This window comes from Mytilus trossulus, chromosome 3 (assembly GCF_036588685.1).
Source record: "Mytilus trossulus isolate FHL-02 chromosome 3, PNRI_Mtr1.1.1.hap1, whole genome shotgun sequence".
In the NCBI taxonomy this organism is placed as follows: Eukaryota; Metazoa; Mollusca; class Bivalvia; order Mytilida; family Mytilidae; genus Mytilus; species Mytilus trossulus.
This window is the reverse complement of record NC_086375.1, coordinates 11,612,294-11,684,382: the sequence shown is the minus strand read 5'-3', so window position 1 is coordinate 11,684,382 and position 72,089 is coordinate 11,612,294. Positions and strand designations below refer to the sequence as shown.

General features: G+C 31.2%; 1 protein-coding gene across 2 annotated transcripts; it reads left to right on the top strand.

Annotated features, from left to right (window-relative positions):
- Positions 1 to 16,073: 16,073 nt before the first annotated feature.
- Positions 16,074 to 49,854, top strand: LOC134710164 (homeobox protein SIX1-like). 2 transcript variants are annotated; one of them, XM_063570382.1, is made up of 3 exons: positions 16,074 to 16,396; positions 45,090 to 45,765; positions 48,728 to 49,854. In XM_063570382.1, the coding sequence occupies exons 1-3, from the start codon at positions 16,357 to 16,359 to the stop codon at positions 48,984 to 48,986; spliced, it is 975 nt and encodes a 324-aa protein (XP_063426452.1). In that variant the 5' UTR covers positions 16,074 to 16,356; the 3' UTR covers positions 48,987 to 49,854. The 2 variants fall into 2 exon arrangements, with proteins under 2 accessions (XP_063426452.1, XP_063426451.1); XM_063570381.1 differs by lacking the exon at positions 16,074 to 16,396 and adding an exon at positions 44,146 to 44,371.
- The last annotated feature ends 22,235 nt before the right edge of the window (positions 49,855 to 72,089 follow it).

Below are 72,089 nucleotides of genomic sequence, written 5' to 3'. Positions count from 1 at the left end.
CGTTCACCTAGATCTTTAATCAGTCAGTGACATTATTTATTTTAAATAATTGGAGGTATTTTCTCACCTGTAGTGTCAATCAAAGGACTATAAAACACAGCAAATGTAATTGAAGTAGGGTGAACCACAATGCCATCGTATTTAAGGACATTTGTAATCATTGTGAGTCACTATTAAACTTCTATTAAATATTAAACAGTGGTCGTTTTCAATGCAAATTTCATCCTGGAATGCAAATTAAGAGAATAGCGTCGTTTTCTAAAGAAAAGGCTTAATTTCTAGCGGAAATGTGATTCAAAATTTATAGCATTTAGATAGGGTTAACCTTATACGATTTGGGGTGTTTTGTTTAGGTCCTTTTGGCTTTGAATCTTCAACGACTTGGCTTTCCAAATATTTGGTATTGAGCGTAATCGATCAAGGTTTTCCAAAAAAGGCATACAAAATAAAGGAATATTCATAGCCAAATGTCGAAAGAAAAGCAGACAACACAAAAAGACAAATGTGAAAAAAAACTATAATGAAAAGACCAAAACCCAAACAAAATAATGTGTAATCTTAGGTGACCCGTCAGGTTGAGCACGTGTCGTGGTCAAAACAGAAATTAATATTGTTTTCTATAATACATGTATCAAATCAGATGCATTATAAATAGGAGAAAAAATGACTATATGAGAAATTATAATACTATAGTCAATTCCGTCTAAGGTCCTCTTTGTACTTGTAGATTTGTATTAATTTGAGTTCTTTTTACAGAAATGACGAAATTTTAAAAAAAATGTAAATGAATCACGATCAGTGTCAATTAATTGTTTGTTGTTTCTTTAACGTCAACTGACAAATTTTCCAGCATATTCAGAACGAGTCAATAGCCTAATGTAAACGCCCAGAACCAAATAAATATTACAATTTATAGCTTGACACATTGCAGCATAGACATATGCAGAATGCCGAAGACTGTTTGCAGGAATCTAGGTATTGTTTTGGGTTTTTTGTGTCGTTGGGTTGCTTTTGATGCTACTGTCATACAAGTGAGAGGTTTAGCTAGCTATAAAACCAGGTTCAATCCACCATTTTCTACAAAAGAAAATGCCTGTATCAAGTCAGGAAATATGACAGTTGTTATCCATTCGTTTGATGTGTTTGGACTTTTGATTTTGCCTTTTGATTTTGGATTTTCCTTTTTGAAATTTCCTTGGTTCAGTATTTTTGTGTTTTACTTTTTTCAATTGACGTAGACTTAGATCCAACATCTTTTCATGTTGTACATACTTTTGGATGTCTTTTTATATCAAGTGTATAGAAGACGTTTTAAAGATAGATAGACCATCATTCTTATAGCTCATGTTGTAATCTCGTACTAGGATACGTATGTGTGAATAACCTTCCAATATATGATTTGTTTTCCCTTCAATATCCATGGTCATTCACTAAATAAGCTTTCCATAATCAACAAAATCCATCTGTATAGAAAACCATAATATGAATAAAAAAAAAATTAAAAAATTAAAAAATTAAAAAAAAATTAAGATAGAATGATATGATTGCCAATGAGTCAACTATCCACAAAAGACCAGAAACATTAACAACTATAGGTCACCGTTCATGGCCCGACGTGTATCAATATGAAACCAACGGTCTGATGTATATAAAAACAATAACAGAGAAAACAAAGATGACGGACAGCAATCAAAGACAACCACTTAATTACAGGCTGCTGACTCGGGGACATGTACATACAGACTTCCGGTTTGTGAGACCATTTGAGCGTGTATGATATTTAAAACACATTTTGTTTTGAATATATGTGAAAATGTTCTCGATAATTTAGGGTAGTCAAGTTTTTATATTAGTTAATCAAAAACATATATAAATGTAGCTACATCTGTTACATTCAAAACATTATATATTGTTTACTGAAGTTTCTGACACTGAAAATTGATGCCGATTTCCTGAGTCACGTGATGAGATAATTTGCGGTTTCGGTCACTTTAGACAGATCCTATATATTTATTTCTCCATAAAAGTGAATTAAGAACTTTTTGAATTCGGATTTGAACGATTTATTAAATTGTTTAGTGAAAAGACAGGTGTAATTAAATAACAATACTAACTACTTTTATTGTGTGTAATATACATATCGCTGGTTTAACTAGATCACCAAGTCAGGGATATTTATTTGTGAGGCAATTGTAAAAAAAAAGAAATTTTGTGAGAAAAGTATCTTATAGTGATTTTGCAAAATAATTTCGTATTGTATAATGATATACCCATTCAGTCACAATAAAAAAAAAAGAAGACCCGATTTGTCGAGTTGCCATTACAAATAGCTTCACAAATTAAAAATATTACATGTAAATAAAATATTTGAAAAATTAACAGATTACACAGATAACACTAAAATACATTTCCTCTTTCTGGATGCAAACTATTCCCATTGTCGAAGGGAAATAACTCGTACTCGTGCTGTAAACCCTCAAAAAGTTTAAATATTCTGTATTCTAGAATGACTTAAAACGACGGAATTTGGTTACTTCATTGATTTACACACACATACGTTTGAAATAGTTTCCTGTTTAAAAGGTTTCTTTAAAAGTATACCAATGTACTTATATAAATATTTCACTTTAAGGACAATCATAACATAATATATGATAATCCTTTTTTAAACTACAGGAACAGGTGTCATTATTAAGGTAAATAATGTCAAAAAACTTTCGGATATTATATATGTGTGTGCGTGTGCTCATCAAAAAATGAGATTCTTTTTTTTTATCAAAATATAATACTTCAACTATTCGGCGATTTCGAACATGATACACTTATCAGTGATTTGTTTTAATCAAGTCACATAAAAACTAATTATCAAAATAGAATGTATTCTCTTCATTTAATTATGTTTGTCCGTATCATTCCTGAGAAAAAAATACACGAATGCTTAATGTTATTTTGATCTGAAATTGATTTACAGAGGAAAATATCTTCATTACGATCTGATCAACACACATGATAAATATTTGCATCTCTTCAAAGCTCTCCTACTTAAAAACTAAAAAGTGATGATGTTAATTTAACTTTGATGGTCTTAGTTTGTGTCTAGTTTAATTAAATCCCTTAATCGACAAGTTAACAAGATCAGATGAGGCAGAAGACGTAAAGTTGTCACAAAGCAGCATCTTGACGCACACCAGACAGGGCTCGAACAACAAACAAATCTATTCATCTCAAAGACTAGGGAATTGCTCACTTTTAATTGTATATAATTATTATAGATCCTCCCTCGATGAACCTGGGCGTGTATCAACTGATCGATGAAAACAAGCATAATTTGCAGCATTTAACAAATTCCATACTTTTTAAGTGATATTATCAGTACCCCCATGGTATTTTCTACGTTTTCTGATATTACTTTACTTTGCTTTTCAATATCATCAGAAACAAATCTGTGGAGGTGTTTTATGTACAAATGTACAGATATACGAATGGAAAGTTATAAAATAAATTAGATTTCAACTAACTAGACCATTAATAACATTAACAGTACCAATTTTCCTGCATCAGATGCGTATTTCGACAATTCATGTCTCTTCAGTGATGCTCGTGTCCAAAATATTTGAAGTCCAAAGCCTATATAAAAGATGAAGAGCTATGATCCAAAAGGTCTAAAAAGTATATAGCCGAATCCGTGAAAGGAATCAGAGCTTTGCATGAGGGAGATACATTCCTTAATTTATAATAACTTCTAATATTAAAAGACAGGAATGGTCAAGATCATAGAACAAGAACGTAATTTTAAGAACATCCCATATAACTAAGGTCAAAAGCAGGACTTCCGTAACCTGATAATTTATGCAAACAAATGTGTACATTTCTAAGCGTCCATTTTACGACCGATTTTTTGGTATATATGTTAGATGATACGCCAATAAATAGTATATATATACCTGTCGTTCGCAAAGCAACTCTATTCGTGAAAAGAGAAATTTCTGTTATTTTACCTCCCACTTAAAACTTTCTCGAAATGTAAGATTCCTATGTCTCATCGTAATTTTACACCAAAATCCCGGCGATCCTTTTAGTCAAATTCCGGTTTCCTGAGAATAAACCGAGATTAAAACGAACATATAGTTTGGTTGTCCCAAACGAAAAAATATCCTTATTGTATTGTGGAAAGGTAAGCAATAACGTATTGTCGTTTTACGGAACTTAAATCCGATGCATCGTATATGGATAATGGTTTCACGTTGAAACAATTTTGCTCAATTATTCAGATTCCTTATGTGAACATTTACAAGGCACAGATTTTGCAACAGTAGAAATCTGAATCTTCTTTCCTCCATTCCCATTGACCCATGTGATACCAACCTGTATTGTTTATTTGTTCCGCCGTCCTGAATATTAGCGAAATATTTCTCCCCTGGACATTCAAAGACAGTGCCATGGTAAAATAAAATACCAAAAGACGAACAACTATATTCAGAACACAACAGATAAAACTTAAGCCTGAGCAACACGAACCCCACCAAAACTGTGGTTCATCTCAGGTGCTCGGGTAAGGTTAGCATATCCTGCTTCACGTTTGGCACATAAAGCAAACAACAATTAAGCTTGCCTTCTATTTTTGTTGACTTTTCTTTACGACGAAGCACTTCTCTGAAATGACAACAATATACAAGTTCAACAAGTTTAATGACAAATAAGTTGTTTTCTTACTATCATTATTTATTTATACATCCTTAGCTTTCAATTTTTGGGGTTGAGTTTGGGGGTTTTCAGGGAAGGAAACCGGTGTAAGCGTTTGGACAAATCAACTGTATTAATTAAACTCATCATAGATACTAGGATTAAATTTTGATTTTACGCTGACGCGCGTTTCGTCTTCAAAAGACACATCATTGACGCTCGAATCCAAAAAGGGTAAAAAGACAAAATAAAGTACAAAATTGAAGAGCAATGAGTACCACAGTTCTTAAAAGATTTGCCAAATACAGCTAAGGTAATCTATTCCTGAGGTAGAAAACCCTATTTCATTAGTGTTATTTTTATTAGTTGTTCTTAAATATGCTCTCATTTAAAATAAATGGATAAGTAATGTTTGATTTCCTTATATTAAAATACTATGTTTCAATATCAGTTGGCTATCTGTATATAGATAAAATCTTATTTTACAATATATTTGTTGTCTTTAAGATTTTGCCTGATGCATGTAATTGTCCTTGTGTTGGAGTTATGTATAATACATGATGGCGTGTTGACCAGTAGTTTGGTGATTTTCATTTTCAGATTCAGACATTGATATCTCTCAGATTTATTTCATCATACAAATTATTTCTTATGTGTTAAGACGTCAGATTAATCAGACTTTGATTTTAAATATTAACCACTCTCTTCTTGATGTGAAATAGAATCGGCATTCCCTCCTAAAATCATTATTTATTGGCAACCAAAATCGTTTATTCGTCTGTAGGGAGAATTTCATGATTCTTTGGTACCTCTTTGTTTGAGACTTTTATCACGGCTATGCTATAAATCCGTACAAGTCTTTATAAATGTATGAGAAAACCTAATCAAAATTGATCAAAACTGGAATCGTTCACAATTAATTGAAGGAAATGATCGGAATGCTTATTAGACAACAGTTTTCGAAAACAAAAAACTAAACAAACATTGGAACTTGACATCACCACCAACAGTTATATGTCTTTTAAAACCCTCTTCCTTTTTTTTTTTTTACAAATCTTCCAATCATAATCTTAAATAGTTTGCAGTTACATCCTCTACCTGATTATATTGATCGCACTCAATTTTAAACAACGAAATCATCGTCTGATAAAACTTTAAAAGCTTTAAGAGCTTTAAAAATACAAACCGTAATCGAACAGACCAATTCCTATTTTTATGTTCAGAAAAACCTGACTTTTGGCAAAACCACACTGATTCCAACAACAAATAAACTCATCGTAGATACCAGGACTAAATTTAGTATATACGCCAAACGCGCGTTTCGTCTACAAAAGACTCATCAGTGACGCTTATATCCAAAAAAGTTAAAAATGCAAAATAAAGTACGAAGTTGAAGAGCATTGAGAACCAAAATTTCTAAAAGTTTGCCAAATACAGCTAAGGTAATCTATGCATGAGGTAGAAAAGCCTTAGTATTTCAAAAAAATCCAAAATTTTGTAAACAGTGAATTTATAAATATAACCATATCAATGACAATTGATGTCAGCACAAACACCGGTAGTGAGTAATCTTCTTATTTATCCCAGTGAACTTGCGATTAAGGACATAACCGGAACTAAAATGTCTGCTTTATATCTAGGTATCTTTTTTGATATTGACACAAATCAACGACTTCAAATTTGTATACTATAGTACATGACAATCATGATAATTTAAATTTCCAATAGTCATCTTTCTATTTATTAACAAACCTTCTTCCTCATTGAATGTTATATTCATATCTCAGCCAATTAACGCATTTCGATTGTTCATGATCACACTACAGATTTCATTAAATGGGTTTGCTCCTGGCACTCCAGCTGTGCTATGATGAAAAGGGACTGATAAATAAAGGCAACAATAGTTTACTGGTGTTCAAAGGTCACAAATCGATTGCGTGAAAACAAATCCATGCAGATTTTAAACCAAAAACTGAGGGAAACATATTAACTATAAGTGGTAAACAAGGTTATAACAGGAACACGTCAGTGCAACAAGAACAAACGCCAACATACATAGAAACGAACTATTTGAATACAATTGTCATATTTTAATCTTCTTGATTTTAATATCGACACTTCATACATTCACCATATCGAATTAGTAGACCTATACTGTACGTCTGTGTCTCAACTCACCAGTGACATGGGTCTGCAGTCTTGCATCTGTAGATACCAAAATAGTCAGTTGATCTGTAAATCAACTGTCTTGTCTATAAATTTACTGATTGTGTTCTTCTCCCACTGTGGATTCACACGGCGGATGATACATGTATAACAGGGAATGCTTTCCTAGTTAAAAAACCCTATATCGCTAATTTTTTAGTTTTGCGATTCCATATTTTGTTTTTATTTTCCTTGATAGACATCGTCAGATTGGATATAGGGTGATTTGAATATTGGTAAAAGAGGTGCGAAAGTTACCAGAGGGAGAGACAAACTCATAAATCGAAAATAAACTGAACGCCATGGCATAAAAAAATAAAAAGACAAACGGACAAATTATAGTACAAAAACACAACATAGAAACTTAAGACTAAACAACACGGAACCTCACCCCAAAAAGGGGTAATCTCAGGTGAATAGTACGCAGGTCCTGCTCTACATGTGGCACCCGTCGTGTGCCACATGCGGACCAGTTAAACTACTGGAGCCTCATATTTTACACTCTGCTTTTGATGATGTTGATTATTATATTTCATGATACCCATAACTCTGACCATCAAATTATTTTATCACAACCAAATCAGAACATAATTATGCAGCCAAAAATACAGAATTATCATTTTCTATAAATATACACATGGAAAAAAGTATTGCAACACCTTGATTTTTTCAAACTTGAAAAATCAGCCTTTTTTTTTTAATGAAATATTATAAAATATGTGTATAATATTATTAAAACATAGTTTATGATAACATTGGCATTGAAACGAACAAAAAATGTTTGAAAAAAAATGATTTAAATAATCACAATTTTAATACCAAAATGGAGTGTTTTTTGTACAAAAAAATACATTTTACAACTTTTACTGTAGTCGAACTTTACAATGTCAGACATTTTACTGTAGTCGAACTTTACAATGTCAGACATTTCAAAATTAATCCTTCGATGACTGTTCATATCATGGTTGATCATTATAAGCCAAAGAATTAGTACTTTGTGCGCAGCCTCCATTCAAACGGATAACCGCATCTAAACGTCTTCTGATTCCTACCATAAATCGACTAATTTATTGCTAAGGTAGCAGCAACCTTTTTTGATGAAGGGCATTGTTTATTTCATGATGTGTTTGAACTGGGGTGTCCTTTCGCGCACTTTGGTTGAAATCCGGGCTACGATCGTGCGAAGGAAGAAGAACCGATTTCCATTTGAACATTGGATCTTCCTCCACGATGCTAATTTCCAACTTTGACAGGCTCTGCACTACATTGGATACGGAAAACTGTGTGTCTGTTCGTTAGCAAAGGTCTCCGAAATGGTCTTATCGCACGATAACCAGTAGCGGTGAGTCGATCTGAACAGTTCTTGTCAAAAGGCTCCTGTATGGCTACCACTCTCTTTTTAGGATTGTCTTGTATGCAATGGGTTTCCTTCTGACCAACCTTCATTATGCTTGATTTTCCTTAGCAAATGGTAAAGGGGGTCTTCATTTTTTCTGAATGTCTTTAACAGCGTTTATTGCCTTATTTATTCTCAAAACGACTTATAGTGAAATGGTGATGACCAACAAAACGTACAGTTTTTACAGCGACATCCCTGCTTCCCTTATGCTGATTATCTGCCATCTTGCTGCAGTTAAGAGTTGTCAAGGACCCATTATAAGGTGTCAATCACATAACTTTAAAAATTTGGTTATTTAAAGGGTTAAAAACAATGAGGATGAAAACAACTGTTTTGCTGTTTACGGGTACAGTAGCTGCAGGTGATACTTAAATAATGTTTAACTAGTTCTATTTTACCAAATTATATCCCAAAAAAATGAAAAGTGTTTTTTTAATTTCAATTTCAATTTGGTGTTGCAATACTTTTTTCCATGTGTATAGATGAACTATATGCACATTTCGAATGAATAGATTGTTAAACGCGCTCAAAACTTAATTTTGTTTGCAAAGATTTTGGCCATATATATTATAAAACCTAAATCGTTTTCTTCTTTTTGTATAAGATTTGTTAGTTTGTTTCACAGCTGTACGAAAAAGCTATCTCCCAATGTACCTTCAACATTTGAAACACCTTCCGTTTGTAATCGAATATAATTGATACAGGTAAAAGAGCGGCGGACGGATACTGGTAGTCAAACTTCGAAGACAAACTAACAACGCCATGGCAAAACCGTAAAACGATAAAAAGACAAACAATAAGCCATAAACCACAACGTAGAAAATAAAAGACTGACCAACAACAAATCCCGGGGTGCTTTGGAAGAATTGACTGATCCTGTCGACAATTTGTCTTGACTGCCCTTCCATACAAGGTTCCCTTCAAATAAATGTATGTTTCATTCTGGTTGATTTACAATCACTTTTCATTGGATATAAAAACAAAATAACTAAAGATATGTTTCCCTTCCGGTTCTTAAGATACCACTTCCGGTTTAAATAAGAGTTCGTTTTTTAGCTCATTACAACATCAGAGGATCGGTTTAAATGCGAGTTGGTATTGAAAGAATATAGTGGTCAAACGGTCATTTGAAATGAATTCTTAAATCTCGATCATTGTCGAAATCAACAATTGTAATTAGATATTGCGTCTGTTCATTGCTTCATATCATATATGTATTGTGTAATTATATTGCATGGCATAACTCACCAAAACTACCAGTCTTTGCACATAGTATGACTGAACCAAAAAAGTTATGTTATTAAGCTAACATTTCATATTTTTCGAAACTAGACGTCAGAAAATTTCAGATGTTAGTTTCTGTGTTCAGGATGTTTGCTTCTCTATTTTTTTTAATTATTGCCAGATTTTCGGAATCCTCAGGTTTAATACATGTATTGCCATTAACAAAAATTGCCCACTAACCCCCACAGTACAAAAAGCCATATTTCAAAATATTTTAAAATACTTGTTATTTTTTCATAGTTTTTGAACTAAAAAAGGTGTCAAGGTTAAATGTATGAAAAATCAAGAAAGAAATTATTTCCCGCCAAATTTTCTATGGCGTGCATCTCAAAAACAAGCACACGGACCCTCCATTTGTTTTGCTTTTATTGTTTCTTTATTTATATACTATCAATTTATAACATTCATTTAAAAAGCTTGTTATTTTTAAAAGAGAAGCGGACATCCTTAATTTACATTTAAGATAAAGAAGAGAGGAAATTTCATTGTTCTAACAACAAAATAAAAATGCGGTTTTGCTATTGGTTTCATATTCATTGTTTTGTTTATTATTATATTAGTTATCTTATAAATCTATTAAAAAGTAACAAACAAAACTAAACTCCATAAGGTAAACAAATGTGTTTCAACAGGACAAGCTTAAGATCTAAATAAATCAAGCGCCATGCAAAAAAGTAAAATAATAAAAATAAAGAACTCCAAGGAAAATTCAAAACGGAGAGTCAATATCAAATGGCAAAACTAAAAGCTCAACACATCAAACGAATGGAAAACATATTCCTGACTTGGTACCGGTACTTGTTTTATTAAACCAAGTTTCATAGGTCGATATATAAAGGTAACAGTAGTATAACGATATTCGAAATTCATAAATCGAATGAGAAAAAAAATCCGGGTTACAAACAAAAACGCATCAAATATAAGAGGAGGAATACGACACAACAAAACATTAAAATATAACACACACAGAAACAACTATAATATAAAAATGGCCATATTCCTGATTTGGTACCGGACATTTAAAGAATTGCCCACTAGTGGGTTGAAATTGTTTTTTTTGGCATACCAAACCTCCCGCTAATTTGATATGACATAAAATCACATATTACATGAAAGGACTAAAATACAAATAAATAGGAGAACATATCGAACAGAGAAACACACGAATAATAGCTATCAAAAGGTACCAGATTTAAAATTTAATACGCCAGACTTACGTTTCGTCCACACAAGACTAACCAGTGACTCCCAGATGAAAAGTTCGAAAAAGTACAAAGTTAAAGAGCACAGAGCACCAAAAGTTCCAATACGTTGCGAACAATACGGCCAAGGTTTTCTGTCCGGGTTAAGAACGTCCTTATTATTTAGGCGGCAACTATTTGATTTTCAGGGGGGTTTATGTTTTTTCCGGACATTTTTTTCCTGCCTTCGGCAAAAAACAATTTAGTTATTTAGGCGACAAGTCGAAAAAAAATAGCATTACATGTAATGGCAGCTTGGGGTGAAACAAACAATTATTTTTTTCTCAGGGTCAAAAACAAATTAATTTGTTCTCCAAACACTAAAAACAAACTTTTTTCCCTAAAATCTAAAGCCATTATTTGTCGTGAATACACATTAAGTCAAAATTTTACTTGAGATGCAGACCCATCGTATCGGTCAAACAATTCGTTAATGTGACTGTATATGTTTTGTAGGAAATTGCTGACAACAAATGAAAACAACACGTTATGAATTTCATGCGTTCAGAGCGTTTTTTTAGATTTACCTTTTATCAGAAACGATCAAAGCCGAATGTTTGGAACCCAAGGATGTATAGAAACATAAAAATTTGAGGAACTATGTAACCAAAAAGGACATGAAAAAATAGCCAAAGCCATCTTAGGTCAGAAAATTCCTATACCAAGTCAGGATTATGACAGTTGTTATCAATTCGTTTGATGTGATGGGGCTTTTGATTATGCCATTTAATAACGAACTTTTCGTATTGAACTTTCCTCGGAGTTTTTTTTTTTTTGTAGATCGACCCATGAAACACAAAAACAACACGATATGAATTGCATGCGTCCGAAGCATTTTTCTGGAGTTATCTTTCACATCCGCGATTTGAATTATTCAACATTTGTGAAAATAGATGAATAAAAATAACCTAAAAAAGACAGTATCATGGCTTAAAGGCGAAAGGACGAACCAAGAAACAACAGTTTACAGAACACCTAAGACTCAGCAACGCGATAGAAACAAAACAACGTGCGTGAAAAAATGAAGGTTTTAGTATGCATTTTAGTAAAATCTTTTCTGATTTTTTTTCTTTGTTTTTACGTCTTTATCTTTATTATTAGTTACGATCAACTTGGTTAAAATGTTTGGTATTTTTATAATAGTAAATTAAGAATAAATAACATTCTACAACTGTTACGTTTTCAAAGATTACTAGTAACTTCAAAAATTGGTTCCATCATATATCAGATAATTTTTTTAGATTTATTAATGTATTTTCATAAAACAAATATAAATCAAATTCGTTTCGTTTGTGGGTTAAAGCGGAATTCAGTAGCATGGTACTAGTATTCCTTTTTGATATAATGTTTGTATTTAATGTTTCGTATCAGCTTCTTTTCAATACTCCCTAGTAAAATACTGTACCAAGTCAGGAATATGGCAGTTTAGTTACGCTTGTTCTGTTGAATGTTAGCGTTTGATATTTTCAGTTATTACGGACTTCTCTTTTTTAAATTTCGAATGCGACTTCTAAATGCGTCTTTGTCTGTCAGTACCTTTATTGTGGCGTTCTTCATTTTATGAAATTATAGATTTCGGTGGTGGGGGGTTGGAGGGGGAAAAACTCCCTACCTATACTGAGTACTTCATCTTCGATGTAAGTGTTCTAGTTACTTTACCAGTAGTATTCTATGTAATGTTTATTTATTGTTAAATCTCCCTTCGCCCTTTTTTAATTGTTGTTTGTCTTTAATGAACTTCTGATTTTCCATTGCACCTTTGGTATCTTTTCTCCCTCTTTTAAATCATCCTGCTTTTGAAAAATCCTTGCGGCGCTTTCAAAAGTACATTGAACCGCAGACGAGCAAATATCTGACACTAAAATCTATACAGACCAAAAAAAATGACATGACATCAGCATGCACTGAATAGCATTTTGACATGAGGTAGACAAATGGCAGGTCTAAGATAATTCATTTAGTTGTAAAAAGCAGATTTTCTTACAATTATCTACAAAGTGAAATGGTTCCTTTCTGTTCTATTCTCAAAACAGCCAACTAAATAGAAGTACTTGTAATATTTTTTTCTTGGAAGAAACGCAATAACCTTTCTCTGCCTTTACCAAGTCATGAATAAGACAGTTGCTATCAATTTGGTTAATGTGTTTGAGCTTTAAATTTTGCCATCTGATTTGGGAATTTACTCTGAATTTTCCTCGGAGTTCTGTATTTTTGTGATTTAACTTTATATTCATATGTTTGCAAAATTCTCTTTTGTTTCTTGTGCATTTGCTAATCAAACTTTTGTAACCAACTTATCGGTTGATTATGACTGAAAAGGTCAAATACCAAAATTGGCGAAATCTAATGTTTTTTTGATTATTAGAAAAACAAATGATATGCTTCAATAGAACTTAGATGAGTGTATTTTATCAAGGCACCTTTCAGTCATATCAAAGTTTCTCAAAAGTTCTGAACTTATACCTCAGTGGCTTTCAAGTTTTTGGTTTTTAACGTTTCCGACGTAAGGCAACAGAAGTGTGTCGATGTTATATTCGTCCCCATACATCGAATAAAAAGACAAATCAAGACAACAAACAAAACCTCATGGAATCCAGAAAAGGGCTTCGGACGCATAAATTCATAATAGGTTATTGCTTAGCCTTCAACGGTTTCAAAACTTTAAATAAGTTCTTTTAATGATGTTAAAGACAAATTTTACTTTTTTGTGATATCTTGAAGCTAAAGATATCATTGTTTAAACATACTGAATTAATGTGTATCTTAAAGACCACTCATAGCACTAATTTCGCAAAGGTTTTGCCTGTACCAAGTCGGGAATATGACAGTTGTTCATTCGATTAAGGTCTTATGTTTTGAATTTTCCTCGGAGTTCATTGCTTGTGATTTTACTTTTTACGATATAATTTGATTTTTTGTGAATAAAATCCTAATTATTTTTCCATGGATTATACTTTTCAAAATTTGTTATATGGGTCATACAAATTCAAGAATTGTTTTCATTCAGTGATAATGACTTGAAATAACATTTAATAAATATCTTGCGTCCAGAGCTCTAATTGATGTGGACTTTACTCATTTTTCCTTCTCAATCCCTTGCGTTCGATGCTTATATTGGTCATAACATTCACTGGCATTGAAAGGGAGGTAATCACTGGTGTCAAAAGGTGGTCAGACAGACAACAAGGCTTCAGAAATCTAATATAAAAAAGTTATATTATCCAAGATGAATCAGATGTTACTACTACAACAGACAAGGATAATCATGTAAATACTTTCTCCCAATCATTCAGTCTATGAAATTATTTAAACTTGGCTTTGAAATTCTATACCCCACTTGTCAAAGACATGATAGAGACGAAGTTAAATATTTCGTGTATTCCTATAATTCTGAAACTTGATGCGATAATTTGTAGGCCTCATTAGTTCTCTCGCATTCAAATCTTTCAAACGTTCTATTTTCCGCTTTATGAATATAGATGATATCGTAACACAACATGACATATGAAGATCCCTTAAAAAAGAAAGTTATTATGTATTTGGATAAGATGGCAATAAAATTAAAATTACTGATAAATCTAATAAATTTTGATGATGAAAATGTCTTAATCATTTTTGTATTATATCGGAAGCTAACATATATTATTTCTTACTGTTTTGTGATGCTTTATGACCTGTTTTTTTCTTACTATTCTGGCAAATTGTGCTTTTGGATGTTTTTCTTCAATATGTGAATAATAGTAGAATCGTTTTCCTCAACGTTGTAAACATACATATTACTTATTAAACTGCTTAGAAATTGACCATAACATTTAATTTGTTAATGATATCAAATGAATCTGAAGAAAACACCACAGATATCTCAATTAACTTTCGTTTTTTTGAAAGCAAGTTACTGTTTATGAAAATATTCACTCTTTAAAAGACACTATCTTAAAGAAATGATAGAAATATAAATATTAGTTTCAATGACTTATCATCAACTGCATATAGATAAATGGTTTAACTCTTTATTTTTTTAATTTCAATTATGTTTTCGTTTATCGTTTATATATTACATACTTTCATTTGTGAGATATGAACAATGGTATACAAACTTCTTTCATGTTCATCCACTATTAACTTTGTCATAAATTATATAAGTGGTGTAAATGTATTTTATGAATATGTGAATGTTCTATAATAAGGTTTTTCCTTTGTCGTTTGTATGCTCTTACCCTTTTTTTTATTTTTAGCTTTCAAACTTTTTGTTTTATAAATATCTGATGACAGTTATTCCAGAAAACGTCACGTGTTGCCCGTACGGAAATCGGAATAATTCTAAAGTTGTCATGCTAGCATGAAAATACATACAATAGAGTGCTTTCTCTCTGTCTCAATTCATTGCTATGTTTTTTTATTATCAAAATCATTATTTTCATTATTATTAAATGTCATTTTAACGCTTCAGTTATTAAATCTATTGTAAAATTTAAGTTGAAATAGATCAGGTTAAATTTAAATTTGACTTGTCAAATGGCTTCCACCAAATAACAAACAAACCACATAGATGGGTTTAATTGTTGGTTCATTTAAAGGTAAAGTTTTTATAGTGATTGCCATTGTTATAGGTCTAGTGTTTTAATTTGAACTCCGTGAGGTTTCACCTGACCTTAAAATACTGGTCCACTTTTAAATCGTTTGATAGTGGAAACCTAACACTATCTTGTACAATCAAGAAAAACTATCAGATGGTCATCATTTTAAACTGTTAAATAATAATAATGCATTACCTTCTTAAAATAGCCTTATCAGATGAGAGAGAAGTTTTGACAGGAACTATTCATATTTTTTTTAGGTAAGAATAACACGTTATCCTGATTTGTCTTGTAATTTTTCTTCTTTTATTTTTAAAAAGTAATAATCGAAGTGTATTAGTCTCTTGTAGAAGTTCCATTACACTAAATTATTTATTTCGTTTGTATAATCATCATGTTTCTTGTTCTGTGGCATCTCATAATTTGATGTTCATTCTGTATAATATATATGCTTCTTAAATTTCCAATATGAAGTGAATCCAGGTCCATAGAGGGATCTGTTCCAGTTAATAAACTACTTGGAATTACTCGGAAACTAAAGGAAATTAGAGGTGTCATATGATATGTCTTTCTAACGTTACAGCATCACAAACAAATTATCCAAGAACCAACCGACGTCTGCATCCCTCTAGGAGTATCGCTGTCAATCATTTAATTCAGGACTATCGGAATCTGTCCGGAGTTAGATCCTTCATCAGTGACCGGCCATTTAATTGTCACCGGGTCCGTTGTTTATATCGTTGCTGCCAATGGTTAAACACCTCTCGATCAGCAGTTCTTTTTATGGCTCAATAACTTCTGTAACACTTGTGTATGAAAACAAAGCGGTAAAGTTTGGGGGTGGGGCTTGTTAATAGATAAGAAATACAGAACTGTAACTAAACATAAATATTTTTAAGCATAGAACATAAAAGCGTTTACCTGAGTGACTACTCTACTACTATCGGATTGCAGTAGTACAGACAGGATGCATTCTCAGGCAGTCATGGACCCTTATCATTACTCAGGTGAGTACTATCACCATTATTTGTATAGTAATTGCTACCAACTTTGTTTACACTTTTTGACATATGTTTGTGAAATGTTAGCTTTTACATTGACTTTTAGTGTGGAAATCGTGTGCGTGCTAAACGTTTTAAAATGTAAGGTGTTTTCATAAAAATTTAAGCTTAGTAGTGAATAATTTAAGAGAAGTATTTAAAAAAGACGAAGATGGGAAAAAATAAAGCACGCGAAAAGCAATTTTATTTAAAACGTCTTTGTTCTGGTGATGTTGAGTGGATGCAACATAAATGAAGCAAACGGAGTCATAAATGTCTACAAACTGAGCAGTGCCAGTTGTAATTAATATGTCGCTATAATAACAGTGATCAGTTCCGATCTGCGAATTTTGTATAATTGTCAACCATTTAGTTTAAATATTGTTATTACAATTGTGAAATACAGCATGGAGGTCAGAAAAATATTCATTTTCATATCGTATTTTTCTTCTATTAAATTTGTAATGAAATATATGTTTTTTTGTTGTTTTTTTTTTATCTTTTTCTATTTCTGTCTCAATCGTTCTTTTTTAAATTGTAAACTAAATTGATCAAATTTAATAAGATTAGTTCGTAAGTATCTAAGAAAACAAAACAGACTGGCAGATTTTAAAATGTATAAATAGAAAAAGTTACAAAATGAAATGTAATAAAATGTTGTGTTCCACAGTAACTTCCCCATTCAAGAAAAATATTGTCCCACGACAAAAAAAGTAAACACGGAATAAAACTTTCAAGAATAACAAATGGTCATCAAAATGAATTTTGACATTAAAAAATCATATGCTAGTTTTTGAAGAAATATTATGTTTTTTTATTAATAGTGTAATGCGATTTACCTAAATTGTTTTACTATATTTTTACTATTTTAAAGTTAAATCTTATGTTTGCATAATATGAAATAATCTAAACAACACCGTAAAAATGTGAAATCTTGATAAAAACAATAAATACAAATTCAGCGTTAAATCATTGAAATAGAATAAAAATAAAATACGGTTTTAATATCTACATGAAGTCTCTTTGATGCACATATAGACTGGAAGTATTAATTATAGCAAAGCATATTATGTTTGTTGAATATTTATCAAGAAACAATATTTGTTTAGAATAGTCGTGTATAATGAAAGAAAAAATATTCTCCTGTTAAATACAGTCTGTTCATTGTGTTGAAAATAAATTCTCACGAAACCATAACTGTTAATCGAATTATAAAAATGTTTACAAGAAATTAACAACCCCTAAACGAAAAGACACAGAAATGGACGACTTAACCCCAATTACTCAACATATTTGATTCTAACCAAACCGACAAACCTCTTTTAAAACACAATTATTTTTTTCTTCTTTATCTCTGATCAGTTTTATTGACTTAGTGCAATTGTATATTTTTCTTTGTCGTTTATCAATTGGCATTTAGCTTTATTTATTTTGATATCAATCTCAATTTAACGAGACAAATAAATACATGATACCAAGCTGATTATTATCTACTAACCCTACATATTTGGGGAGGATTAATTATTTTTCGAGTATTCAAATGTACAGATTGTTTATCAGTTTTGTAAAATTATAGCAAAATTTATGTATGTTTCATTTAAAGATAAATACCAGATACGATATAGATTTTGTGTATTGCCATTAAAACACACTATCAAATTATTCTACTGGACAAATTTTATACAAGATTGGCAAAATTATACCGTAGGCCAGCTTAACAGGGTATGATTGTTGTGTTATAATGTAATAAAACTCTCCATAATTCATACGGTAATGGCCACAAATTATATATTATGTTCGTTACAATTTTTCAAATCAAACCAAATAAAAGTCTCAATTTTCACAAATTGCAGCTATGTTTCATATCTATTGCTGTATATCCTAAAAAAAGTGGACCAGTTAGTTATACAGAAGTTGATTGTAGTTTTATTGTTTTATTTCCTTGTACATTGTCAATTATTTTACAAACAGGAAATATTTGCATCAAGTTGTACTATACTCTCTCCCACTTTTTTTCAATGGTTTAAGTTTAACTTTTAATAATGTCGCCGACTTGAAAACATTTTCAAAACTATATAAACTACATTTTTTTGTGAAATATAAACACATACAGAAATGAAATTTGAAAGTTTGACATGTTTTGTTTTCAAATCATTTTTTTTTTGTAGTAAACATTTGATACATTTATTGTCTCCTAATCGTTGTTTTTGGATTCAGCGCCATCAGGAACGCTCAAACTTAAACGCTAAAAGGACGGATAGGGATGATTTGACAAAAAAAAACCACATAAACAAGGCATGAAGAACAATACAAAACTGTTATGTTTAAAGAAAAATGAGAAATAAGAAAAATACTGAACTGGAAATTCCAAACGAATAGTCCCTAATCAAATGGCAAATTCAAAACCTCAACACACACCAAACGAACGAACAACTGTCATATTCCTGTCTTAGTATAATCATTCGGAATAGTTTACCCCTTTTCGTGTTTTTTAGAACTTGTAACTAGTTTCCTATAAACATAATAGTACTATAGCTCTTTTCAGAAAAAAGTAAACTTCTAGTTCTAAATTCATAGTTAGTATTAATGAATTATTCATGATTTTCCACTAAAGATGTTTTGTGAAACTAGGTTTTTTGATAATCAAATGACAACAACTATTCATTCATTAGTTAATTGTTCAGTTACTGCAACAGACTTAAATAAAGTATTTTGTTTTTATTTTAAGTTGGACTTTGATAAGATCTTTTATAAATTTCAATGGAAAAATATAATTATTATACACATTTGAAAGATAATTCTATAATCCATGTAATCCATTTCAAGACAAATGGTGTTAGCTTAAATATTAAAAAGATGTTAATCCTTTCAATCGTTAGCTCATTCGCTGTTCAAAGCTGCTTCATTGATTTAAATGGAACATTAAATTTAATATGAAAATTACAAAATCATCAAAAAAAATAATGTATAAATTTATAATAATGGTAATTGATTTACTCTGTAAATTTGTTGAAGATTGCGATGATCTTGTGTCTAATGTTACTGAAAAAAATGTCTCCGCTGAACCAAATTAGCTTTGCATGACAATCATGTATTTTTAACATCATGCTTGCTTTAGCAAGTATCTATTGGTTACAAAGTATTTATATGCAGAGAATCGACAGGGACAGATAAGGTTAAAATAAAACTTTTATAAATTTGTTGAACTTGTGGACCATTAAGTATGGGTATTGGTGTCAAGTATTTTTATGAAAAGAGTATGAAGGAACATACGAATGCTTCTATAAACTATTTAAACTTTTCGACCATTTGGTATGTTCAAAAGAAGATGTCAAGGGTAACTTTTGAACACCGGTATATGACTGTAGGCTTTATACGTCATTGAAACGGCAACAAAACGACACAAATAGAACGTTAAGTCCATGACTAGCTCCTCGTGTATAGTGTATTCCTTGTTTCTTTCTGTGAAAAAAAAACCCACACTTTCCATTTCTGTATTGTCTTTTATGTTCCCATTTCTAGTTCCTGATTTGATAAAGTTGGTTTGAAAACTTCTAGAAGCTATCAAAATATTATGGCCTGTAGCGTGCACTATTTTTTACATATTACAAACAAGATTTATATTCTTTTATAAGAGTGAGTGCCTCAGCCTTTTTGTTACATTCTCTTTGTAAGGTCTATATTTTTTTAAACGCAAAAGAAACTGTTGTTATTTTTTTCAAAACGTCTTTTCGATACCATAGTCTAAAAGTCTTCAAAGTTATTTTTTACCGTTGACAATTTTATTTATTCACATAAGAACGTCTCTCCTTTATCGATATAAACTGAGGGGATTTGGAGTATACTTTCAAGTAATAAGAGAAAAGAAATCATATTTATAGGACCTTTTTTTCGAAGTTTCTTTTCTTGCAGATTTGTTGATCAAATAATTATTGGATACAAATGGAATACGAAAAACAAAAAAAAATTATACAGATTTTATATGATAAAATAAAATTATAAGATGTGGTATGATTGTCAATGAGGCCAATGACAACTACACACAAGAGACCCAAATAACTTTAATTTTAGCAAGGCAAATAAAACATGCTTTTATTTTTCTACATATTTGAGGGAAAAATTAAAAAACGCATTTTCTTGTTGACTAAATGGAAACCGAAGTTAATTGTCAGGTCTGAATTGTTTAAATGAGGAAACAAAGTAGAAACGTACACATTTGTGATTTAAAGTTGATTTAATGTCTTTTTATTATTATTATTTATTTATTTCAACTATTCTGTTTTGTAGTGACTATTTTGATATGCTGCATATTTTTTCACAACATATTTGATAAAGATTTCCTTTCAAAGGGGTAATGTTTAATTTATGATTTAAACATCTGAAAGAATATATATTAAGTCCTATTCATTTTCATTTTAGTTTTTTTTTATATCAAGTATGTGTTATCAAAATAAATTTGTATTTGAACCTTTTTGTATCGTTCGTTTAATACTAGTCTGGGATGATAATTGTGTCATAAAAGCTATTTCCATTTAATTGTTACCTTTCACCGAGATTGGTGAAATGCATTATAATATTAACTTTGATTATTTGCAAATCTAAACGAAAAATAGCCCGTGGGCGATTTGTCGTGTGATTTTCTGAGTTTGTGGTGTTCGGAATCTTTTTTATGTTTAAATTCAAAATAATATTTTATTTTATTTCCAACTAACTTAATTTCTTAAACAGTTTCAAATGTTCACTTAAAGAACAACAAACTGCAAGAATCTTGAATTATAAATTCATCAAAAGCCGTTTTTAAAAGTGATTTAGTTGGGTTTTCTGACACTAAAATTGAATAGTAGAAATGATATGTTTTCTCGTTCTACATTATGTTCACCGGGTGAATAATTTAACAGCTGAGAAATACTTATTTATCTTAATAAGACGTAAAGATATCTATAATTTCATTTACTTAAATAGAAAAATTAAACTGTAACGTATGATGAATGACTGTGGTCCTCAGATCAAAGCCCAAACGATCCGGTCTCGTCTTTGATTGACAGCAAAAAGGATTAGGTTCCAAAAACTAACCATACATTGCTTTTTTCAATGTTTCTTTTCTTGATGTTAGGAAAATTGAGGACAAAATAATTATGGGATAAAATGTTGTAGATAATACAACACTTTGACAGATTTTGTATGATAAGGCGATTCATTCGCTTTTTTCTGGCCCTGGTTTTGTTGATTTTTTAAGCTATTGACGGTCCTAATAGCTTTAGTCATTTATCAAATCACGTTGTTGACAAAATAATAATTATCAATAAGGTTAGTATCAAAGGGTTTCTGTCACTAATTCATACCGTATATTGTTACTATCAATTCATGTTTTACAAACAATTCACAAGTACACCTTTACGTCGGGAGCCGCTTGTTGACAATGAAAATACACAAAATAAACATCAGCTATCTAAGTGCCTATTGAAACCTTATAGTCTTATAATATTTCTCTTTTTTTCTATTTCTGTTTAATACCGACACGTTATTTATTTAATATTGAACGCAATAGGTAGGTGATTTAAAACAGTTAAATTTACACAAGAAACGACTTTTTTCTGATCATTCGACAGACTGTCAATACATAGGTAAAACCTTTTAAATTGTAGACATTTATCTAGTAAATCATAATTGAATTTCGTCCCATCCATCCGCGATTTTTCAAACCAATATTGATATCGCTGTACGTATCGAATGCAGGACTCGGCGCGTGCTGTTTGACTTCAAAGACCAGTCAGTCTTTTTATCGGTAAAATCAAGGTAATTATCCCTGAATATTCATTATTTAGGAAGGTTTAGGAAATGTTTAATTTTTTATCATTCTATAACATTATTATGACCCTTTCACTAAAGCCATATAGTTTTGATAAGTCAGGCCACCCATGTTGGTAATGTATCTAAAAGAACAACTCGGCGTCTCAGGGACTTCAGTTACATATTTAACTGGAATACATTTGGAATCGCAGCGTGAACAGCAAACATTGATGAAGCGTATGATACAGTAACTAAACTTCAGTAATTCTCTACTTATGTTTTAATGTTTTTTCTCATTAAGTCGTCGTAATCAGCGTCGTTGGAGGTGGGGATATGTCGAGTACATCGTTTTCTTATGATTTATTTATTTTTTATTTAAATATTTCATATAAATTCATATCGTGAATCTAGATGGTTTTAACAATAGACTTTCAATTGATTTTTTACACACATTTGATATAGATGTGTTATGTTTATGCTTTGGACACGATATATTGATACTTACAAAGCTATATATTTTATTGAATATGTCTATTTGTACAGAATAAGGATGTTGATGAGAGTATATATGATAAAGCTTAACGTTTTAATGAGTAGAATATCATAAACAATTGCTTTAATTTATTTTCTCGTTTAATGATTGTAAGTAGGAGATAAAAGAAATAATTAAATATTTAATTTCACGTAAACTAGTTCTTACGCCTGTTTATTTTGAATAATGTATGTTGTAGAAAGTATGGAGCCAAATTATATTGATGAAATGAATGAAATTTCTTATAGTTCACCATTTATTGAAGAACTTCTTACAATTGCAAATAAGAAGGGCAAACATAAATGATTCCTCATTTGACATTAATTTTGTTTACCATCTATTAAAAGATAATAAGTACCTGAGCATTAAGAATGATGTGAACAGAAATAAAGACACATTTACGTGGCCTTGAATTCCGTTCAGTACGCGTACGGAAAAAAGTAAAATAACAAAAATGATACCGAACTCCGAGGAAAATTCTAAGCAAATGGCAAAATCAAAAAGGCCAGTTTCAAGAGGTTCTTAAATCTTTACAAAATTTACCCAATGGTCCCGGGTGTACCAGATGGAGACAACAAACATTTGTGGTGTTTTCAGGAAAAGGTTTGAGGGTATCAACAGCCCAGTTGTCAGCAGTTTGGTGTTGACATGAATATCAATTATTTGGTCTGTTTTTAATATATAAATTTCCTGTCTACACAATTATGAATTTTTCGAAATACTAAGGATTTTCTTATCCCAGGCATACATTACCTTAGCCGTATTTGGCACAACTAATTGGAATTTTGGGTTCTCAATGCTCTTCATCTTTCTACTTGTATGTCTTTACTATTTTGATCTGAGCGTCACTGATTAGTCTTATTAAGACGAAACGCGTTTTTGCCGTATTAAAGTATAAGCCTGGTACATTTGATAACTATTCGTAACGTTTATTAAACAGATAGAAGATACCAAGGGACGTTCAAAACTCGAAAGTCGAAGAAAAACAGAAAATGCCTTGGAAAAACATGACGGCGAAATAAAACACAAGACCTCAAAATAATACATAGAGAACAACCAAAGACTAAGCATCGTCAAACCCACCAATAATAACTTACACGTTAAGTTTTACTTCATTCACTGAAGTAAATTTTCCGTTTCTGTCTGTTGATTCGTTAAATCAATTGTACATTACTATCGTGTCAATTTGCTCAAATGTTCAACAGTGTCAGCTGAAATCAGAAAATAAATTCCATGGATTGATTTAACAAGCATATATATTGTATTATATATATATATATATATTATATTAATCTTGATCAGCTATTTTTTCTATCGTTATTCAAAAAATAAAAATGCGTCTACAGTGGTTATCAAAAACATATTTCGATTTGCAAATCCGAGGAAAATTCAAAATGGATAGTCCCTATAAACAAATTGCAAAATAAAAGCTCAAAAACGTCAATCGAATGGCCAACAACTGTCATATTCCTGACTTGGTACAGGCAATCTCAAATGTAGAAAATCGGGCATTAAATCTGGTTTGTTTATAGCGCTAAGCCTCTTACTTTTATGACAGTCGCATCAAATTTCATTATATGTATAACGATGCGCTAACAAAACAGACATGATAGGTAAAATTGTCAAAATAGGGAAAACAGATTTCAACAATATGCTTCACTCGACCTTTTCTTGGAGGGAAAACAAAAGTTGATTGTCAAAACATATTCTAATGAATGAATACGAAATCAGAAATGTCCATGCAAATAACTTCATGATAACTATTAGGGTCCATGATGTATATAAATTCATTCGAATATTGTATAAAACATTTGTCGAGGCATTGCTGAAGAACTTCTACCAGCTGCTCATTTCAATATATATACATAGTATCTTATTTTATTTATTTGTATATTTAATTCTGTGCAAGTATCTTTTTGGACTGGGATCATATTTACACCAAAACTAGTTTGCTAAAGTAGGTTTTTATTGTTATTAAATCGTAGGTTGAATTACGACATTGCGCAGTTATATAAATAATAATTTAATAAATATGCACATATATAGATAAACAACAAAAAATATTTTCCAATATTCTTTTTCACGTGATGCACAACATAATTTACTTCTAGAGATATATTTCAGCATCCGCGCGAATCTAATAAGAAAGCTTAAATGCCATAAAAATAAAATTTGTCATATTTCTCCGTTCGATTTGAAATTTGATACATTGCATATCTGCCATATTCGCTGATTTGTTTCATTAAAGGAAACAAATAAAATAAAGTTTAACAATGCAAAAAGCAGCAGATGCACATTTAACTAGTCGTCATTAACGTCGAAACAGATGTCTATGGAAAACGATATGTTCGATTGTCATTTGATCGTCGATAAAGGAAGAGAGCTTTCGAAAAGGTATTATCTGCAAACTATACAGGCGCCAACAAGAAAATTTTAGAAAACTTAGGTGTATAGCAAAAACATGATAAATATAACAGGCATCCCAAAAAGGATGAAGCGGAAAGTTTGTCTCCATATCTATTGATGAGGAATATTCATGTTGAATATAGAGAATACTGTTGCTTTCATTTGCATGGTTGTTCAATTTTTCGTTATAATATTCCGCCAAGACTAGGAATTTTAGACTATTTTTGGTTATATTTTTCAATAGGCCTTGCTATTTAGCAGACTACTTATATAACCAATATAAACAACATGACGACTTGAATCAATGTTACACAATTAAAACATGCTACAGTATTTACAATCTACAGTTGTTGGGGAAAAACGAAATTAAAGAAGAGTTTTTTATGTTAAGTCGGAGAGTACATTGTTTCAGTTTAATCTTCTGTACAATGTTGCTGTCTTTCCTCTGGTTAACGCGGTTTCTCAATCGATTTATGAATTTCGAACAGCGGTATACTACTGTTGCCTTTATTTCTCTCCTTGTTATAATTTTTGTTTCTTAAAACTTAAATCAACGTCACTGTTGTTTTCTATTCTTGCATATTTCATAAATTGTGGAATGTTGCTTTCAATGTTTTGATATAGTTAATCTTATAAAAATACACATGTACATCAATGATTTCTCAAAAAAAAGTGTTCGAAAAAAAATTTATGCAACATCTAAAATTAAAATTCAATAATTCTTATATCATTTGCATATCTATAAATACTTGAATTGGATTGGTCAAGTAGAATTTTTCTCTTGGTTTACACTTCGATAAACATGCATATTTCTGAAACTACTTTTGTAATCTATTCATGCGCGATACACATTCTTGCCGGGATAGTGGGATTTTCAGCAAGTTGAGATTATAAAACAATTGCATAACAGTTGTTTATATTCTAATGCATATATAACACAAAAAAAAAAGAAATAAAATAAATGCACTAAAGCTTCGAAAATGTATAAAAATAAAATTTAAATAAAATTCCGGGAAATTTCACGAATGATTTGGCGAATTAACGTCATGGCAAAACACGACGTCATACGATTGAAAACTTTCAAACGGAAGATTATTTCGTTACTTGTACGCGTCAAATTCGGATAGTATCTAATTAAAATGAAGTTTTTGAGGTAGGTGCTAGTTCATTTTAGATTCTGTTGCATTTATCGAACATTTAAGTTTTTTAGAAAGTCAAGATGGCGGTGTACTCCTTAGTTACGACATGCCATTGTGCTTCTGATGGTACATATAGTAGCCATCAAAGTAATAATGTAAATTAATAATCGCGTATGTTTAGCTGAAGAATTATAAGGATTAAACACATTTTTTCTAGAGGTTATTGATGTGTAGACCGGGTCTCTAACTCACAAACTTGACATAAAAGTCTTCGGACTTTTATTCAGTTTGTGAGTTAACCGCCCCGGTTAACACATCAATAACCTCTAGAAAAAATGTGTTTAATCCTATAATATCTCAAGAAAATTGTTGCTTTCAACAATATATGCAAAGTCCAAACATAATCAGAAAAAAAAACTTATTATATTTATCTTTGGTGATAAAGCATCATTAAAGTTAGATAGTTAAAGTTGTCTCTCCATCTTTTTTCTTTTATCCATGGTATCATTTGTCTATAAATTCCTGATTTCTTTTTGATTTCAATGCTTTTGCAACAGGGTTTACCTAGTGCAGACCGAACCTCAAGTATAAATACTAACCGTAAAAAATACATATCTCAAGATATAAATAAATGAAAAGAACTTTAACAGTTCAAACCTCATATGTATCATTTCAATAATGAAAACATAGCATCGTTTCTTAAAAAGGAAAACCAAAAACAATTTCTATGATTTTTAAAGATTCTCATATAATTGCTAGATTTTCATGATATTGATGAATGTTTTCATTATAGCAAATTTCTCTTCGAAATTACATTTTAGAAATTGTGAAAAAAGTTTCAGTCGTCCATCTTTATTTCATTTTTTTAATCACGACCGCTTTATGGTTAGAAATGGCAGTGTTAGAGTACACCAATTTTTTTTTTTTTTTATTATGTACCAACCTTTTGTATATCATTGCAAATTCATTAGCTCATTACAGATCGACAAATCTAGTTCTTGAATTTTCGTATATATTTAATTCAACAGTAAGTTTTTATGTAAAATAAGAAGGAAAAATGCAAAGGAGGAAATGAAATAACTTAAAGGTTAAACTCGTGCAGTTATCTGTAATAAAATTATTTAAGATTTCAATGGTGTTTTTAGACTCTCAGTATTCAACAGTTGAAACGCGTGGGTATATACACAATAACACTTTCGATTAATATACAGGTTATAAAAGAAATACATTATGATATAATTGCTGTTTGTTTAAAGAAACAAATTGTTGCGGTTCTCGTTGTTTGTATATATTATTTTTTTACCTGATTTTGGTTTTGGTTCCATCTAGTCATTTTCTTACCTGAATTTGGTTTCATCTAGTATTTTTTTTACATGATTTTGGTTCCATCTAGTAATTTTCTTTTCCATATTTTGTTATTCTGGTACGATTTTGGTCGAATAAAAAATTGTCTATTACAAAGATAATGAGTAGCATTAAATATCTCAAACATTTAATGATTAGCAAATATAAAACAACAGAGCTCCCCAAATTATTGAATTCTGTTTCGTTTAGAATATCTTTTTTTATTATTATATACATAACCGTTTTAATTCAGGAAAAATCATAAACAGTACGATTTTTTTCTGTACCGTTTGATTATTAAAAACAGTATTGGAGGGATTTTTATTAATGCCACCAACCTTCCGATAGATCAAACCTAACCATGTAGTGCCGATGAGAAAATTAGTATTCTTTCCTTCATTTAAACTACAATGTTTTGCAAACAAGCAATTTATGCATGATATGTTTGGGTAAACTCAAATGTGCTTTTCTTGATCTGGGGTAAAATGTATATTTGAAGCTTATTTCATTTTATATTGTTCCCCTTTTGTCTTAAATGACGTTTCAATCTTTTAAAGGATTTAGTGTAAGTTGATCGTAACTTAATTAAATTTTGATAGTCTCTGTTAATTTGTAACCGATCTTTTTAGACTACTAGGACTAAGAGGTTGACGTTGTGATATGAACATCTCTCTATTTATTCTGCGGTTGCTGTCAGGGATTCGGTCTCATGTACCCTATAACAAATTCACTTTACTGAGTTGTGTACGTATTGCAAATGTATGCCATTTTCTTTCTTGGATAAAAGAGGGACGAAAGATACCAAAGGGACAGTCAAACTCATAAATCTAAAATAAACTCCATGGCTAAAAGTAAAAAAGACAAACAGACAAACAACATAGAACGTTATTTTAAAGAATAGACCGTGTGTATGCGTGTTATAAATCCAGGTTCAAATGTTCAACAATATATTTTTTCTATATTTTCACACCTTTACTATGCAGCAATGACAGACTCCCCACGTTTTACTGCAAAGATGGTGTGTAGTCTGTCAAAAATGATAACCAGCAATTAAATTTATAATACCCGGTTTATGAGTCATTATTCAAATCAAGCTTTTCACCAAATTACCGCTAAATGACAGGTTAGAAAATAAAATAGAAATATGTAAATGAGTGTCAATTATGTGGCAGTGACAGTACGTACCATTGACGTCTACCTATCAATCAATATATCTTCAATAAAAATAATTGTATTCATTTTCGTATCTCTTTTCCGCCTGGTATATCGACGAAACTCAATAATGAAAAAACGTCCATATCAGAAAACCTTATACTTTGTACTACAAATATTGATCTGCAAATAAATGCACGCAAGATTTGGGTTTAAAGTTTATTAAGTTTTTTACCAGGCTTAGAAATCATTATTGACTTATCTGAGTTTCAATCGATATGATGTTTGACTTTCTTCGATTAGGACCACACAACTAGATATTTACTTATGTGTAATTCCATGTACGTTTGAATTGCTTTGTCCAGCAAACTGAGGCAAAGCGTTGCTACACCTGCACATTATAATTACAGTGTAATGTTTCAAACTCGTGGCTGCCCTGTCGGGTAATATAACCCAATATTATATAGCTTTAGTCACACAACTTCAGATGTTTTAATTATTGTTTCAATAAAAATGTTACTTCATTAGTGTTCGTCTGTAGGGTATAGAGTTTCATAAATACACATTAATTCATTTTCCCAAAAGCCTAAAGGAATCAAATTTCTTCTCCGGAATAATATGATTTCCATCTTTCAATTGGAAGCCAATGTGAAAATATATAATGTGTTTCTTTCTCACAACAGAGTGTCAATTATCAACCCGAACAAAGTAGAAAAAGCGTGACTAACTATTTTTCAGTGCGCCATTGCTTCACGCAGCTCTTGTTTCAGATGGTATATACTAATCTAAAGACTATATTACCAGAAAGAAACCAATACCATAAACTCAGAAATCATGCGTGATAAATTAGTCGGCATAAAAACGCATTACGTAAGATGAAATCCTTACAAAAACATTCTGGAGCTTATTTAGAATATCAATTTCTTTTCATAAACTGAAAATGATGCAGAAATGTAAAACATGAACAAAAAAAACAAGCTGTATCAAACAACAAGCAATTGTTAGCTACTTTGTGCTTGTGTGATATTTAATACGTTCTTTGTATACAAGTTCAAATTCCTCCTGTTTTATCTAAAAACTGTTTTTTTTATTACATTCAATTGATTTTATTTATACAGATGAATATCAGAAAAAGGAAATAGTTTTTCTATGCATGGTTTGTTAGTGACCAATCTTTTGTTGTAAAGTTATATCTTTATATTAATATTTTTAATGTTTTTCATTATCACAGTTAAATTGGAAATGTCTTTAGCAAAATCATCGCAAAATGCGTCCTTTCGATTACCTTAGCCGTATTTGGCACAACTTTTTGGAATTTTGGGTCCTCAGTGCTCTTCAACTTTGTACTTGTTTGGCTTTATAACTATTTTTATATAAGCGTCACTGGTGAGTCTTATTTAGACTGTCGTATTAAATTATGACCCTGATATAAACGTCATATATTACTTGTGCCAATGCTACTTTTGCGCCACAAGTTTTCGAGCAGGCAGTATATATTTATTGCCTATCCGTTGCAAATTCTTGAGCCGCTAAGCGGCTTGACAAAAGTTTGTGAAAATTTCTAGAATCTTAATCTCAATCACATTATGTATACTTGACCGTCAACGTTCATTTAAATTCTTCACTCAAAGACTTTTTTAGTTACTTTGACCTGAGATGGACACAACTTTGACCTGAGGTGGACACATTTGTACACTGCAGTAATTTTAGGTAAGATTCGCCTTATTATATAGTTATTTACGCAAGGGTCTGAGTATCAACGTGTGTGCTTTTCTCGCAGAAACCTTGATAAGAATAAAAGTTAAAGACAGCACATTGGACATAAACACATTTAAAAATAAAAATAAAAAATGTGAAATCATAAAAAAACAATAATTGAAACATGTCTAACCCTTTATCAAGCTCTAAATGGCTCAAGTCGAGACGAGTTCTGAATTAGTTTTAACGAATCTACCAAACATTCAAAAGCAAATTGTAGTGCAGCACATTCTTTAATTAAGCTGTAGTATTTTGTGTTTAATCTTGCCCCGCATTTATTTTTATAATTTTACTTTATTTTAGTTCAATTATCTAAAAGTCAATATGCCATGTCTGATATATAATGATTAAAGTAACTCAAATCTTAAAACAATGAAAATTTTAAGGTTATCATAACTGGTATGTGCTTATTTTATGACTTTCGGTGATTAATCATAAGCCTTTGAGATGCTGTGTGTGTTACAGGCAACACTATTTCACAAGAACAAAAATGTTATGCGCAATTTGAAGTAACTTAGGGGTTTACTGAGAAGTTGAAATGCGGTATTAGTAAGAAACCTGAACTGGTTGTTCTCTTCGGGAAAGTGCACGTGTTTTCTTTATCTTTATCGTCCGTGTACGAGACCATTGATAAAGAAGAATATAAAATATTTATATCAATTGATGAAAATGTCTGGTTAGATCGAGATCAATCATCAAGCATCTGAATATTTGATATTTTACGGAAACGTCTTCTTTTCATTATATATTACTACTAGACAGGTAATAAGGCTCCTTTCGGAACCGTTAATTTTTATAATGTGGAACAGTTCGGAACCTTCAATTTTTAAAATAGTTGTGGTGCAACTCACACATTTCTTCTTTGACCTAAAATATATTATAATATTTATTTAATTTTAATGCTATAAATGTCTGATACCAATTTCATCGTGTATTCCTTGACAATAGGTATGATTGGGACCAAAAATGAACAGAGCCGAATAACTTAAAACATTACACAGCATCGAAAGAAAAGATAGGTCCTTAAACAGGACGGGACTACCTTAATAATCTGAAACCAGCTTTAAACGTGAATTTCAATCTGTAATGCAAAACTTTATAAAATTTTAAGCTGCTAAAATTAAGTAAAAAGTACGCAAAGTGCATAATGTGTAGATATTTTATACTTTTGTTCTTTATAAACAAGAAGCGAGTCTGCATGACAAAACCATGATTGCCTATTTTAAACTTAAATTTTCCTAAATGACATTTTTGAGATTTCAAAGCGAGCTGAACATGTCACTCTTGAATATAATTTCCAATAATAGTTATTTATAGTTATATATCACAACTTTTTCTCGTAGTATTCAGCCTGTTATTGTTTTTACACAAATATAATATGAAAAGTTATAAACATACATCTATAAATTTGATTTATTTATGATGTTATGAAATTTCAAAGTTTTCAGAAAAAAAATCCGCAGCATAGCAAAATTTTCATTTTTATAATACTTATGAATGCTTTCTAGCCTCTTTTTCAATTCAGCATTTCATTTCATAAATGGTACGGAACATTTCATTGGTTTTCGTGGTATACTAATAAAGAGAATCGTATAATGTACAGTAAAATGTATTGAGTACAGGAATACTGCAAACCAACTAATTCGCGGGTAGATATATAACGCGAATAAAAGTTGTCGCAAAAACTTAAAACTTGGATCTTTCCTAATGTAACTACATTGTGTACATCAAGTGAATTTGAAAATCACGAAATTAAATCAAGGCTAAGTTGGATAGAAAGGACAAAACGCAAACTGAAGTATTCGTGAAAATAAGTTCGGTCATTTATGAAGTATAGCATATTGTTGATGGTTAAATTCATTCGGAAAAGTGTCCATTCATGACAGTTTTATAGCCCTTCTTAACCATTTTATAATTGAGAGAGGAAATGCAAATCTCACTTTCTTGTACATTGCTTAAAACCGTGTTTGAAGTCAACTACAAGAAAACAACCCAAAATTATAAAAGTTAAAAAAAATAAAAAATATCAAATTTATTGTTGTTCAAATATTTTTTTAATATTCTATTACAAAAAAAAAATCATAGCATTGTTATTTTGGAATAGTCAGAAAATTCGAAATTCAGCGACATTGTTTCCCCTGTATTTATACGACGGTGGCCTTTTTAAAAAGTTTTAAACTGTAAATTAGAACTATTCTAAGGAAAAATGTTAAATTTTGTCAAAAAATACGAGAATATTAACTCTTCTGGTAAATTTCTATTTATAGTTTTTGTTGTCATTATGTAATTATGTACTTTTGATTAGAATTACGGGGTGGTCTTTTGATACCATCAAAATTAGTACCTATATATTGTCTAACGAAGGTAAAAAAATTATCGTCCAATCAAAAAATGTATGCAATCGAAATATTTAGCTGGTGATATCACGAAAATTGACACTAATCATGTTTATTTCCATTTTGTCTTTTAGAAATTATATCTTTAACTTTTGACTGTCACGCGACAGACATAATTTCGTCAATATATACAGTGAAAACTGTTTAAACCGAACCTCTTCGGATTTTAAGATTTTGTTCGATTTTGGCCAATTTTCGGTTTTATCAGGTTAGCAACGCACATAATTTGATATGACGGCGCTTACGAACATGTTTAGTTTATACAGGTTTTCGATTTATACAGAATTTGGTTTAGTCAGGTTTCATTGTATTTTAATTCTATGATGTGTCTTAGTAAATGACGATTCAATATACCAAATTTTCGATAGGAGGGCTACTTTGTTCCCTTGTATCAGATTATTTCATTTTTCTGCAATTTTAAATGACTGTTGCACGTTCGCTCATTTTTAACATAATTTGCGTGACAGATTAAATTTGGATTACTGCATTCAAACAGTAACATGAAATGTTCGGATATGGTTTTCAGATCATATCCTAGTTTTTTGTGATGAAATAGGTATATTACGAGATTACAGTTTTTTAAGAAAGCAAAAATACTGGCATGTGACGTTCAAATCAAAATCTCTTTTTATAAGACTTTATAAAATCATTGCAAGATTATTGTCCGTACATGCAGCTTAACTTTTTAGACCATGTCGAAACATGATCATAATGATTGACTAACTAATATATTAATATTGTGTAGAAGGTTTCAAAAGATGACTTTAAAATAGATCCATGAGAGTTCGAGCAGGTTTTGCAAAAAAATCAGTTTTGTTATTTTAAAAATAAGAGTCTTTTAAAATTTTATGAAGAATGAAAGCTCTAAATCTGACGAGTATAATTTGATGACTTTTTTTTTGCTTTTTCAAAAATAACTTATTGATTGCTTGATATGTGATTAATGCCACTTTCAACACTATTCTTGGCGGTTAGTTTTTAATAGTGGAGGAAGCCGGAGTGCACCCACCTTACATAGGAAAACTTACAAACCTAGTAACTTAAGATTGGAGTCGATAGCACATGCCATGTGCGGGATTTGAACTAACAACATCTTAGTGGTAAAGTAGTTCGACTACTTAGACCACTCGGTCACCGAGACTCGTCCCAATCCCTACCCCAAACAAAAATAACTTCACGTCATCTGCAGCTTGAGAATAATATATGTATAGATTATAACATGCCCTTTTCCATATTGGCCCTGGTATCATCCCGTGACTCCCATATCGGCCTCGAGGCTTTAGCCGAGGGCCGATATGGGTCGAGGGATGATACCCGGGCCAATATGGAAAAGACATGTTATAATCTTTTTATCACATATTTAAGTTCTGCAGAAAAGAGAAAAAAACGTAAATTATATCAATTTTATGATACATATAAAAGGTAAAATCTTAAGCAAATTATCACAAACGTGTTGTTAAGGATGCAATGACGTCACATCATTAGAAACAGGGCACAATATGGATATGTCTTTTTTGCCCCGGGCAATTTTGAGGTTATTGCATATGTAAAACCTAATGTATTCATAAAAAATATGTGATAATAAAGGTTATGTTTATTACTTTGTTCCTAAAATTAAAAAAAGATTAAGCTTGTATAGCTTTGTATAGTAGAAATTGCTAATTATTCCTAAATTTTGAGATAAAACTTGCGTGAATAAATTTATTTGAAGAATTTGGGAAATTCTATTAAAATATCTGTTAATACAATAAAATGTTTTGCTCGGTATATTCGACAGTAGGTTGTATTTTAATGACCAAATAAGAGATATTCTTGGAATTTCTTCGTTATAGAATCTGACTTTTGATAATCTCACTAAAAGAGAAAATCATCGATTGCAAATATTGATTATAAATTTAATAATTTGAAGTTTAGTTTTTGATAATTGAAAATGATTGAAGAACGTCTATTCAGTGCATCTTATAATTGCAGAATGAATCAGGTTTTGTATTTGAATTCAGTCAGATATTTGAAAGATCTCAGATATGCATATTTCTTAAATTTGGAAGATCTCAGATATGCATATTTCTTAAATTTAAGTTTTGCATTATTGAATTTTTGTTTGTTCGAAAATAAAATCGGTCCCGATCGGATATGAGGTATACGTTTGCAGTCTTTTTTTATTATCAATAAGTAAAGTAAAATGTCAAGTTACAAAAATGTTATAGTGATTTTTGTTTTAGTATCCAATATATAATAAGATCTCTGATCTCGGAACATTCTTCCAATATATTACAGCTTATTTGTCATGTTTGCAGTTTTTAAAGAATTCTGGAGGGAGGGGTGTTACACAAGTTTTAAAGCAAAATTGTATATCTTTCTTCAAATTATGCTTACATTGCATTTAACAGTGCATAGTATTTCATGTGGCGAGATGAAAAAGGTTTGCCAGGATGACGAGAATAACTTATCCCCTGTGGTTTTTCTCACCTGACATTGCAAGGGTATTCCAATGCAGTTTTTTTTGTGATGGTTAAAACATATAATACACCCAGATAAGCCAACTTACATGTAGTATACATAATACAAATATAACCTTATTCAACCCTATATTATTTGATAAAAATCTAAACAGACACGGCAATCATCCCATTAAATATTTCAATTCAATATATGTTAAAGAGATAATGTTATTGATGTAAGTCATAATCGGCGGTGATTGTTATAAAATATGTCATTCAAGATTGCGTATTTTAAGTTTCTCGTTTGATTTTTCGGTCAATTCGGTGTTAACTGGTTTGTTCCAAAAACATCATTTCAAAAGTTCTGATAACTTCATTCGTCCATGTTTATACTGCCCAGAATATACGGGTTTGGGAATAAAAAAAAAATTAAACTGTTTCCTGTTGACCTTTGGTGTATAAAAGTATTGATTGAAGCAGGTCTATGTTGCAGATAATTATGAAAATTAAAGTGGACTTTTTTTTATTTTTTATAATTTATATCATCCTTTCATATTTGCAAATATCGATGATGATTTAAAATATGGCAGTAATTCAGCGTTTACATTTATGACTAATAGTAAACGTGCAGTTTATAATACCAACTGTTTTATGCATGGCGGGAATACATTTGTTTTCTCTAACATAAAACCTTTCTTAACCATAACATTATATATTTTTTCACACTTAAAATTGATTTCTCAATAATTTGTAATATGATAGGGTAGGATATCTTACATTGCAAAATAAATATAAATGAAAAGTTCGATATTCGTCGGGTTTTTTTCAAATATGGTAACATCTGCAATATTAACGATCAGGTATATTTCCGTGTGCATTTCCTTATACATGTATATTTAAAAGAGAATTTAGTAACAGTAGTAAACAACTATTTAAAAGTCATAAATCGATTACAGAAAAACCATTTCTGGTTGCAAACTAAAACCGAGGGAAACACATCAACGATATGAAGAGGAAGACAGCAGAAGAACAGAAAACAGAAGGGCTGCAAAAAACAAACGCAAATGCAACATACATAGAAACGAACTGTTTTGAATAAGTGGTGATACAGGATAATTTCGCGATATGGCATTTTTGTGCTGATTGTACTTCAAGCAACCAACAATTAGTCATCTAACCAAACTGAACATAGTACATTTTGGCCTACGAAATGCGCAAATTAATTTATTTGGGCTTTTGTAACCTTTTAAGATTTCTACAAAGCTGTAACTAGTTTGAGCTTTTTTTCTTTTTGCTGAAACCCCTATTTGAAGAAGAAGAAAAAATCATACGGGAGCATTTAAAACTATTTCTGTTGCCATTGTTATGTATATTTACTATTTTGTTTATGCACTCAATTACCTTTAAAAAATCTGAAATAAATTATCGTTGATAAATTATAAAAACAAATTATCGCTTATATTAACACATGTATGAGATAGGTATCTGTTCATGAGACAGCATATTGATCGAGGGGACAGTCTGAGGACAGTCTGTATTTCATAAATTTGTAAGTGGTCTTTTGACAATTAAAACCAATAGTGCAACTGAGTTTGATTTTTGAAATAATCAATTATTTGAATATCAAAAATCTGGAGCCTTGGCCAAAACTATGTTCAAATGTATATATATAGATATGCCACCTTGTGATCTGTGTACATGAGACATCATATTGATCAAGGGGACCGTCTGAGGACAGTCTGGATTTTCATAAATTTGTTATTGGTCTTTTGACAATTGAACCCAATAGGACAACTGAGTTTATTTTTTTAAAAATCAATTATTTGAATATTAAAAATCTGGAGCATTCGTCCAACAACATGCATGTTCATATACATGCCACCTTGTGATCTTTGCATAAGACAACATATTGATCAAGGGGTCAGTCTGATGGCAGTCTGGACTTTCATAAATTTATTATTAGTCTATTAAAAGTTAAACTCAAAAGTGCAAAACACAGTTTGATTTTGAAATGGTAAATTTTCTAAATATAAAAAAAAACTGAGGTCTGATCCTTAAACATGTTCATAAAGATATGCCACCTTATACCATGCAGTCTTAATTACTATATATATATCTGAGGACTAACCTAGAATAAGTTTTAGACTGCATGTAAGCGAAAGCTGTTTCAAATAACTTATTGGGATTGCATTCGGCCTGTCGTCAGTTATATGTTATATCATGGAAGTATCATATTGGCTATAATACTTCCACGGTTATATATAGGAACGTGCATGTATTATTTAAAATATATACATTTGCATTATTGTAAGAATGATAATAGAATATACACATATAATGATAAACGACGGTACTATATACAAAACTTATTTATTAGTTTAATTAAACTTGAGTGGTCGGATATATTTGTTATATAATACGGAATTTGAAGTTTCCTGCTGTAGCTTAATTCGATTAGGAAAAGTTATGAATACAAAAAATATCGAGGCTTTTTGTGGATACAATTAAGGATTAACTAATAAAACCTTATTCGTGTTTCAATAGGAATAGATCTTAAAATATTTGCGAATTCTCTTCACACGGGGAAATTTCTTTCGCTTTAATGGGCAGGTGGAGACATTATATATAGTTGCCTCAATGGCAATCTTACCACAATTCTCCTTGTGTAATTATCAAGATAATTTAAGATATTTTAAAAGACATGTATGTTAAGTCTTAACCTAAAATCTTTTGAAATCGAAACACTTTCAAACACACCACTTAGGACCTAGATATGTCTTATAGGACATAAATAAAATGAGAATGGAAACGGGAAAAGTGTCAAATAGACAATTGCCGGACCAAGGATAAGAAAAAAAGTCCACGGTTGAAAATTATACTGTCTCTGCCTTGTCAATGATTATTAAAATTATTTTTTATTTGTTTACTTTTTTGTTTTTCTCTGGTTGAAAACAGAAAAACTAACCTTTTTTGACATTGAATATTGATAATTATGTATATTTATATAATAGCGACAACTATTCCGTTATTTCTATCTAAACAAATGAGTAAAGTCAGATCTTGTAAAATTATCAAAGTTAACCACAAAGTTTGGGGTCAATTGTTTATTTCTAAAAGGAAAATATAAAACATGCATGGATTTGGGGGAATTAAATTATAAGGTGCACCAAGCAGATACAATTTTTCCTTTTATTTTATTTTTGTCACGTTTTCCTTGTTCTTTACAATTTTAAATTCATGCAAAACGGTTGCGTTCAGTGTTTCAAATGAAAACTGATAGCAAGGGCGATAAAAAAAAATCGGCATGGGATGAAAAGGCGCATGATCTGAAACTGTTGAATGGAGGGTACTTGTATATTACATTATAGATTTTCAGAAACATATTCCGATCTTTCAATGGAAACATTTTTTCGAAAGAATATTTTTCTTATACAATATTACTATAAAAGAAAAATGTGGGGAAACAAAATCAAAACCAGATAAGAAAATATATTTATATATGTATAATAACATTAGATGTATGTTTCATTATAATACGTTATTCTGATTGGCTAATTGCACATCACCTGTTATTCCGTAAGCAATTGCATGAGACAATAACATTTCATTCATGATGACACGAGGTCCCACAATAAAGTGCACAGGTGAATTTAAAAATTAAACTTCATGAAAATCGTGTTTTTATAATCATAGCTAAAAAATGTAATTATAAGTATTGAATGCTTCTTTTTGTAACTTTATAGGGTTGTAAAAGCGTTGACCGTGCGTACATTTTAAGAATGAAGCGCTTCCGCGCTTCATACAAAATGTACTTCGGTCAACGCTTTTACACCCCAATAAATTTACAAAAATAAGCATTCAATTCTTAAATGTATTTCTAATTTTCTTCCATTTCAGATAGTCGCGGTTTGTATATAATAATACTTGAAAAGTTTTAAGGTTTAGGATAAACCATAAAAACTAAAACGAGTTAAGGTTTGTTTCGGATGCAAACTGCATGCTGTCGCTCTAAGGAGAAATGTAAAGAAATTTTTGAAACACATTTTATTTACATTTATGTGAAACTTGGTTCTTGGTAGTATTTTTTATATATATAGAAATGAGAAGGGACTAGTCTTTTTATATGCAAACTTCACAAACGTAAACGTCCCTGGCAATCAGCAGTATTGATGTATGAAGAGTTTAGATACATAGTGTGGTGAATATTTCTAATGGTTTCAATTTGTTTTTGGATTGCTGTCTCGATCATTGATGTTTCAAGCATGTTTCCTGTCATTTCTTAATTTAGTAGAAATATGAAGTGTAAGAAGTATGACTACCAATGAGACAGCAATCCACAAGAATCCATATGGATTGCCTATATTTTTTTCATTGTTTTTTTTTATTATTTCCGATTTTTTTGGTCTATGTAGGTTGCATTAAGAAAGTGCTTTCTATTTTTTCAATTAGCGTTAAAAATATGCAAACTTATCGGGATGTAGCAACAGGATGGCCGTGAGTCATTTTGTACTGAAACCATGCATGTCTGGTGTGTACCTCACGGTCAACTCTGGTAGATAGCTGTCTCCCTTAACTTATCAAAACTCCTTTCAGATTTGAAGATTTTCTTACTGGTTCTGTCCACTTTCCTTAGATTCTTTTTTTTTCTCAGTGAAAAAGGTTGTCCTTTTTTATAATTATTATTTTTGACACTAATAGTTGCAACGGTTTTAATTTTTTCTAACCGTGGAAAACTTAGCGAGGAGATTAAAATAGCTGCCGTTGTACAAAATCTAAAGAATAATACGGAACAAACACTATGTTTATTGCGTTTACATTAAGAAAAATGCAAGAACGATAAAAATTAACATTAAGCTTATTTCAAAGTGCGTTTTTGTGATTTATACATAAAGTAATAACATAGAATATCATTATGTTGGTCAACACATACTGACCTTCCCAGTAAGGGATGAAAAAGAGGGAAGAAAAAATCTTATGCGTTTCCACTGAACCAACAGAGGCGTTAATCAGATTGATTTTACAGATGTAAGAACGTCATTAGCGGAAAAAGTTCGGCTAGTACATTTATTACGGGGAATTGTTGAAGAGATATGCAAAAATAATATACGTATTTACAAAACAGATTTTGATTACTTCTCGGTATAATTCAGGCCACACATACTTCTAACTGTATACCGAACCCCCTCTTTTTATCTATCAGAAAAAGATTCGCTGCTATGAACACAGATCCGATTTGTTTATATTTCTCTTCAATTTCTATGTAAAATGATGAACTGTGAGAAAAATTATCCATTCATTAAAAGATGAAAGTAAGCGTTCGGTACATTCTATCCTTATGATCTGTTTGAAAGAAAACACGCATTCTCATCAACACTGTGGAAGTGTGAAAACCTGGAAGGATGAATTGTAAACAGTGCTAGCACTAGGTTCTGATGACGGCTTCCGTCGTCTGATATTACTTTAATTATACATCTCCACACAAGACTTCATTTAAATGGAACCGTATAATTTTCGCCGTCTTTCTCCTTGTATCAATTTCTACAATATTTAGACTATTTCCTTCACTAGTCATATTTAAAGACTTAAGAAATAGCGTCAATTTTCTATGTAAATAAAATCAAATGCTTCTGTGAAATTTCCCCTATAATTGAAGTGGTTTAAATTAAACAGTATTTAAGTTAAAACGCTATCGAATTTCATTAATTTATTCTTGCGATTTTTGTGTTCCATATTAGTTGAAATAAAGTGTCATATATTACAGCGATAATTGAGGTTTCTCAAATCACACTGACTTTGACAGATTATCGTGAGGTCACATGATCACGGACAAGATTGTCAGCTCCTCTTGTAATACATTCTGCCGTTAATGTGTTATTTAGAATTTTACCATTCAGTCTTTATTTGCCTGAGGGGACTGTCAATTATAACAAACCTCCTGTGCTGTCATTGGCCCTCATGTATTTGATTATTTTTAATACTTTGTTTGAACGTCCTTTGAAGAAAAAAAATGTTTTCTTTTTTTTTTATTTCAATTTTATTTTCTAATAATTATTTTTTCATAGAATTTGATTAACTGTTAATTTGAATATGTTCCAGTTATCTCTATCTTATTTTAAATTCCAACTAATTAGAACAAAATACATGCTGGCAATATTCAAGCAGAGCAAGGGAGATAAGCGGTGTTAGCTAGCTCAATTGTTAGCTACAAATCTTTTTAAAGTTTCGTTTTTCGTAATTTGACGTATCATATCCTTTAAATAAGACAGTTGGTGAGATGAGCTCCTTTCTTTAATCATGATAGGAACTGTTTTTGTAAAAAAGATAGTTGATTTATCCCTTCTGCAAATTAATTGCTCTTTTTCAACTTTCTTCAGTACCAAGGAAGAACAAATATTGATATTTCACTGAAATTAACCCGCATCGATGTCGTAGACTAGATTCAATATAGATAAGAACCAAAAAATATCCGATGCATTATTTACCTCGAGACTTTTAAGTTAGTTTTTGGCATGACGGATAACTGAAAATAATGGCCGAATCCTGCAATAGACACTATTTTATCAAGACTATCTGATTACATTCAAGAGATTTTATTAAATTTATATCTGTCTAGAAACTACTTAATTTTACAGCTTCTTATCAGGCCTAGTGTAATAATTTACAGGAGAAATTGAGTCTAAAATTGAAGCATCCGAAAGCATGGTCATAATTAGAAATCAGTCAGATAGCAGGATGAAATATAATCTACCAGATGACCCAAGCTAGCCTGTTCTCGTTTCTATCAGGCTATTCCGTCACCGTTTTTCTATTATATCAGGCTTTTTCGTCGACATTTCTATATAAAACAATTCAGTAGTATTATTAAAATTTGATGATATTTTGCTGCTTGAATATTGATGATTGTATCATTATCTTTAATTCGGAAATAAGCAACTATTGATTTCTATAGATATCAAATTACATATTAATACTTTAGTCTTTTAAAAGGCAATAATACCTAGGTCCTAAGTCAATATGTTGTTTTACCAACCCGTATCAGCTTTCTGGAAACAATAGCGGCAATGTAATGCATTTTACACAATAAACGACTATCAGCTTACAACTGAGAAATCTATCCTTCCTAATAACAATATAATTTACTCTGTGGTGCTTTTAGAAATATTTAATGACATTTTGTCATCCACACCAAAAAACACAAAGCATCTTTTCATTCCATATCGGTTAATTTCTTTTATTGCTTTGGATCAAGTTTGACTTAATGTCATTTTATAGATGTTTTCAAGTTACAGAAAATAAAATAATACTTGTAGTATTTGAATATTACATGAAAATAATTACTTTGAAAATAAAATATGAGAAAATGTAATATATGATAATTTTTTTTAATTCTACAAAAAAAATGTTTTATTATTTTTTTAATATGTCTCGGGTGTCTTGTTAGTTTATGTCATAAAAGTATAGGAGGGTCAGATAGAATTTCTGATTTAACCGAAAGAGTCGTAAAAGAAACAAAAACGGTACAGCATATCAAATTAAACTATTGTTCGAGCAAGGATATTATTTAAATTTAAACATTCGTGCCTTTTCATGCCATTTAATTTATTTGAGGATAAACTGCTATAAATTTGTTGATATTTGTGTGTGCGCAGTGATCCGTTACGGCTTCCTGTTGGTTTTGTTAATGTAACCATTTGTCGGACAAAAGTTTCAAGTTAATCATAACCAGATCATACTCATCCAGAAAATTATAATTACACTTTCAATATACCTAGGGGTGCTGAATAAAATTATATTGAAAACATTGGATTGACATTTAACTGTTGAATTTCTATTTTCCTAAATTTCTTGTTTTATTTCAAGACTTACAAATTGTTATAAAATACATTTTACTATTTTTTTTCTTTTTTTTAAATTTCAAAAATAAATTTTTACAAAAATTAAGTGAATAAAAAAATTATCCCTGATTTATAAAATGTGTCATGTCATCAACTTTTATCAGGAAAACAAATGTGTATTGAATGATGAATAATTTGTGCGGGATTGTTTATCTAAATTAATATTGCAGTGGACATAGAATTGCCAGCTGAGTGTATATCGTGTTACATCGGTGTCGTGTTTCTTTTTATTAGCTGAAACATATGCTGCTAACATCTGATACTAATTGCACATTTCTTGTGAACAGTAATGCGTTTATTTCACACTGAGGTGTTGTGTACTTAGTACTTATATCAAACCCCTGAGCGTTTGTATAAATTATAATCCAAAAACATTTTGTTTTAAACAAGGATTTATATTACTTCCGTTTAAAAAATATTAGGTTTAAATGATAAAAATAGGGAAGAGTTATGTTTCTAGACTGAAAATAATTGCAATTGTCATTTTTTATACAAAAGATAAAAAACAAATTATATTTATAGACACATATATTCTATAAAAATGCGTTTTTCTAGAAACATATATACAAGCGTATAATTATGTCTCCGGTTTTCCATTTCTTTTTTTTTCATTTTTAAATAAATGATTTCTTGGTTATAAAATGAAAATAAAATTTGAAACAATCTATTACTTGCTTCAAGCATGAACGATTTTATTATATAAATCATTGTAAACCTAAATAATAAAGTTTATTTTAAATCTCATTTTTCTAAATTCAACTCCGTAAGAAAAAGTAAATAAAAGATGTACATCCCCCTGTGTAAAGAATTGTTTAATGTCAGTACAAATAACGTGTCACTGGTCTTGACACTGGGAGTCCTGCTGGTATCAATCTGGGGATGTGTCTTAATACCCCGGGGGTCAAAGCTTCCTGCATCCGTTAGTAAACATTATCTACATATATGATATGATGTGGAAAATCATTTCTCAGTTGATGGAAAAAAATATGGATTTGGATATGTTTGATTTCGGCCTCACGGCCTCGGATGATTGTGATTTAGATACGGATTCTCTATATAGTGACTCTTCTTTAGATATTTTTGATTCAGGTATTTATTTATAACAAAGAGAAATTAAAAATACTTTCAAAATCAAAAATTTAAAGATTTAAAAAGCCTAGTTCGGTAAAATAAATTTATTTAACAATTGAAAATATGATAGAAAATTTTAAATGTAAACAATTTCACCTTTTCTATGTTTCTTCACTTCCGTAAGTAAACAGATTTTACCAAATATTGACAGTCGGCTGATTATGAATTTAAGGACAACTTCTTCATTTATTTAACAATACTTATTCAAACATTAGTTCATTTACAAAACTACGTGATGGTGAATATACATGACCTCGTCTAATCTTGATTATAGGTTTAATTTCACGGTTACGGGTACACTATAAACAGGGACAGTGTTCTATTGAACATTTCCAGTAGAACAATTCAAAGTAAACATAAATCGTTCACTTATTTTAACTGAGGTTATTCGTCTTATTTATATTTGTGCAAAAACCTGTAGCCAAATTTCTATGCTGTAGTTCTATTTGGAATACGCCTACCCCGATATCAGGTTTCCTGATTGACGTAGTTGCTATAGTGACTAATTTAATCGGGCCACCGTATGAATAACGATATATTCACGAGGTCGAGACTAGTAACCAATGAGCGATAGGCAATGAACCATTAACGCACTCTTTAAAAATAATACTGTAATGAAGTGTATTAGACTGAGATATACAATATCAAAACACCTTTATAATTTGTGTCTTTTTAGTGCACTACCGCTCACCTGGGAATAGTTCCGGAGTTCCTGCCTTCCATCCAGATCTCTCAATGTTACACGACCAACCACCAACGTCATCCGTCGGATCCCCGACCCCCGGGGCAATGATTCCGTCTTTTGGATTTACACAGGAACAAGTTGCGTGCGTGTGTGAAGTTTTGCAACAAGGTGGAAACATTGACAGATTAGCTAGGTTTTTATGGTCACTCCCTGCTTGTGAACATTTACATAAAAATGAAAGTGTGCTTAAAGCAAAGGCAGTGGTGGCCTTCCACAGAGGAAACTTCAAAGAACTTTATAAAATAATGGAAAGTAACAATTTTTCACCTCATAATCACCCAAAGTTGCAGGCATTATGGCTCAAAGCACATTATATTGAAGCGGAAAAGTTAAGAGGTCGACCTCTGGGCGCTGTGGGAAAGTACCGTGTGAGAAGGAAATTCCCACTTCCTAGAACAATATGGGACGGGGAAGAAACCAGTTATTGTTTCAAAGAAAAATCTAGAACTGTTCTGAGGGAGTGGTATGCTCATAATCCATACCCATCACCTCGTGAAAAGAGAGAATTGGCCGAGGGGACGGGATTAACAACAACACAAGTTAGTAACTGGTTCAAAAACCGACGACAGAGGGATAGGGCATCAGAAACTAAAGACAGAGGCGATCGGTAAGTTTATAACTTTCATATATTTACAGGGTAGTATTACAAAGATATAGTTTCATATTCTTTGTCTCAAGTTCCAAGATGGAGTCTAGGTTATCGCCTGTTTTGTTGATGTAAATTGATACGAGAGGGAGGCGGTGTCAGATTACATTAACGGCTTGTTTTTGTTGGCAGAAACACAGAATTCTTTATTTACGCTTTAATGAGATGATACACGCCAATTAGATTTTACATAATCATGTGTTAGTTGTATTTGAGAACACTTCATTGAAATAAAATATTTTTCAAATTTTGTATCGACTTCACCGTATTTTCTATATAATGACGGGTTTGAAATAATATATAGTGTCAACCCATTGTCAAGTTAAAATTAAACAAACATTTAATTTTGTAAGTGAAATTTGATACAGTGCTTCGAACAATCGTCTGGCGGTCACCTGCCTCCGAGATCACCTTTAATTATAGTTTAGTTCAGTGTATTGTACTACAAATATCCGTGAAAAATCTCACTTTTTTAGGCACACAATTGTTTTCAGACAAAAAAAAAATTCAAATATTAAATAATAACAAACATGAAAGATATTTTGACTTTAGAACTATAATTAGTTTTAATATACATGTCATGCACATGTTTCTTTACTAAAGACAGATTAAAGTACAAACAATTTAACACAGTTTAAATACAACTTGTTGCAATATTTTTTTATTTATAATAGTTTCTCCATTTCATCAAAATACGCACATAGTGATTTAATATTATATAATTGATCTCTGAATATTCATATTTATAGATATTGAGGAAGACTTTTATAAAGTTCAAATGTCGTCTTAAAATTATTAGAATTTTTTTTTAAACATTTTGAAATACGCTCAAAATAAATAATTTTAATTTCATTACTGAATTTATTTTAAACTACATGCAAATAATTTGTTAAAAAACAATAAGATTTTGAATAAAAATGTGAAATCATTTAAGGAAGACGAAAAGTTTAATAAATATAAAGAGAAATATTAATCTTTTATTCATTTTGGTAAGGGTCACCACATCTATTTATTTTATTAAACTAAATTATTGAAATAGAATAATTGGAAATGAAAACAATTATTTTGAAATTGAATACATATATTATGAAGGTATAATTATGAACTTAGATAGCTAGCTAAAATGTCATCGGTTTTAGATAAGTAAATAAGATAAATATGTGCATAATCTCGTTGGATGTTTATGCGAGATCTAAATACTATTACATAAGACTCATTCTCATTCCGCTGCACTTTTAAGCTGAAGCACTTTAAGACTTTCTTAATCACATTATGTAACTCTGTGTATCATCGTAAGTAGGGTGTGAGGATTATACCAATACTGTTTTCGTCTCACATTTTACTCTTTAAAACTTCAATCAAAAATATTTATCCCGTTTTGTTTTGTATCTTCATTTTCTCATTTTCCATTTTTTACAATAAAAACAGGTGCATATTCATGTAATAAATTATTATTCATAAATTTTGTTTCTCTTTTAAAAAACTGTCATGTAAAACTGTATACAAATAAATTCAAAAAGACTTCCGGTTCCATTTGGAATGATAATTTCATCCATAATCTGCAATTTAATTCGTGTAACTCTCCTATGTCGTTGTTTACTGCTCACCACTCCCCCTTTTATTTCAATTACTGAAATACTAAATTTTAGTAAAAGGACACATGGAAAAACAAAACCAGATTGAAAGAGACAAGCACACTGATCGTACTTACAGATGCACCAAAAAGACAGGTTCAAGAAATAACTATAGAAATTATTTCAATTATATTTATACCAAATTGACCGCTTTATTTCCGCGTTTATTCCGTACAGGATAGTCACGAACAGTTCAGAAACAGGCGATCGTGCGAGAAAGCAATAACAAAATACACGAATAATGGTTAAAATTAAGGGATAAAATGAAGGCCACTTATCATTTGCTTATTTTACTTGTGAAGAAAAGGAGATGTGAGGGTATAAAGACTTATTAGATATATCAGATTTACGTCAATGATACAGCAACCGAATGACAAAGGAAGCAAAAGGGGGGAAATACTAAATGGGTTACAAATGTATTCTTTGTAAGTAATGCTACAAATAAAGCACTGGCTGAAGAATGTCACTTTTTATGTAACTATATAAAGTCCTGTGATGAATTTAGAAATACTTCATCCAGGGGGTGGTGGTTCTGGGGGTTGCAACCCCCCTTTTTTGGCCGATCAATGCATTTGAATGGGGACATATAGCTGGGACCCGCCTTTGTAAAATGGCTGGATCCGCCTCTGCTTTTATTTTAATCGGATTAAAATATAAATTATGTGTTAACGTTTTACTTACACGTGTTACAAGCATCTGAAAATATTTTGTCTTCTTTCTGTTATTGGCCGATGAAAGTCCTGTCTTCAATTTTTTTAATGAATTTATCATTAAGATAAACCCAGAGTAGATCGAAATATGTTTAAAACCTAAAGTAGAAAGAAACATTGCCAGATCCTTGTAATCATGGACATACAATTATCTACATATTAATCAGCATTTTTTACCAATGAATGGTACATGTAGCTTTATCTCTATTGTCTAGTTCGGTTGCTTACATCTTCGCTAGCTAAAGGATACGATCAACTCCCGTTCTCTTCAAAGATAACGGGAGTGGGTCGTAACCCTTGGCTAGAGATGGGTTGCTTATGATATAGAAATTTTATCTTTAAGCTTATAAGAAAATGCTACTACCAAATAGCTCGACACTAACGAAACAATTGAAAAGCATTAAAATAAGTGCTACAAATTGGCTGAAATATTATAATCAGAAATGCATAGAATATGCGAAAGTAAAAATGTTCTAAATTGATGCCAAATATTGTTTCTGTTTCGGTTCTGTTTTAAATAATACATGCATGGTCCAATATCAACATGGATTTAACTTCAAGTTGTTTTTGCTTTTTCAGGGATCCACATTGTTCGCAAAGCAGTCAGGATTCAAATATGGGATCTCCACAGAGTGATAATAAAGACGGTGATATTAGCAGTGATGATGCATTTACTGCACAAACAAAAATAGAACCGCCAGACGAACACAACCAAGGCTCTATATATACCAATCTACAGAAATCATTGCCTGACAATCCCATGTTAATGGCGGGAAATCCAAATAGACTGTCGAACGATCATGTTAGCAATATGTATCAAGATTTTCAAACTTTGTGACCTTAAACCTTGTGTTTTGTTGTAAAGCTATTGACCAAAGACAAAGACATCCTGGAGTTCGGTGCAAGTGACAAATATATTCAGGCAATCATGGTGCCGACTGCTTGCCATACATGACGTTTATATAAAAACTGCAATGATATTCCATATTTTGGTGCATTTTATGATTTGTCTTATTTTGCATAATATTAGAACTTCAGGTCAATTACACTGCATCTAAATTTACCATTGAAAGCAATTTATTTGATAAAAGATCGAATGTTTTGTTTCGATACATTTTTCATGACTCTTCTTCAAAATAAGCTAGAACGATTTCCTGTTACCTTTATATTGCTCTATCAAGTCACATTTCAAATCGAACATGTCTTAGCATAAAACAAAATTATAAAAGTCGTTTAATTTTACTACGGACAGTAGCCTTCAAATGAAACAATATATTTATAAAAGTCGTTTAATATTACTACGGATAGTAGCCTCCAAATGAAACAATATAAATTGTGTTGATCATAAATCAGATAATGGACTCTCAATGGTATTTTTAAACGCATTGTAATTATCAACTATTCTGTCGTATGTGTATCTGCTATGACTGTTGTGAATGTTTTGCACAAATGTGTACTTTTCCTGTTTCTCTCTTACATTCTTCATACACATATCCTGTTTGTTAGTATGACAAGAATACCATTCATTATACCTATATTGTAAGACCCCATCAATCATCAACATAATCTTTAAAATTCACATATTTTTAACCTAAATTCCGATCGTCCATGATAAGACACTAAGAAATCGTTCCTTATTTATACTCAACTGTTTTGTTTACATTTACACTTTGAGATTCAGTGAATGAAAAGCTGATGAAATCTTTTTGAAAATTGTCATAGTTGTGAAAAGTAATAATTTGAGAAAATGGCTGTCTGGTGTCTCATCACATGGTATTGCAGAGTTTAATAAGAACGATGTAAATAAAGCATGATACGGTAACACAATTATTTAGTGTGGAATATGCTATATTTACTAATTAATGCTACACTGCAACTTATTTTTTGACACCAGATAGTCTTTTTCTACATTACTACTTTCAATATAGTGCTATACCGATTACATTTGTCTGTTGGTTTTGTACTAAGACGATGATGTATGGTAACTCCCGAAATGTTCCGAATTATTCTTTGTAATTAGAAATAATTTATAAACCCTACTTAAAACTAGTTTGGTGACTATGCAAAACATTTGTCCAGCTTCATTTATTTACTAGATATAAATATTATTTATATGTTGACCGATAATAAATAAAAATAAAATATTGTTTATGAATATGTTGTTAGTAACCAAGTCTGAACTTAGTTTTCTCGCTTGAATTGTTTTACATTGTCCTATTGGGGCCTTTTCTAGCTGACTATATGCGGTATGGACTTTGCTCATTGTTGAAGGCCGTACGGTGACCTATAATTGTTAATGTGTGTGTCATTTTGGTCTTTTGTGGATAGTTGTCTCATTGGCAATCATACCACATCTTCTTTTTTATATACCGTACTATTGGTCTTCCAAATTTTATGCTGAAATCAGTTCATTGATTGTCGTTTGTTCATCACCCAGTCGCAAATATAACCTGCATATTTAGGAGGAAAACAATTGAATCATTAAAAGAATATGTTACCAACGTGCGAGGGTTGAGTTTGACACTCTCTATCCTATACACTGAGTTTCAGGTCCCCAATTTGACCAAATGTGGCTACGTACTTACACATCCGGAAGCCCCTTGTGGGTTTAGCCTGGTATCCCGGCCCGATATCAAGCTGCGCGTCGTAAGGCTACTTGTGGGTTTTACTGCCTTATTGTAGAAATAAAGGTGACCTTATTTCTATTTTTACCAAGTCAATCATTGCTTTCAGAGGACACCAAAGAAACAACTGTTGATCGAAAAGTCTATTCATTTGTGATTTATGCAATAACGAATCAGTGTGTTTTCGACCAAAAACCTTTATTTTGATGATAAACCATGTGCTTCACAACCAGATTCATTGGAAATTAAATATATGTATGTTGACTGTTGTACCTCTATTTTTGATATTTATACCTATTATGTCTGTTTGTTTTGTTCTCGCATTGCTGTCAATGTCAAGGAATCGACTGTCATACAAGTGAGACATTTAGCTCTAGTATAAAACCAGATTTAACCCACCATTTTCTGCAAAGGAAAATACCTGAACCAAGTCATGAACATGACGGTTATTATCCATTCGTTTGATATGTTTGAGCTTTCGATTTTGCATTTTGCCAAGGGACTTTCCGTTTAAAAAAATATCGATGTTCGGTATTACTGTTATTTTACTTTTTATGTAGGATTTTGTTATTTTGACTAGATGCATTGTTTTTGATTGTAAACGTCTGTTTAATTGGGGATCCCAATATTGGTAGTTGGTTTGATCTGCTGTACTATTCCATATTAGTGATAATCCCGGGTATGTCGTGTTTTATTCTTTAGCCTACACGAAGCTATGTCACCAATGATTCTAAGTGGTAGAGTTGAAATCATATCTTCTGAAAAAAAGGACATATTCCATTGTCGTAGCGATACGTCCGTCCTCTTTTCCTCGAATGTAACCAACACCAAAAGAGATTTACCACCTGACCGTGTTGTACTAACATAAGCAACATGACAGTTGCTACACGTGGAGCTGGATCTGACTTCCCTCGGTGATTGATGGTCTTTTGTTTCTCTGTCTTTAGTATATGTTCAATTTTGAGAGTGTTATTTGTCTTTTCCGCGTATCTCATTTTCTGTCGTGTTTTTGTCAGTTTGTATCCAATATATATCTCCGTCTCTCTTTTGCCCAAAAGGTCTGAGGAAGTTCTCACTTTCAAAAAGTATTCAATTTCACTCTTTACAATTAAATCCCATAATTTGATCTTTGGTTGGTTTTATATTTAGCCGTCATTTTGTTATTAGGGATATGAAATTTCTCCTAATCTTTTACTATACTGATGAAGTGATTTTATTTATAGTACAATTAACATGTCATATGCTTTTAGAGAGTGAAGATTGAATCAGAGATAAAATTCTAATTTCAGAATAAATTATATCCCGTTTTATAGTATATAGATTTCTTCGTTGGTGGCGCCTCAGACGTATTTTATAGCATTTTACAATTTGAAATTAAAAGTGCTGAAAATGGAATTGTAACACAATCTTAAATAATTATCTTTTATGGACGTTAATGTTAATTTTCATTTCCAATAATCGATGTGTTCGCAAACAGAGTTACAATTTCATATGGTTTTAATGTTTAAAAATAAAAATTTAAAGTTTTTTTTTGTTTTGCAAAAGCTTTTTCTTTTTTGATACCATTCTATCTTGTTAACGATTCGCACATTTTACTAATCCAATGTAAACAATAAAAATAGATGAAAACACCGGATATTCTCGTTCAAAGCCGCTCGACAAGCTGTTAAACGTTTACATAGGTTTACTATTTCAAAATATTCTACTGTACACACGTGAATGTTTGACAAGCGAAACACGATATCGTTGAAGAAACAAGATGGTGGTCGGCGTAAAATCTTGATTTAATCAAGGATAGACGAATTATGACACGTATATATGTGATAAAGTTTGTCAGACAAATAATAACTCAAACTAGTAAACTATAGACCTTTTTATAAAAATTGCCAGAAACTGATTGCAGTTTTCCCATTTATTATGAACACTTGGTTTATTTATTGTTACAAACAAGAAAATAGTTGGCCACCATCATAATTACAGCTCGGCGTCAGGTTTCACCAGTGAAGATCGCTTATCTTAATTGCAATACAAGTATGTTATGGTATGTAAAATCTGACAGTTTGTTACAACGCAAGGAAACATGATATAATTACATCCCATCTGTCTTCACTGCCAAATCATACACGCTACTGTAATATTGTAAATTCTCTATGTCCGCTACTATCATGTCTGTGTCCAGTGCATTTGTATAGTCTATTTCTTATTTTGTCTCCCGGCGACTTTAGCTTCAGGTTTATATACAAATATCTTTGTAAAGAGGTAGTAACCTTCCGCGGTAATAAAGCGTTTTGTACTAAACAAAAGACAAGGAAATAAACAAATGATTTAGACTAACACTGATGTTAAGTGCCAAGGTGATACTGCGATTTCATTACGGTCTGACTGTGCTTCGTTGTTTTACAAGCATTTTTTTTTTAGTTAAAAGGGTGACGGAGAGACCCAAGCGAGTCAGCAAAATTTCAATTTTTATCTAATTAGAAAACGTGTTGGTAGCATATATAAAAAACAAGAAATCATATTCGGCAATACAATTTTTATAAGCAAGAAGCAAACTTGCTTTAAGCTCTTTTTGAACAAAATACTAGTGCAGAATTGACGAATTGTTGGAACTGCTGAAGCTCTTGTGTTGATGAGTCAAAAGAGTTGACTTTAGTTAGGTGTGGATGAGTCCAAAGTACTAAACATCAATTTGGTTTGGCATTATCATGCTGTTTTGTGACCGGTATTTTACTCATCATTTCTTCGAATGTGCCTGATAGTATCTATTCTGAAAGACGGACAGGAATATCTGCTATTACGAACAGACGACATCAACGATGAAAACTTGGTACTGTCAGTTCTAATATTTGTAATTGACATTTGAGTTTCCCAGTGCACGTGTAATTCCATTGATTAATTGTACATATAATTATAAATGTTCCATGTGGAATTCTCAAATCAATTTCCAACGCTACAATTAAATTCACAGGTATTTGCTAACATTTACACATAAAATGGCAGATCAACCATTAGCAGACGTCTTCTAATTCCTTAATTTGATTCTTTGTCACTGCTTATCTGCTCAAATTGGATAAAGATTTGCCAGTTAAGCGTGGATAACTAAGTTTAACAGAAAATTGAGAATGATCGACCATTGTTTGTATCTTTAAGTTGTGGTGTTGTTAGACATCACTGCTATAAGACAGTTTATTGACAAATTGTTTATCATTTTAGAAACGAAATGATACTGGGTGGACGTGCAGGAGACAAACACTTCATTGTATATTTCTGTAAATTAAAAAAGAAAATATTGCAGTTGCATCAACAAGTTATTGTAATCTTAGTGATTTTAGCACTATGCTTATTTTTTTTGCAATAATCTAGATAAGATGTTCTAGGCGGTGGAAAACATATTCACGGCACTATTATAACTTTCTCTATTTTATTAATTTTAGATTTAAAATGTTGCGAAGGATGCAATTATATTATTGACCGTTTTCGTTTTAGATTTGAGCCTGAGATATTGCTTAGCTTCGAGGACGCCTATCGTTTTTTGTTTTTTTTTAAGTTCCACTGCTATGTTCATATATAATTTTGCGGACCGTTCCGTAGAAAAGATACACCCCAAAAGCTCTCAATAATTTACACTTTGTGCACCTATAAACAAAGTCAAATAGAATTTTAAGATATCTAGCCATTGAAGTACACGACAGTGACAGTGACAGATTCATAAGAAAAAAGACAATGAATGAGATAGGTAAAAAGTGAGTAACATGAAGATATTTTTAACCGAGAGTGTACACAGATGACCGGGAAAGGTAAGCATATACGAGCTTAGGGCCTAGCTCCTTATGCGCTTTGGTGCCTTGGTGTGCACGTTGTTTCAGTCTCAAATTTGCAAAATATGAATACAGATTAAGAAAATAAACAAATGATGTCTTTAAATCTTGACTATCAAGTACTCAGATTGCCAGTCAGCCATGATAATGATAAAAGTATATCTAATTTTTGTCCTAGATTGAGAAAAAATTTCCTACTTCTATCACTAAAAGTATAACTAATATCACGCCAGAATGCTTAAATAAATGATTCGTTCATGTTATTCTCTATGCATGCTCATACAGTAGAAGAAACAAAGATAGACATAATACTTGTCAATATCTGAACACTGAGCGGCAGCGAGTGGAAAATGTCGACAAATGTAATGCCTTTCCATGTTTAATGAGCATAGAACATGAAAAAGACGATTTCTTTCGATTATTATAGGAAAAATCGGAACTTTTGTGTTTCGTATCAGATCTATAAAACTCATTCGAAACACAATAGCAGGAACTTTGGACAGTCTTAAGAAAAGATACCAGTATGTGCGATTGACAAAGGATGATATTTGGTTCTACATTAATAAACCAAAAATTGCAAAATGATCGGACAAAGAAAACATATGATTTATAGCAGGGTATTTTCCATATCAGCTTTGGTATTATAAAGAGACTCACATATCGAAATAAAGTGACATTTAAGCTAATGGCCACAAGAAGGACAGATAGAGATAAATAATCTATTTACCACATTTAGCCTATATACTTTGAAGAAGAAAATAATACAATAACTGTGAAAGAGAGGCAAGACATACAAAAAAGGGTATTCAAACTCATTAGTCGAAAATAAACTTACAACGCCATGGCTAAAAATGAAAAAAGACCAACAGACAAACAAAAGTATAAAAAAACAACATAGAAAACTAATGACTGAGCAACACGAACCCTACCCAAAACTAGGGATGATATCATGCGCATGCTCCAGCTCATTTATATTTTAAATGATTTTGGTTTTTTTCGTTTGTTTCATTGCTTTTTGGTGCTTTTTGCATTGTTCTGCTTTCCTATATACATATGATTTCCCAACAATATCAATAACTACGACTGGACTTCTCAAGACTTCAAGTTCAACATAGACGTACGGTGATCTATAGTAAAGTTGTTAATGTCAGTGTCATATTTTGGTCTCTTGTGGACAGTTGTCTCATTGGCAAAACAAATGGAAGTTTTTAACGACCTATACAGCCCTTGCACGGTCGGTCATTGGCAATCATACCACATCTTCTATTTTATATGTATTGTTTCTATAGCAATAATCTCACAATATCGTACGACATTTTTAAAATAAAAGATGAGCGTTATTTGTCTAAAGGATGCGCTGGTCGAATGTATAGTTATATAAATGATAGGATAGGATCAGATTCAGGTGAAGTTTATATCTTGAAAATTGGACACGACTCTTTTAACCACAAGAAAGCCAATACGGATTTTGCAGGCGACAGCTAATATGTCCTTCTAATCGAATCAGCATTGGAAGCAGGGTTTTATTTATGCCATATCAGCAATTCAATATCAAAATTACTAACAGAAATTATGCGATGAAATAAACCAACCAGGATGTCTATAATCACGCCATATAAGAAGCCTTTGCATCATGAAGATAACCTTAAATTTTAATTCGTACCATATAATCTGTTTGGTGACAACTGTTTTTTACAGAAGAATGCCGAATGTTGCGTTCTTCGTATAATTTAAAAGTTCTTTATACTATTTGCAAAGATTGACTAAATGGATAATTTGTCAGTAATTTTTACCGGTTCTAAAAATGCAGGAAGTTTTGACACTTCACGTTAACCAATCAACAAGTCATCATGCCTGTAATGAGACTTGAGATGATAGTCGTGTATATATAAAGACTTCATCGCTATCTTTGGAATCCTGCAACACTTGGCCTAAGAATGTGCAGTATTTGACCTGAGTTTGCGTCATAAAATATTTCTATTTTTTTTTGTCATTTTTGTATGATTTTCATCCCTTCAGAATGTTTCTGAACCTACTGTGGTGCTGTGTAATAATTGTTTGAACTGTAGATAGAACAATTTTGGTAGGGGCCACCTGTAATACAGTGGTTGTCGTTTGTTTATGTGTTACATATTTGTTTTCGTTCATTTTTTACATAAATAAGGCCGTTAGTTTTCTCGTTTGAATTGTTTTACATTGTCTTATCGGGGCCTTTTATAGCTGACTATATGCGTATGGGCTTTGCTCATTGTTGAAGGTCGTACGATGACCTATAATTGTTAATGTTTGTGTCATTTTGGTCTTTTGTGGATAGTTGTCTCATTGGAAATCGTACCACTTCTTCTTTTTTTTTTATATAAAATGTAAAATCACCAAAATACTGAACTCTGAGGAAACGTCAAAACGGAAAGTCCCTAATCAATTGACAGAATCAAAAGCTCAAAGACATCAAATGAATGGATATCAAATTTCCGATATTCCTGACTTGGTACAGGCATTTTATTATTTACAAAATGGTGAATTGAACCTGGTTTTATAGCTAGCTAAACCGCTCACTTGTATGACAGTCGCATCAATATCCATTACTAGTATACTGATAACGTTCGTGAACAAAACAAACAGACATAGTAAGTAAAAATGTTTATAATACAGCAGTCAACATTGTGCTATAGTCCTAATCACTAAATGAAACATTCAAACATGTAACAAAGAAACACAAAATGGCATACAGACCAAACATATTCAATATCTCAATGCCGGGTGTATAAGTACAGAGCCACGTCAATTATGTAACGAAGAAACATAAAAAAAGAAGCATGTTGACAAAGCACATTAGCAAAATGAAGGACAAGCATCTTAATACCAATAAAAACAAACAAATATTTAACAAAGATGCACAAAAAGATATATATCAAATGTAACAACCTCATGCATTACTTTCTTATAAAAGTCATAAAGTCTCAACAAGCCATTCAAAATATTATTTCCCCTTTAAGGGTGGCGGAGAAGATGCAGGTGATTTTGAGATTGTTAAAATAAGATATGAAAAGATTAGAAAAATCTAAGGAAACAAATATTTCATGAATATCATTGCAAAGAGGAACTAATTTTAACATTTTCCTTCAAAATGTTATCTTTTCTACAGGGTACTATTGGGCTACAAACAATGGGAAAATTAAATACTGTAGGAATATAATCTATAGGTTTGGAATTTCTTGTTCGATTAAATAAATAAATTCCTCTTTGTACTTTGTACACAAATATCAGCCATGAAAAAGATACAAATACCAAAAATAAACATTATGAATTAAGAAATTAAATTCTTATAAATATTAAATCTTCAAAATTAGTTATAATTTTAAATTGTTTAGTTACTATTTTCTACCTTTTATGAATGACCTTTCCTTATCGACAAAATAATGAGATGAATGTAGTATTGACAATTCTGAGCAGCAGTGCGACGCAAACGTTTCTTAATAGATCGATACTATCAAACAAACTGCCAATAGACGGACAACATCATCGATAAATGGTAATTTATCCATACACTATATCAGGTCTCTGTGCATATTGGATTTTTATATATAATTATACCATGTTTTCAATTTTGCATATGCAAGACATACTTTGTTTTTTTGCAATACATATTTATTTACTCATTTATCAATTATTTGAATCAGCAAAATCATATTAATTGTAATGCGTTTGATTTGCAAGCATCCTTCTCTAAAGAATATAAATCAAATTATAGAAAATAAATATATCACATATATAGTAGCTTTAATTATATTTGAAAGGAAATCAAATTGAAATGTTGTCACCAACACGGGCTTTGCTCATTTTTGAAGGCCGTACGGTGACCTATAATTGTTAATTTCGGTGTCATTTTGGTCTCTTATGAAGAGTTGTCTCATTGGCAATCATACCACAGTCTTCTTTTTTCATATGTATTATAATTTAGAAATTTACTAGTCTTACTTTAGCATATAAAAACTATCGTAAAACGAAATAGGTGTTCCCAAAGTTGTTTCAAGACAACAAATAAATGAATAAAATATGTATCTCTATATATATATAACATACCGTTTAACAAGATATTTTTTTTAAATGTTTATTTAACTCGTATATTACATTATACTATTTTTTAAACGCCAAAAAATATCTTGATTAAATGATTTTATCTGTGTACCAGTCTTTGGTATGGTTTTGAAATGATATCCTTCTACACAACTCTATACGTATATGGTCAATTTCAAAAGCAACTTGACACAATTACGGGTCACATTTCTGCAGATATTAATGATCTTCAATTTAAAAAATATCACAAAACAAACGATAGTTGTGCAGGGTTTCATCTTGAAATAGATATAAAGCTTAGAATATCTCATTTCCTCTTAGATATTCATTTCAGGAACCTAATATTTTGGGGTTTTAAAACCGCAAAGATGAATATAATCCGCAACATCCATTTACTTAATAAATGCTAGATTTTTTTATTTCGCATTATTTTTATTCGACAATCATAGCCTTGCGTGTTGTGGTTAAGAAAAACAGACTCGTAAAAGGGATTGATCTTAGTTTTTACGAAGTATGGGAAAGTCTTTTCCCATCAAGACGCTGTCACCTCGAGACAACAGTTAAGTCGCTAATAACACTTGTATGTAGACATAGTCTTAACACAGTCCAAATTTACTTGCAATGAATTCATTTCAAATGAGATAGAATGACAACTTTATTTTTTCTTGTCAATCAATGTGAAGAAACATATCATTTAAAAAGCATTTGGTCCAGTGAATGGGGATAATATTTCTGACATTAAACATGAATCCAGGTATTTGGGGGACGTTTTCATTATGCACGGGTAATTATTGTTGCTTTAAGAGTAGATTGCGGCGATGTTAAGCGGAAGTAAATAAAACAATCTCAAGTCAGTCCAATCTATCTTCTGACAGACTCTTTTCAAATTTGCTGACTGTTGTCTGTTATAAAATGTGTGACTCTATCATTTTAACAGAATTTATGTTGGCTTTAAAACAATTAAGTTCAACTTTTACTTACAATTTACATAAATGCATCTTAAAATGAATATATCTTAAAAGCAATTTTAAAAATCAAAACCATTAAAACTTCGGATGTAAATGCACCTTTCCCTCGTCAGTTGTCTTCGGTAATGTTTTACTAGTATTATTTTGAGTCGTCTCATATTGAATTGACTAGCCTTAATGATAAATCTTGTTAGAGTTTACCGTGAGTTAACATTTACTCAACTTGTCTGGACTTTGGTCGATTTAGATCTTGACGTTTGGTACGTACATATACACAGTTGTTGAAACCGTGCGTTGACCTCTGTATGCCTGTGTGTGTGGTTGATGTTTGATATATGTGTACCCAAAATCTCTTTCTTTTCATACACTAAGTATGAATTAAAAGAATATAAAAATATAGAAAAGATGTGATGTGACAATGAGGCAACACTCAAACAGAAATGACGTAAAGTTAACCATAATAGGACACCGTGCGACCCCATCAATGAGACAAGACATAATTTGTAATTTACCAGCAAGAATATAATTTTTTATATATAAATATATAAATACATGTATAGTTTTCACTCAACTTTAAAATAAAAAAAGATGTTCCTGTTTTTTAAAATAGTTGATAGTATTTATGTTTCAGACTGTGTTTCCTTATATTACATTTAGCATAAGGTTGTGATTCTTATACACGACTTGATAAACCGCGATATGGTTGGAGTATTTTTTGGCAAGATATCGTATATTTGTGACATGAAATCAAACACAGAATTATCTCGGCTAAGTCAATATTATACCTATATATTCTTTTAAAAAACTTACATACGTGTCAGTACCCTTGTGATGATAAATATCACAGTATATCGTAAAGAAAATAGTAATGAACCTTAAATGTTTTTGCAATACGAGCTTGAAATCAAAAATACGTATCAGTAGAAATGTCAGAATTAGCAGCAAAAAACCGTGGGCTACTAGCTCAGGATTGACAAAATATCAGAAGGAGATCAGAGGACCTCACACACACACTGATTACAGACTTCATGGATTGTCACCTCGTACAAAGGGGGCATGGATCGAATGTTATCTAAAATTACAGACAAGTCAAAAAGATTGACTAACGGAAATTAGATCCATCGAGATGGACACGCTATTGGGAAATACTGCTGTGGCATATACATAAACAGGGCTTTGTTTTCTCTTTCCCACGTAATGCTTTGTATGGTGAGAATAATGAAGTCTATTATCAGAGCTACTCAATTTATCTTCAGCTAAATCTATCATTTTTCTTCTGATTCTGGAAAAGTGCTTTTCTTTAGCTGTTTTATTTAATCTGCAATTTGTAATATGTAAGTTTTATGCTGCATTTCATATTTGTATAGAAATTATAATGTAAACGTACTTTTATAATTTCTCATCAGATAAAAAAAACCTGTCTCTATTATTAAATCAAGCCAACACAAACTCGACAATTATAAGAAGTTAGTTAAATATTTCAGAATACAATCAATATAAAAATAGCGTTTATAATTATTATAGGACTATGCAGCAATCATAAATCGTCCACTACAAAAAATGTCTACGAATATCAGAAGTTTATATCATAAAATTAGTATTTATTCTCAGAGAAGTAGGACCATTAGGCCAGTATATGGCCAAGGAGATATACGAGTTCATTTATAACTTCAAATTTGAAAAAAAAATGCATTCAAATGCATAATATTGAAAAAATATTCAGTCAACAATACGTTCTAATGTGTGCCTATTTATTGATAAATCAAAAATTATTTCACTTATGGTTACTTTTAACTGTTCACTCGATCATATATAAGTCCAAATAAAGGAAATAACACTTGATAATTTTCGTTCATCCGAAGCCATATTCTGGATTTACCTTCCTCATGAACACTTCATATTCACCATTAAAAATCCAAGAAGAAACGTATAGGAACTTTCTGACAAAACAATGAACTGAATAGACAAATTAACCTTAAATGAATTTTGTCTTGTGGAGTTGAAAACTCAGTACACATGAACAAAAAATAATGGTTCTAAAAAAGACCCAATAAATACGATTTAGATGTGGCTAATGATAACAAGGTAAACTAAAAATAGCAATAGAAATGAAAGCAACAATAAAAGATTGCCAAACTATTTTAAAGAAGCCAAGTTATGTAATGATTTTTTTATTGTTCTTGTGTGTGTGCATTTTAAAAAAAAATATATAATTTTAAGTATCTTTTACCTTTACGAATAAAATGAGCCGACGGGGTAAACGTCAATAAAACTGCAAACAAAGACAAAATGTCAAGCCATTTATACTTTCCGGAGTAAAATTAAACAGAAGCAACCAAAAACATGCGACGAACAAACCAATTCTCCAAAACTTATGTTACAGATAACTGAAGACACAAGAGAATTACTCATAATCAAGGTTTGAGATATCTCAAACCTCCCCATTGACCTTCGATAAATAAACTCACCAAAACTTTCTTATAAGTACGTCCAATAAACAAAACAGGAAAAAATATTTGATAATTTAACGGATTCCAAATAAATTCATTTACAAACAAAACAATGAACAATACCAATTTTGAACTATACCATTCAAAGATTCTTCAAAATCAAAATTGGCTGAAGGCTGATCTTGTTTTGCATTGCCCTGCAACTTCGTTATTAATTGGTCTTTCGACTGTTTGAATCGAGTGCCAATAATGAGTCTTATGTAAACTAAATGAGTGTCTGTTGAACCAAATTTTAACCTTGCTTTTTAATGAGTTGTTATGGTTGAATCCATGTAAATAAATAAAAGCATCTTTCAGAAATCATAAATAGATGTTTTAATCATTTAAACAATAATTGGTGATTCGAGTTGCAAATCATGTGACATACGTATACTACATGTAAATGCACTTAATGTCGTTAACGAATAGACACCAGCATAAAGTATCGTTTTATGAAGATGTCAAGATGTTACACAGAATGGAGCCCGTAATTGGTGAGGTATTTATTGATTTCTCCCGGTTGTCGCCAATTTGAAACTGTTCACGGATATTAATTTTAATACTTTATCTGATAACCGAATGTCTTTGAAGATATAAAACACGGCCGTCAAATCCAATGGATGATCTGCTGATTAACCATTTAGAGTAAACTATCATATCAGCTAGACTCTAACTAGGTTCTTTTAATTAAATTCACAAATAGTAAACTCAAACATCAACAACTTTGTATACGACAATTATCATGTTCCGATTTAATTTCAATGAGGGTCTGGCTGGAGGTTAACAGAATATCATAATAATGGTATCAATTTGAAGATTACAGAAAAATGAACCTAAGTATTAAATGGAACAAAGAATAGAGAATGGCGGGGTGCTAAAAAGTATTATAACAAAAATACCAAACTTTAACGAAATTCAAAACGGAAAGTTTGTAGTTATATGGCAAATTCAAAGCTCAAGCACATCAACCGAATGGATAACAACAGTCACTTTTCAGGTACAGGCATTTTCTTATGGTGAAAATGGTAGATTACACCTGTTTTATAGCTAGCTACACCTCTCACTTGTATAACAGTCGCATACAATTCAATCATATTGACAACGATGTGTGAACAAAACAAGCAGACATAATAAGTATTAATGTCAAAAATAGGGAAGAGATGTCAACATTTGGGTTGTATCTTAATCACTTAAACAAACAGATATAACAAAGAACATAAAGGAATATAGACAATACACAATAGCAAAAATGAAAGACAAGAATCCTAAAAATTACCATAGAAAAATAACAAAATTTCGGGATGTATAAGTACAAAGCCACGTCAAATGTAACAAAGAACAGAAAAAAGCATATAGACAAAGAACATTGGCAAAATTAAAAGACAGGAATACAAAAATTTACCATAACACATCATGACGGGATATATAAGTGTAGAGCCACATCAAAAAACATAAAAACATACAAAACAGTAAAGGTAATATTCATAAAGACATATACAAGAATGCTATAACACGTTATTCAGACGATAAACAACGTCAGTACCTAGAATCTTTAATTCGAGATAATCGTGTGTTATTTGTGAAGTTGATACGGAATATTTACCAACAAGGTCTTGGTACCTTCCGATGACCTTTTTTTTCAGAAAAAGGACAAGACGTTCTATGCATACCCCCTGGTTCATTAGCTTACTACTCAAACACTGTTGACGTTTTATAAAGTATGAGTAGCAGCTACAAGTTATTAAATATCGAATAAGTTGGAAAATATTTATCCTATATGCAGGTGAACTTGGTATATTACTTCTATGGTGGGGGAAATTGATAATTATGAAATTAAAGAAACAACAGACACGCCTTACTCCGCCTCATTTTCAGGTTTATACCTCGAATTTGACTCACGCAGTCATCTCATTTTCAAAATCTAAGACAAACGAGACGTTTCGTTCGTCATAGATTCTGAAAATGAGATGAACGTGAAAGTTTAATTCGAGGTATAATCCTACAAATGAGACGGGTAAAGCCGTGTCTATTGTTTCTTTAATTTCTAGTTCTTGTAGGAAATATTAAGACTAGAGAAAAATGGTTCAAAAACAAAGAAAAGTGATATGAAAAATTACAGAATACAGAATTGAAGGACTCCCATATAGACCCTGTTCAATATACGCAATTGAACTTTTCATAACCAATGTTTCATCTGTTGTCAATATATGTATAGATACTATTGTCAGAATAGCTAAAAACCAATATACTGTTGATAAGGTAATGGAAAGAAAAGTTATATTTGTAATATAAATCCCATGTGCTCTAGCATTATATCATATACCAGTATGTGAGCTAATAATAACAACTTATGACTACCACACGTGCTATGGACAATATCCTAAATGGTATAAAAGGAATAAGCTCAACTATCACACAGTTGAACATATTAAAGCAACAATACCAGACTTTTCTTGGAGTAAGCCTCAACAATCGAGAAGAATAGTTTTGAAATTAACATTTAAACTAACTGAACTATTGTATATTCGTACATAAATACAGCAGACAAGTCTGCCTCACTTCTTGATTTCCATCTATAAGTTGACAATGTGAGTCGGTTTAGAACAAAATTCCAACGACAAGAGATATCATTTCAGATTCCCCATTGTTTACTTTCCATTTCTTTATAGTAACATTCGACCAGCGCCTGTATTTTCTATCATGGTATCCTTAAATGCTTGATTGAAGTTTGATGCTCACAAGGAATCTATTAAACAAAGAGTTACAAGTGGGTGAAGTTTTTTCTCAACCGACCCTCATTCTCAATTTATAGATTTCTGTCAAGATGTGAGGCAGACTTAACTGTATCTTTTGTATCCTTTTCAAATCTGATAAATTCGTTCAACATATACACCAAATTTTGAATTATTTTATAGTTAGAAGACATGAAGTACTAGTAGTAGTCAACACTTTGGTTTTGACATGAATATCAATAATGTCGTCATTTTATAAATTTCCTGTTTACAAAACTTTTAATTTTTCGAAAAACTAAGAATTTTCTTATCTCAGGCATATATTACCTTATCCGTATTTGGCATCACTTTTTGGAATTTTTGATCCTCAATACTCTTCAACTTTGTACTTGTTTGGCTTTATAAATATTTTGATATGAGCGTCACTGATGAGTCCTTTATAGTCAAATTATAATCCTGGTACCTTTGATAACTATATTTATAGTGGAAAGCGAAACATTATTATTGTAGCTTCTTTTCGTTCTTCATAAGAACGCCCTTCATTAAATCAGCCTCATATGAGTAAAAGAACAAGCCAACAAGAAGAAGAGCACAGTTGATTCACATGGGAATGACGACTGTTTGTTGAAACACGTCCTCCAAAAGTAAAAAAATATGTTTTCAGTCAAGAAATCAAGCATTTGAGTTTCAGAGAATGTTTTTTTTTTCGAAACAGACTTTTCAAAGTACAATTTATCCCTCGCTAAGACAAGATGCGTTTATCTCCATTGTTAATTCTTTATGACTCAGCAGGGTCAACTCTTTCAAAAGAGGGACGAAAGATACCAAAGGGACAGTCAAACTCATTAATCTAAAACAAACTGACAACGCCATGGCTAAAAACGAAAAAGACAAACAGAAAAACAATAGTACAAAAGACACAACATAGAAAACCTAGGAATAAACAACACGAACCCCATCAAAAACTAGGGGTGATCTCAGGTGCTCCGGAAGGGTACTTGTCTTTCAACTTGTCTTTTATTTAGGAATTGGGAATACTTATGTAAAATAAAGAAAAGTAAAATGTTTTAATATCATTGCCAGAATAAAGAGTCTAAGATTGTATGTAAACAAATTTGAGAAATATTTAGTTTCTATATCTGATTCACGCCGCCTCTAGAATAGTTAGTGTCACGGTACTTTGAAAGTACTTCTTTTAGGCTAATACAGGTAAAGTTAAACCTGCTATTTAGGTCAGTTCTAATAAACAAAGACATATTAAGTCTGGTCATCATGGTCCTTTCCTGATGTATTTATATCGATACGTTTCGAAATACACTTTAAAATTTACTTCTATTATACATTCAGTTTTCTATATCCCCAAAATTGACATACTGCATATGATTTGTACTGTTTATTAATAAAGATTATCATTTTAGATAAGATGAAACCGTGTTACATGATTTGATTTTATGAGAGTATACAAGGCTTTACTTGAACCCATTGAGTAGAATCAGAAGTAAAATCACAGAAAAACTGAACTCAGAGGAAAATTCAAAAAGGAAAGTCCCTAATTAAATGGCAAACCAAGAGCGGGTTTTATAGCTAGCTAAACCTCACACTTGCATGATAGTCGTATAAAATTCCATTGGATCTGAAAGCTTTATATCTGATTACAGAATAATATTTAAACAATTGAAGTACCATCAGATAAATAATGTAGTGTGACATACATGGTATTTAAGCGGTAATGTAATAGTACACAGTGCCTTGTTATGATTTGTATGACTGCCGCTGCATGTAGGACATGGGTATGACGAGAATGTATCCGGTAAGTTCAAGCGATTTCCACAGTATTTCCCACAGCAATGCATGTACAGTTAAAATGATTTCAGAGATTCGAACATCGGTAAAATCCTTTTGTCTCTTATTTAAGATCCTTTCACGCAATCATGTTTTACTGACATCAAATACATGATTTAGAATATACATGTTCACAACAGCACAACAACCAAATCAAAGACAAAAGGACCACAAAATAATAACTTTATTTATGTGCCTTCGAAGCATTTTCAAAACCCTTCTGTTGCCCTTTTATAGTTTTCATACATGATAAAACATTATAAAATAAGAGCAATCTTTAATATCTAACACAATGCTACCCCAAAAATACACAACTCTTGCTGTTTATACCAAACCGTTCCGAGTTTGAGGTCATCAATGCCTCTTCCTCTGCACCAGATAAAGCTTTTTATCTTTTCCATTCAAGCGTTACTGATATAAAAATAAAAGATGTAAAATGATAGCAAATACTACAACACTCCACCAATAACAATTGACATAGGAGTTTAAAACAACTATTGGTCACCATACGGCTTCCAACAATGGTCAAATCACATTGTGCATATCAGCTTTTAAAGAAATCGAAATACCAAATGTAAAAAAATTCAAACGAAAAAGTAAATCGCACCATGTATTTACAAAACAATGAACCAAAAAGATATGATATACTCCAGCAAACGACAACCGCAAAATTACAGTCTCCTCGCTTTGAATAGGCACATAAAGAATAGTATAAAAGCGATAAGTCGTTTGTATACCAAATGTCGTGTGTGACGTACACAATTGTAAGACTGGTTTTGATGAGTTTTCTATTATGTGCGATTCCTCTGAATAATGTATGCAAAGTATGTGAACAACTCGTACTACCGACTGATTTCTCTATCAATATGTTTATTGAGAGAGAAAATATTATTTTAAATCAGCAGTATACTGTGGATGGACAAATATTAAAAAAGACAAAATAAATAGATATACGTAGGAAGATGTGGCGTGAGTGCCAATGAGACAACTCTCCATCCAAATGACAATTTATAAAAGTAAACCATTATATGTCATTGTACGGCCTTCAACAGGGAGCCTTGGCTCACACCGAACAACAAGCTATAAAGGGCCCCAAAATAACTAGTGTAAAACCATTCACACGGGAAAACCAACGGTCTAATCTATATAAAAAAACGAGAAACGAGAAACACGTATAAATTACTTAAACAAACGACAACTACTGTACATCAGATGACTTAGAACAGGTGCAAACATTTGCAGCGGGATTAAACGTTGAACCAAACCTTCTCCCTTTTCTGAAACAATAGCATAACATCACAACATAGAAAACACACGATAAAATATCAATTGGCAGGCTTTACTCTATAAAGTACGAATGTGAAGAGCATTGAGACCCCAAATTTCTGAATGTGTGTTCCAAATTCAGCCAAGGTAACATATTCATTGGGTAGAAAAGCGTAAGAATTTTAAAAAATAAAAAAATAATTGTTAACAGTTTATTCATAATTTTGACCATATCAGAGATAGTTCATGTCTGCACAGAATAGGATACCCTTGAGTATGTCATTATTTTCATTGACTCTAATTTGTTACGTACATGTTTATTTGGTATACAGCATGTACTCATAACTTTAAAAGTTTTGAGTTTAGATGATGGATTTATATAAGAGCACTGCTCAGTTCTGCTAATCCCAATTATTGAATCACTTGTATATTTCGTATTGCCATCTTTACCCTTATAGCTTTTTATAAAAAACACATTTCTTTAATAAAATATATTAGCACTAAGTGCGCTGCTTATTTTTATTTACAAATTAAAATTGACATTAACTTCCGGCTGAGAACAATTTATGATAAAGCAAATGATCTCCATTTTCCCATTGTAAACTTTACATATCTTTAAATCGTATTATTTTCCAACCGCATTTTAACTATAATATTCTATGGTATGAATATTACTGCCTAAGAAAATTGAATGTTATTAGATATTCGGCATCCATTATGCTGTATCCAAAATACTGTATAACTCCTGATAACACTGTTCTGAATAATTGAATGCTAACATTTTGCATTTACAATAATATCACGATGCAAATAAGATATATGAAATTAGACTAACTTTTATCGGAGGTACATCTTCTGCATAAAAACCGAAATTATAACTTTAAACATATAAAGTAAAAATTTGAAAGCGAATCAGGACATCTGCAATTCTATACACAATACAATTTCTAGACCAATGAAATGTGATGTTACAATTTGGATGGCCCGGAACATTTCCGGATAAGTGTATTGCTTGCTATACTTGATCAGTTATCGTAAAATTACATATACAATGATAATCCCCTTTCTCGTGCGAAATTACGATAAATTAAATTTATGTATATACATAAACCATATCTTTTTTTTTTTTAAAAAGGATGCGTTTGACTCATTTTACTATTATATGATAATAAATAAATCAAATCAAACGTAACAAATTCTATATGTTATATTCTACTTTCTAACATAAAGTTCATTGTAACACTTTTTACACTTGACATAAACTCGTTTAAAACCAGCCTTTTGGCTCAAACCATCTCAAATGTGAATTAAAAAACTCAATTAATTAAAAAGATGATAATCAATAGGACATGTCTGATAATGTTTATTTATCAAGTGTCTATAAAGTGGTGTTGGGTTACACATGAAATGCTATGGTGTAATTGATCGTCAACGCTACACTATAATTTGTTCAGGGAAATTCAATGTCGACACTGACACGGAATCCTTATAATAAATATTTCAATTACGTATCATCTTACTTTACCGTCAATTTTGTAATCTATAGCAATTGAGGGGTGTTCAAGTTACAGCACGAATCGTGAGAATGACATTTTAATAACAAAAATACATCCTATCTTCCCGTTTGGGGAATTCCTAACTGCTTTATCAGGATTATAAATGTAGATTTCATTTCTCGTGTATTGTAGTGTTAGGGCATTGTTGTTACTTAGATTTTATTTGGATATATAATACTTCTAATTTCTTAAAACTGAAAATTATATATCATGTAGCTAAGGCAATGGTCATAAAAATAGTTAATACTGGTAATTTGTTATATGAATATACCAGTTAAAAGAAACTTTGGAAAAAACATTAAATGTCTCTGAATAAAAGTCAACGACTGTTCGGATTATTAAAATAGTCAAATAAAAATAAACTCTATGTTTGAGAGATAATTGTTTTATTTGCCCTCAAAGAGAGAATAAAACTACTAGAATGTCTTGAAAAATCCTACCTGATCACAAATGAAAGCAAACATTATTATAGACCCCTTTATAGGGACGGATTAAGAATCTTTGAAAGATGGCGTAGTCCGCGAATATTGACCATATAGCGCAGAACGTAGCTTGGCGAACACATTTTTTGAACTACCATCAATTTTTTTTTCTTCACATTTTTGCAAGATCAACCCTGAAACAACTAAGAATCGCAATTGCAAACAATAGAATAAACAATTGATGTGAGAAGTTGACTGTCTTTTACTGTTAAATCATCAAAAATAATTTATGCACATGTGAAGTGAACGGATTAGTCTTTAAAGGTCATGACAGCATACCAAAATTTGTGTAATACAATTTATCATATGGTCAGAAAGTTAATAGTAGTTATCAAAAGTACCAGGATTATTATTTAATACGCCAGACAAGTTGAGTGCAAAAATTATACATATAATTCAATATCAGTCATTTACAATTTCCTGTTATTTTTCTTCTTCGTATACACACTCTACAAAGCTTCACTGTATGACTTATTATTGTTGGTGTTGATGATCTTTTGTATCAGTTTCCCTATCTTCTGGTACCGAAGGTTATGTCTCAAGGCTTGTTTTTCTTTGAATAGTTCAGCAATGATGACAGGTCTTTGTAGGTTTTTCGATATTTTTGCTGTTGAACGCTGGTTTTATTCAGTCTCAGTTTAATCTACTAACATCTTGTCCAGATTCGAGGTGAGGTATAGATTGACATATGTCAAATCTCATCTGAATGAAAATCTGAAAAAACTTATTCTAATGATGTGTTGAAAAACAAAGGTCAACCAAAATATTGAAAGAAATGGAGGAGGTATGATAAGAATTCCTATTTGACCCCTGGTATTGAGATCAGTAAACTTTATCAAAGTGTTTTCAAAATTGTGTTAGTTTCATCGATAAATTAACCAGTTGATATGAATTGAAAACTTATATGATGGTAACATTAAATGGTATTTGAACACATAGTAATTGGTCAAAATATACATGAGTAAAATCTTTTAGTCCCAAACCTATATTCCACACATATTAACATCTTTTGTAAAAAAAAAACATTCTGTAGCAAAATACCATAAGGTGAGGCTGTTGTTCATACCTTAATATTGATGACAAAGCAACAAATTGAGTCTAATTTGGCATTTATTTTAATGTCTTCGACTACATAGAAGAAGGTTGAAGCCTTAACATAATGAATAACACAAATTTATACATTTACTCATGGCATCAACTAAAACTTTTAAATCTTGGTATCTATGATGAGTTTATTTACAACCACTGGGTCGAGTCACTGTTGGTAGAATTTTTATTCTCCGAGGGTATCACATGTCTAGTAGTCAGCACTTCTGTGTTGACATGGATTATTGATATGATAAAAAGTATAAATTAAATGTTTACAAAACTTTGAAAACAAGGTTTTATCTATTTCTGGAATATATTACCTTAGTTTTACTTGGCAAACATTTTAGGAATTTATAGTCCTATGCTTTCAACTTCGTACTTTATTTGGCATTTATTTTTTTTTATTTAAGTGTAACTAATGAGTCTTTAATATACTAAACGCGCGTCTGTCACACATACACAATTTCAATCCTGGTATCTACGATAAGATTATCTACATAAGACAGACATGAAACTCAGTATTGGAGCGAGTCATTATTATAAGCAGACATCAAAAAACAAATCAGGGAGTCTGAATGAAAGATCTATATTGGTAAAAACTTGTGTACATAAGGTCCTCAAAAATTAGAATCTTCCTAAATGCCTATTCCTAGTCAGAAATAAGAAAACTGTTTTTCTTTCGTTCCATTGCTTGATAATTCGCCGTTTCAGAATCTAAAGCATCATGGGTAATTTCATTGTTGGTACCCCAAAGTGAAAATAACGTTACGTCATTGGTTGAATTTCCATTGTCTATAACGTTTTCAACCAATCACGACGTTTCGGTGTACATTTTTGAAAATATTACCCAGGATGCATTAGATTCTGAAACGGCGAATTCTTGATATTGTCAGTGTACTTCACCTTTTTGAATTTAGCTGGGATAATTATCACTATATTTTTTTTAACAAAATTAAAATGCTTAGTGAAAATAGAGTCTTTCAATCTTGTTGAATCCC

Excerpts from the sequence above, each read along its gene's own strand:
- LOC134710164 (XM_063570381.1), top strand. The coding sequence starts at position 44,230 with ATGATGTGGAAAATCATTTCTCAGTTGATGGAAAAAAATATGGATTTG. Across the intron at positions 44,372-45,089 it reads TTTAGATATTTTTGATTCAG|TGCACTACCGCTCACCTGGG; the intron begins GTATTTATTTAT and ends GTGTCTTTTTAG. Across the intron at positions 45,766-48,727 it reads ACTAAAGACAGAGGCGATCG|GGATCCACATTGTTCGCAAA; the intron begins GTAAGTTTATAA and ends TTGCTTTTTCAG.